The sequence below is a fragment of the Schistocerca americana genome, chromosome 1, assembly GCF_021461395.2.
Source record: "Schistocerca americana isolate TAMUIC-IGC-003095 chromosome 1, iqSchAmer2.1, whole genome shotgun sequence".
Classification (NCBI taxonomy): Eukaryota; Metazoa; Arthropoda; class Insecta; order Orthoptera; family Acrididae; genus Schistocerca; species Schistocerca americana.
The window spans coordinates 1,188,001,558-1,188,073,646 of record NC_060119.1 but is presented as its reverse complement, the minus strand read 5'-3'; positions in this window follow the sequence as shown (position 1 = coordinate 1,188,073,646).

Sequence of the window (72,089 nt, the reverse complement as noted above, 5' to 3'; positions counted from 1 at the left end):
CGTCGTTTGGTGATGATCGTGTGCTCAGCCGCCACTTTCGCCATGCTTGACCTTCCAGGTCCCCAGACCTCAATCAGTGCGATTATTGGCTTCGGGGTTACCTGAAGTCACAAGTGTATCGATATCGACCGACATGTCTAGGGATGCTGAAAGACAACACCCGACGCCAATGCCTCACCATAACTCCAGACATGCTTTACAGTTCTGTTCACAACATTATTCCTCATCTATAGGTATTGATGAGGAATGATGATGGAAATATTGAGCATTTCCTGTAAAGAATATCATCTTTGCTTTGTCTTACTTTGTTATGTTAATTATTGCTATTCTGATCAGATGAAGCGCCATCTGTTTGACATATTTTGAACATTTTTTTTTATTCTAAAAATACCCCATGTGATTCCAAGTATGTGTGTCAATTTGTACCTCTCTATCTACATTATTCCGTGATTTATTCAGTTTTCAAATTTATACTTACTTTTTGATCACCCGGTACATTACAAAACCCTAATTTTTCTGTCACAAATCAAAGATTTTAAATAACAAAGAATACACACTATCTAGTTGCAGATACACAGTTACAGTAAACCTACTTCTAATCGATTTAAGTGTTACAGGATGATGAGTGGATACACGTCATATGGTCCGACGAGTCAACGTTTTTGTTATTTCCAACATCGGGCCATGTTTATGTCTGAAGCACGCCATAAGAACCGTACTATGTTAATTGCTTGATTCCATCGGTGAAGCATGGAGGTGGAAGTGTGCTGGTATGGCCAGCCGTATCATGGTATTCTGTTGGTCCCGTCATTACTGTCAAAGGCTGTGTTACAGCCAACAATTATGTGAACATTTTAGGTGATCAGGTGCACCCCATGATTCTAGTGTTGTTCCCCAACAACAATGATGCCATATTTGAGAACGACAATGTAGCCATTCACACGGCCAGGACAGTACAATCGTGGTATGAGGAGCATGCAACTGAACTGCACCGTCTTCCCTGGCCAGCACTGTCCCCGGACTTGAACATTATCGAACCCTTGTGGGCGGTATTGCAGCGCAGACTCCGGAGCAGATTTGCACCTCCCTCGTCACTACAGGAGTTAGGAGAGGTTCTGACCGAAGAGAGGCATAATATTTCACTGGAGACTATACAATCATTATATGTCGTTATTCCAAGAAGAATCGCAGCTGTAATACGGGCCACTTGGAGTCCAATCCCTTATTAATAAACCGTTCCCAAGTAAGCATAGGTGTTCATATTCATTTGACTATCCCCTGTATATTCGTCCGTTGTTTGAGAATGAGACCACTCAGCGACGTCTAACGACCTTTACACATAAATTCAAACTTTTTCAAAACATCCTTTCACTGACAGCCCCACATAAAATAATGAAAGGAAAACAGCTTATCATTGACTACATTTTCGCTGTTCATATACTAAAACTCCAGCATCAGGCACGATATCTGAATTTATTACTTCTTTACTACTAACTCTATTCACAACATATTTTGCAGACAGTACCCAAACAAATTACTGAACGCACTTGGAGAATTATATCATGTACGACACATAGCTCAGGACATATGAATTCATTAACAATGAGATATGTCAAAAACTAGCTGTTTTACACACGGAAATTCGACGAAAGAATCGGGGATTGGCGGTTACCAGTTTTCATAGAAACAAAGATAATTAGTTTTCGATGGTGCTGAACCATAGTCAAAAAGTACATTTTGAAAAAAATCATTGCTATTTGACTGTATAGGTCTGCATACTTCCTCCGTATAATCTAGTTTCGGCATTCGCGCAATTATCGAGTACAACGCTAAAAGCAAGAACATGCAAAAACAATACATATAGTCTTACTATTTGTATGTTCTCGCTTTTAGAATACAAAACTAAAATGGCGTGAAAGCAGAAATCTTGACTATACAAAGGAAATATGCACAAATCCACAGTCAAATGGCAGTGTATTCTTTCACAAAGATAGTTAGGGTAGCAAATCGATTAAATCTGCTGGCTGGGGAGGCCGAGCGGTTCTAGGCGCCACGGTCTGGAACCGCGCGACTGCTAAGGTCGCAGGTTCTAATCCTGCCTCGGGCATGATGTGTGTGATGTCCTTAGGTCAGTTAGGTTTAAGTAGTTCTAAGTTCTAGGGGACTGATGACCTCAGATGTTAAGTCCCATAGTGCTCAGAGCCATTTTAACCATTTCGATTAAATCATATTTACATCACACTCCTGTCGAGGCACGGAGACCACGGGTCCATTATAGCAAAATACGAAGCAAATGTCACTGAACCACATCCGGAATTTTATCAGCGACGCTCCGGTTCAGCTTGTCCTGCGCCAACAGTCAGCTAACATTCTCATTTTTAACACCTGACTGTTCTTTTCCGACGAGCAAAAGATTTATGAGATCTGATTGAGTGTACTGAGCAGAGTATGTGACATGCCACTATATACAGGGTGATTCAAAAAGAATACGACAACTTTAGGAATTTAAAACTCTGCAACGACAAAAGGCAGAGCTAAGCACTATCTGTTGGCGAATTAAGGGAGCTATAAAGTTTCATTCAGTTGTACATTTGTTCGCTTGAGGCGCTGTTGACTAGGCGTCAGCGTCAGTTGATGCTAAGATGGCGACCGCTCAACAGAAAGCTTTTTGTGTTATTGAGTACGGCAGAAGTGAATCGACGACAGTTGTTCAGCGTGCATTTCGAACGAAGTATGGTGTTAAACCTCCTGATAGGTGGTGTATTAAACGTTGGTATAAACAGTTTACAGAGAAAGGTGTTTGTGCAAAGGGAAAAGTTTTGGACGGCCGAGAACGAGTGATGAAAATGTAGCACGCATCCAGCAAGCATTTGTTCGCAGCCCAGGAAAATAGACTCGCAGAGCTAGCAGAGAGCTGCAAATTCCACAATCAACTGTATGGAGAGTCCTACGAAAAAGGTTAGTTATGAAACCTTATCGTCTGAAATTGGTTCAAGCACTGTCTGATAAGATTAAAAGAATCGATTTCTGTGATTTTATCCTTGCTCAAATGGAAACAGATGAATCTTTCGTTTCAAAGATTGTGTTTAGTGATGAAGCAACTTTCCACACTAACGGGAAACTCAACCGTCACAATGTCTGTATATGGGGCACTGAGAATCCGCGGGAAACAACTCAGTATGAACGTGACTCGCCTAAGGTGAACGTTTTCTGTGCCATTTCAGCCAATAAAGTTTTTGGTCCCTTTTTCTTCGAAGGTGCTACTGTAACTGGACTACAGTATCTGGAGATGTTAGAGAATTGGCTGTTCCCTCAGCTCGAACAAGAAGCACAACAATTCATATTTCAGCAGGATGGAGCGGCACCACATTGGCACTTATCTGTCCGTGACTACCTGAACGTCAACTACTCGAGGCGATGGATCGGCCGCCAGGCAGCCCTTGACAGAGCACATCATCACTGGCCTCCAAGAAGCCCTGATCTTACCCCCTGCGATTTTTTCTTATGGGTGTATGTTAAGGATATGGTGTTTCGGCCGTCTCTCCCAGCCACCATTGATGATTTCAAACGAGAAATAACAACAGCTATCCAAACTGTTACGCCTGATATGCTACAGAGAGTGTGGAACGAGTTGGAGTATCGGGTTGATATTGCTCGTGTGTCTGGACGGGGCCATATTGAACATCTCTGAACTTGTTTTTGAGTGAAAAAAAAACCTTTTTAAATACTCTTTGTAATGATGTATAACAGAAGGTTATATTATGTTTCTTTCATTAAATACACATTTTTAAAGTTGTGGTATTCTTTTTGAATCACCCTGTACAATGATATTTTGATTGTGTAAACATCAGCAGCTGTGAGACCCGTGTTACACATCAGTCAGCGTTTTTTGTCACAGGGACACGTGTAATTTTGCGCCTTTACAATCCGAGCGGAAAAGGGCGTACTTCGTGATAATCAATGTCTGCACTAGATTAAGCTGGAAGTGGGCAACAAATACCAATTCATGCCGACCGAGGAATGTAATTTCGTCGAACGCGCGTGAGCAGCGCCGGGGGCAAACCAAAAAAATCGCATTCCGTTTCGGATTTGGGACTTTTAATTGAAATATATAATTCACAAAGTTAGCGATGGAGTAGTGGGGCGGCTAGATAAGCGACGGCGGCGGCCGGAGAGCGAGAGAGAGATCGATTGCGTCGGCCGCGAGTGTTGCCATAGCTACGTAATGGCCGCGGCCCGTCTGGGGGACACAGATGCGGACCTGGCGGGGAGAGGTTAGGCCGGCCGTAGCTCAGCCCGGCGGGTACTGGCACGAGAGCACTGGGGGACTAGAGAGGCAAGTGTGGAGTGCCAGCAAGTAGCCGAATTTACTTTTGAAACTCCTTCTATGCTCACGTATTACGACATTTCTGGAGACCGAAAATCTCCTTTGTAGGAATCAACATCTTCAGCTGCCCTGCTCTGTCTCTTCGCCCACGAGAACCAGAAAGCAGTAGGCGTAGGCGCCCTGGATGATGTCCTCTTCCCTGACTTCCGAAATAAGTTCGCTACAATTTCGCACAGTCACCTAACCAACACAATAGGAGCATGTGTGTGTGCGTGTGGTCTTCAGTCCAGAGATTGGTTTGATGCAGCTCTCCATGCTACTCTATCCTGTGCAAGGTTCTTCCTGTCCCAGTATCTACAGCAACCTACATCCTTCTCAATCAGTTTAGTGTATTCATCTCTCGGTCTCCTTCTACGATTTACCGTCCACGCTGCACTCCAATACTAAACTGGTGATCCCTTGATGCCTCAGAACATGTCCTACCAACAGATCCCTTCTTCTAGTCAAGGTGTGCCACAAATTTCTCTTCTCTCTAATTCTACTCAATATCTCCTCATTAGATATGTGCTCTACCCTTCTAATCTTTACCATTATTCTGTGGCACCACATTTCGAAAGCCTCTATTCTCTTCTTGTCCAAAATATTTATCGTCCACGTTTCACTTCCTTACATGACCACACTCCATACAAACACTTTCAGAAACGACTTCCTGACACATAAATCTATATACTATGTTAACAAATTTCTCTTCTTCAGAAACGCTTTCCCTGCCATTGCCAATCTACATTTTATATCCTCTCTACTTCGACCATCATCAGTTATTTTGCTCCCCAATAGCAAAACTCATTTACAACTTTAAGAGTCTCATTTCCTAATCTAATTCCCACAGCATCCGCCGATTTCATTCGACTACATTCCATTATCCTCGTTTTGCTTTTGTTGATGTTCATCTTATATCTTCCTTTCAAGACACTGTCCATTCCGCTCAGATGATCTTTCAGGTCTTTTGCTGTTCAAATGGTTCAAATGGCTCTGAGCACTATAGGACTTAACATCGCTGGTCATTAGTCCCCTAGTACTTAGAACTACTTAAACCTAACTATCCCAAGGACATCACACACATCCATGCCCGAGGCAGGATTCGAACCTGCGACCGTAGCAAAAAAATGTTTCAAATGGCTCTGAGCACTATGCGACTTAACTTCTGAGGTCATCAGTCGCTGCGACCGTAGCGTCACGCAGTTCCAGACTGAAGCGCCTTTAACCGCACGGCCACATCGGCCGGCGCGACCCAAGCAGTCGCGCGGCTCCGGACTGAGCGCCTAGAGCCGCTGGACCACCGCGGCCAGCCTCTTTTGCTGTCTCTGACAGAATTAAAATGTCATCGGCGAACCTCAAAGTTTTTATTTCTTCTCCAAGGATTTTATTTCCAACTCCGAACTTTTCTTTTGTTTCCTTTACTCCTTGCTCAATATACAGATTGAATAACATCGGGGAGAGGCTACAACCCTGTCTCACTCCCTTCGCAACTACTGCTTCCCTTTCATGCCCCTCGACTCTTATAACTGCCATCTGGTTTGTGTGCAAATTGTAAATAGCCTTTCGCTCCCTGTATTTTACCCCTGCCACCTTCAGAATTTGAAAGAGAGTATTCCAGTCAACGTTGTCAAAAGCTTTCTCTAAGTCTCCAAATGCTAGAAACGTAGGTTTGCCTTTCCTTAATCTATTTTCTAAGATAAGTCGTAGGGTCAGTATTGCCTCACGTGTTCCTACATACGGAATATCAAATGTTCAAATTTGTGTGAATTCCTAAGGGACACAAACTGTTGTGCTCATCGGTCCCTAGACTTACACACTACTTAAACTAACTAATGCTAATAGCAACACACACACAAACGCTCTAGGGAGGACTCGAACATCTGACACGAAGGGCCGCCCAATCAGTGACATTGCGTCTCAAACAGCCCGGCCACTCCGCGCGGCACGGAATACCAGACCACCTGCGTGGTTGGATTGGAAATTTTGTGGGAAACAGAACAGAGCATGTCATCCTCAAAGGAGGGAATATTTCAGATCTAGAAGTAAATCCGGGTGACCCCCAAGGGGGTGTTATAGGACCTTTCCTGTGCACAAATATACAGGGTGTGATTCAAAAGTTTCAAGACTTAACTCAGAACTAGAAATTTATTGGAAATTTAGGTACAGCGGACTAAATTCCTTGAAAATATGATCCTTCAGCATCAACACAGCGCTGCCAGCACGTCTTCCACTGTTCGTAATCCTTCTGGAAGGCCTCGGGCGTCATGCTGTCAAGGGCTCTCGTCGAAGCCTGCTGGATGGCGTCGATGGAGTCGAATCGCTTCCCTTTTAGGCCTGTCTTGATTCAGGGGAAGAGGAAAAAGTCTCTTGGGGCCAAGCCGGCGCTGTAGCGTGGCTGTGGCAGTGTTGTCACGTTGAACTTGACCCAAACTTAGGCGGCGGCGCACGACGTGTGAGCGGGCGCGTTGTCGTGGTGGAGAATCCAATCGCCCTTGATCGGCGGGTGGACGCGGCGAACTCGATCCCTCAAGCGGCGGAGCACTCCAGCTGAAAAGTCACCTGTGACAGTCTGTCCACGAGCAACAAAATCCTTGTAAATCTCTCCTTTAACATCAGAAAAAACAATCAGCATTCACTTCACACACAACTTGCTCATGCGAGCTTTCTTGAGCTTCGGCAAGGAAGCAGTATGCCATTCTGATCTTTGACCCTTCGACTCAGGATCGTACTTGTAGATGCAGGTCTCATCACCAGTAACCACTTTCTCCAGAAGGTTCGGATCAACTTTCAACCGTTGGAGCATTTCCTGGCGAACAGTCATGCGCCGTTTCTTCTGATCCACCAACAAAACTTTTGGCACCAGTTTGTGACACACTTTTCTCATCACCAAATTCTCCGTCACAATCCTCCATACCGTTCTCTGAGTCCCAGTTCACCGACAATTAATCTAGTAGTAAGACGATGGTCATTGTTTAAAAGTTCCCGCTCTCCCTCCACATTTTGACCTGTTCGGCATGATGGCCTCCCAGAGCGGTCGTCGTCTTCAACATTCCAGCGGCCGTCTTTGAAACGTGTGTGCCACATGAAAACCATTGCACGGGACATGGCTTCTTCCTTAAAGGCCTCTTGAATCATACCGAGAGTATCCGTGGCGGTTTTGTTCGGTCGCATAACGCTGCTCCATTTCCGCCTCTCCCACTTTTCGACCGAGGTCAATGACACGCACTCATGCTGCAAGCTATGCGCACTCTCCAGGGTTCCGGAGGCAACTGCCACAGCGTCAGTTCCTTCCCTGAGCCCCCCCCCCCCCCCCCCAACTACTTCCACCAACCGGCAGAACCGAGCCGCGCGTGCTCCCCTACTCAGTCTTGAAACTTCTGAATCACACCTTGTACACTGACCGAAAAAAACCGCAATATCAAAAAATGTTTAATGTGGAGTAATGAAGTTTCCGGAATACATTTGCCTAGGTAACTTAGTTAGGTCATTAACATTGCAAGATCACAGGCTAACGCAAGTGCGAGATAAGCCATTTCAAATGTAAAATGCTGGTACATTAATAACCGGTGTAAAAGCCGGAATGTTGAACGCAAGTATGTAAACGTGCATGTATTGTGTTGTACTCGTACCGGATGTCAGTTTGTGGGATGGATTTCCATTCCTGTTATACTTGATCTCTTCACTCAGGTACGGTTAATGCTCTTTGTGGATGACGCTGTAGTCGTTGTCCGATGATGTCCCGTATGTGCTCGATTGGAAGCAGGTCAAGACAACATGTTGACCCTCCGTAGACCATGCTGGGTTACAACAACTGCATTTGGGCGAGAGTTGACCTGTTGGGAAACGCTCTCTGGAACGCTGTTCATGAACGGCAGCACGACAGGTTGAACCAGCGTGACGTACAAGTTGGCAATAAGGGTGCTTGGGATAATCGCGAGACTGCTTCTACTGTCTTACGAAATCGCACCTCAAACCATAACTGCAGGTGTAGGTCCAGTGTGTATAGCACGCAGACAGGTTGGTTGCAGGTCCTCAACTGGCCTCGTTTTGACCAACACACGGCCATCACTGGCACCAAGGCAGAAGCATCTTACACCAGAAAACGCAACAGACCTCCACCCTGCACTCCAGTCAACTTTGCTTGACACTACTGAAGTCGCAAATGGCAGTGGTCTGGGGGTCAGTGGAATGCACGCACAGGGCGTCTGGCTAGGATCTGTCCTTGAATAACCAATTTGTAACAGTTCGTTGTGTCCCTATGTTGTCAACTGCTGCTCCAATTTCAGGTGCAGATGCAGTACAATGCGCAAGAGCCATACACCGAACACGATGGGCTTTCCTCTCGGTAGTGCCACGTGGCCGTCTGGATCCCGGTTCTCTTGCGACCTACGTTGTTGAGACTACCACTGCCAGCAGTGGCTACATTCCTGCCAAGTCTTTCTACATAAAGAAGCAATATCCAGCCTCTCGTAGCCCTGTTACACGACGCCGTTCAAACTCAGTGAGATGTTGTCCCTGTCACCTTAAAGGCATTCTTGACTAACATCAATTCATCGCGTCCAGTCTCGAAGGCAACTACCGCTCATGACCGTTACAGCCCGTATTTAAACCAAACTTAATTTTCATTCTCATGGTGGCGCTAGTAGCCTCACTCTGATGCGATTGGAGCGAAATACTAATAGACATCATCTTTCAGTTGTAGGAACACGCCTACCAAGTTTTATGCCACACAGCTCGTTGTTCGTGTTGTGGTTTTTTTCCCGTCAGTTTATATAAATCACACCGGGGAGTCCGTGACGCTTTTAAAATTAAAATTTAAAACAGTCTTGATCGCAATTTTTTATTGGAGTGTGGTCCCGGCTGCGGTTCGTGTCCTTCATCGGGCATGGGTGTGTGTGTATGTCCTTAGGATAATTTAGGTTAAGTAGCGTGTAAGCTTAGGAGTGAGTGACCGGTTTCGACTCTTTCATAGAGTCATCTTCAGACTCCAGAGCGGTGGATGGGCACTGCCAGACGAGTTCCGTCGACCCTCGACGCTCGTGTAACTGCAGTTGCAGTTGCAGTTGAGCAGTTGCAGTTGTAGTTGCAGTTGAGCAGTTGCAGTTGAGCAGTTGCAGTTGAGGAGTTGCAGTTGCAGTTGCAGTTGCAGTTGCAGTTGTGCAGTTGCAGTTCTACAGTTCTGCAGTTGTGCCGTTGTGCCGTTGTGCAGTTGTGCAGTTGCAGTTGCAGTTGCAGTTGCAGTTGAGCAGTTGCAGTTGCAGTTGCAGTTGAGCAGTAGCAGTTATATTTGCAGTTGCAGTTGAGAAGTTCCAGTTATATTTGTAGTTGCAGTTGCAGTTGAGCAGTTGCAGTTGCAGTTGCAGTTGAGCAGTTACACGAGCGTCGAGTGTCGACGGAACTCGTCTGGCAGTGTCCATCCACCGCTCTGGAGTCTGAAGATGAGTCTATGAAAGAGTCGAAACCGGTCACTTACTCCAATTAAAAATTGCTACCAAGACAGTTTTAAATTTTAATTTTAATAAATTTTAAGATCGCTGACTATGTTTTCAAAAATTTCAAAAATTTTGTAACGCTTTTCGCGGAAGGCACTGTTGTTTACAGACAAGTCGCAACGCGAGAAAATTGCCGCAGAATTCATTAAGATCTGCACAGGATCGAAGCTGGTGAAGGGGTTGGCAGGTAACACTCAACATAAACAAGTACGCAGAAAGAGCCCTAATTTGTCTGACTGCGCGACTGCAGAACAATCTCTGGAAGCAGGCACATCCATAATATATCTACAGTGGGAGTTTGCTTACATGGTGATTTGAAGCGGAACGACAAAATAAAACTAATCACGTGTAAGGCAGATTCCTGACTGAGATTCATTGGAAGAATTCTCAAGAAATGTAGTCCATCAACAAAGGAGATAACTTACAAAACACTCGTTCGAGAGTACTCGAATACTGTTCATCAGTATGAAAGCCATACCGGGTAAAATTGGTAGAAGAAATAGAAAAATGAAATTAGGATTTAACATCGTATTGGCAGCGACGCAGTTAGAAGCGGACTACAAGCTCGAATTGGTTAAGCCTGGGGAAAGAAATCGGCTGTACCCTCTCGAAGGAACCATCCCGATATTTGCCTGGAGCGATTTAGGGAAATCACGGAAACCCTAAATCTAGAAGGCCGGATTCGGATTTGATCCATCATCCTCCCGAATGCGGTCCATTGTGCTGACCGCTGCGCCAACTACGTCAGTGGCTGATAAAATAGGCACGGTTCAAAGAAGAACAGCAGGTTCATTTAGTAAGCGCGAATGCGTTACGGAAATGTTCAGCAAACTCCAGCATCAGAAGCTGCGAGAGAGCCGTCCTGTATTGCTTTGAGCATTATTGATAAAATTCAGATAGCGGACGTTCTGCGAAGAGTCAGCCAATATATTGCTTACTCCGACGTATATCTCACGAAGCGACCATTAAGGTAAATATTATTTTAGAGGTCGGGCAACCGCAGCCAAAATTCCACATGGTAAATAAAATCTTCCGCTCTGAGTGTTAAAATATTTTTTCCTTAAAAAGCCACTACCGGTTTCACGTCAGTACAGTAGAGGTACATCTTCAGGTGATCTGTATAAAAATTAAAATATTGCAGAATTACAAAGGTTTTAAATAGATGTGCACTACCATAACGTGCCTTATTCAATGAGAGCTGAGTGCTCACAAGTTTTCTAAACAGTTATGGAGCGGCAAAGTGATTGCTTAGTGTCAAGCCCCATTGTTCATCGTCAAGGTAAAACCGGTGGCTGTCTATGATTAAACCGACTGGAATATGGATATGTAGGCAAGACGGGAAGAAGCTTTGAGGTCCGTTTTAAAGAACATACAGTAGTGACAACTCGGGCTCATGATCAGCTTTAAGCGTCCGTTTACATAAAAAAGGCCATTACTGTCTTCCATTCAAATTTGCAGGTCCTGCTCTATGAAATTAACTCAAACGTTTTGGATGCTGTTGAAATTTACCGGTCACTGAAAAATTTCCTCGAAATTACTCTTAATGCGCACACCGAGTTGCGCCACAAAAGTCTGCTATCCTATTTTGATTGTCTAGGTAGAAAATAGTTAGCCAACCCAGACACCTAAGTGATGCATCCCTACAGGCCTCTGTTATTCTTTGTTGTGGTTCTTGTTTTCTTAAGACTTCGTTTCATTTAGCTTTACTTTCAACTGACGTAACTGGATATTTTTAAACACATTTCTTTATGTGCCCTGCAAAACTGCGAAAGTTATACACTTGCTGTTTCTAAAAATAGTGCAATGTAGCATTCAAAAAAATCATGTGATTACTTAGATTCTTTCAGGATTGTATTAACTTCAATTTTAATGTTTTAGAGCGTCTTTAACTATGAATGTTTTTAAAAAGAAATTCCCGACGACCATGTAACAGGTAATACACCTAAATTAGACGCACTGTAAAGCCAGCCCCCATATTTCTTTCCATAGATAGCATTAGTTCGGTCGGAGACGCGCACTAGCGCCACCTCGCACACTTCTATGCGGCGGAGGTTTGATTGGTTGGTTGGTTTGGGGAAGCAGACCAGACAGCGAGGTCATCGGTCTCATCGGATTAGGGAAGGACGGGGAAGGAAGTCGGCCGTGCCCTTTGAAAGGAACCATCCCGGCATTTGCCTGGAGCGATTTAGGGAAATCACGGAAAACCTAAATCGGGATGGCCGGACGCGGGATTGAACCGTCGTCCTCCCGAATGCGAGTCCAGTGTCTAACCACTGCGCCAGCGGAGGTTTGAGTCCTCCCTCAGGCATGGGTGTGTGTGGTTGTCCTTAGGCTAATTTAGGTTAAGTATTGTGTTAGATTAGGGACTGATGACCTTAGCAGTTAAGTCCCACAAGATTTCACACACATTTGAACATTTTTGAACACTTCTATGCTCTCTGCGGGGCGGTAAGACATTCAAAGCTCTATTCCACTTATCTGTCGAAGTTCGGAAGTGTCAATGCGGTGTTTTAGTTAGATGCCATAATTATACAGAAGACAGAAATTTAAATATTCCTATCACTTATACGTGCTGCACGACCCCAGTCAATTTAATCATAGACACCCGCTTTTAGCGTGGTATCCGTTTAATCTTGACGATGAAGATACACTACGTCATCAAAAGTATCCCGACACCCCAATTTTGCTGCCACCTACTGCCAGGTACTCCATATCAGCGACCTCAGTAGTCATTAGACATCGTGAGAGAGCAGAATGGTGCGCTCCGCGGAACTCACGGACTTCGAAAGTGGTCACACGATCGGGTGTCACTTGTGTCATACGTCTGTACGCGAGATTTCCACACTCCTAAACATCCCTAGGTCCACCGTTTCCGATATGATAGTGAAGTCGGGAAGTGAAGGGACACGTACAGCACAAAAGCCGACATCGTCTGTTGACTGACACAGACCGACGACAGTTGAAGAGGGTCGTAATGTGTAATAGGCAAACATTTATCCAGACCATCACACACCAATTCCAAACTGCATCAGGATCCACTGCAAGTACTATGAAAGTTAGGCGGGAGGTGAGAAAACTTGGATTTCAAGGTCAAGCGGCTGCTCATAAGCCACACATCGCGCTAGTAGATGCTAAATGACGCCTCGCTTGGTGTAAGGAGCGTAAACATTCGTCAATTGAACAGTGCAAAAACGTTGTGTGCAGTTATGAATCACGGTACACAATCTGGCGAACCGATGGCAGAGTGTGGGTGTGGAGAATGCCTGGTGAACGTCATCTGTGCCAATAGTAAAATTCGGAGGCGGTGGTATTGTGGTGTGTTCGTGTTTTTCATGGAGGGAGCTTGCACCCCTTGTTGTTTTGAGTGGCGCTGTCACAGCAGAGGCCTACATTCATGTTTTAAGCAACTTCTGGCATCCCACGGTTGAAGAACAATTCGGGGATGGCGATTGCATCTTTCAACACTTCTTCGAGCACCTGTTCATAATGGACGTCCTGTGGCGGCGTGGTTACACGACAATAACATCACTGTGATGGACTGGCCTGCACAGAGTCCTGGCCTGAATCCTATAGAACACCTTTGGGATATTTTCGAACGCCGACTTCGTGCCATGCCTCACCGACCGACATAGATACCTCTCCTCAGCGCAGCACGCGGTGAAGAATGGGCTGCCATTCCCCAAGAAATCGTCCAGCACCTCATTGAACGTATGCCTATGAGAGTGGAAGCTGTCATCAAGCCTAAGGGTAAGCCGACACCTTACTGAATTCTAGCATTACCGATGGAGGGCGCCACGAACTAGTAAGTCATTTTCAGCCAGGTGTCCCCATACTTTTGATCATATAGTGTAGGCCTTGCCTCTGAGCGATCGCTTTGCTGGGCCATGATTTTTTAGAAAACCTGTGAGCACTCAGCTCTCATTGATATATCGCGCTGTATGGTAGTACAGATGTATTTCAAATTATTGTGATTCTAATATTTTGAACATGGTTGCACTACAGCAACGATCACAGAACAGCAGGCGTAATAGACAGCCTACCAGGTGCCATAAATAGTAAAACTGTAAGTAGCCTGTTTGTATGTTGGCAGCGCTATAGACTGTGTTAATAGCGCGGACAATGCTCTGCGCCCTCGGCAAGAGATTCAGTGGTTGGGTAGACGAGCAGTTAGCGAGTGGATAGAGAACTGTATGGACATGTTTTTTTTCTTAGTGGAGACTCAGTGTTCGTAGGACATGCATTGTGAAATGAGGATGGATGTAATTGGTAATGTTTGAGCAGTGGAATTATTAACTGTGGTGTCACCGCCAGACACCACACTTGCTAGGTGGTAGTTTTAAATCGGCCGCGGTCCATTGGTACATGTCGGACCCGCGTGTCGCCACTGTGTGATCGCAGACCGAGCGCCACCACAAGGCAGGTCTCAAGATACGGACTAGCACTCGCCCCAGTTGTACGGACGACGTAGCTAGCGATGCACACTGTCGAAGCCTCGCTCATTAGCCGAGCCAATAGTTAGAATAGCCTTCAGCTAAGTCAATGGCTGCGACCTAGCAAGGCGCCATTAGTAACATTGCATGTATCTAAAGAGTCTCACTTGTATCGCCACAATCTCCAGATGTACCAAAAGAGATGGATTAAAGTTAAGTATTCCAGAAGCTACGTACTTTTCTTTATAGCTTTCATTACGTATCCTGTTTCAGACCTCACGCCATCCTGCTTTAGCTTAGCGCGTGCCTTTCGACTTTCTCTCATTGTGTGTAGGCTGTCTTGTCTAGACACAACATTAACAGCTATGTATTTCTGGAACTGGATGTCTCATGAATAAGGTAAAATTTTCTAAATACATCTTTTGCTCTTCAACAAAATCTTAGTTTTGCTAACCATATGACTCCTTGTAGTTAGAGTCTATAGCAGTTAGAATCGTTTTATTTAGCTGCCTGTGGTTGCTGCTTACTGTAATTGCTGTAGTTCATGTTATGAAGACTTTATGTGAGGTAAGAGACTAATAAAAAAATGGGGTTCCTGATTGAAATGAGTTTAGGTTATTAACAGAGTTGGAGGTAGTTTCATACTTCTTCAATTTCATATTTTTTGGATTTTTATTACTGTTAGGATTTCTTGCCATTCAGGGTCATTCGTTTGTGTTAATTATTGGAAGCCATGTTGTCACTGTATAGCAGTCAGATTGCGTTGGGCTTGTATATTGTTGGTAATAAATGGATAGGTTAAGTTTGAGTTGTCTTTCTCAGGGAAAAGTCTGTAGGGTAGTGTTTAAATGATAAAAATAATTAAACACGTAGTTTCAGAAGCAATTTCTTAAAATAACAGACCATGTTAATAGCTACATGTCGGCTCAGTGATGTGACAAGGCCTTCATTCTAGGGGCCTTAACTTTTACAAATAGACATACAAACTGTCGTAGACACATGTCATGTGGAGATAGCTTTACTGACTGATTGCTAATGTGAAATTTGTTGTTCATCTGAGAAAGATAGATTTAAATCCGTCGAAACCATGGTAAATGTTATTTGAAAACCACCATTTATTGCAGCTGGTTCGCTAACTCTTACACCTGCCATCGAAATTCTGTAATGTTTCAATTTATTGTACAGATCACCTGAAGATGCATCTCTACTGTTACGAAACCGGAAGTAACTTTTTAAGAAAAGTATTATAACAGCCAGTGCAGAAGATTTTATTCACCATTAGATTCGAGCTCACACGCCGTCATACCGACATACGTACTTCCCGGGCACCATTCTCGAGTGTAACAGGATACAGGGAAAGTGACAGCGGAACACAGAGTAACATCCACCAAACACCGTAATGTGGAAGTTCCTGCCAGATTAAAACTGTGTGCCCGACCGAGATTCGAACTCGTTACCTTTGCCTTTCGCGGGCAAGTGCTCTACCATCTGAGCTACCGAAGCACGACTCACGCCCGGTAATCACAGCTTTACTTCTGCCAGTATCCCGTTTCCTACCTTCCAAACTTTACAGAAGCTCTCCTGTGAACATTGCAGAACTAGCACTCCATGTCTCCGCAATATCATTTCTTCCAGGAGTGCTAGGACTGCAATGTTCGCAGGAGAGCTTCTGTAAAGCTTGGAAGGTAGGAGACGGGGTACTGGCAGACGTAAAGCTGTGAGTACCGGGCGTGAGTCGTGCTTCGTTAGCTCCGATGGTAGAGCACTTGCCCGCGAAAGGCAAAGGTCCCGAGTTCGAGTCTCGGTCGGGCACACAGTTTTAATCTGCCAGGAAGTTTCATATCGGCGCACACTCCGCTGCAGAGTGAAAATCTCATTCTGGAAACCGTAATGTGGCTCACGGAGGATAGACGTAGGTGTAAGTGTGAAGACAGTTTTCAGTTTCTGCAGATGCTGTATGGACACGGCTGCAGATGACCGCTTCCCACGCTAAGGGTTTACACCTGTGCTACAGTCCGTAGGCACTACGTGTATGCGGTCCTTGCAGAAAGAGGCAAGGACATGCATGCAGTGGTGCAACATCGCGCGTGCCTCTCATAAGTGCTCCGGAGTCCCCTCATCCCAGTCGGAGAAACGTATCCACCAGTCCTCTCCTCTCCGCCGTTCACTTCGTTTGGTGCTTTGTTTTACCAAGGTTGCCCAGAAAGCAAAGCACCGAATTTTTTTCTTCAAGACTTCTTTATTGAACTTTATTGACTGGTGTTTCATCTACTAACCCTATCTTTCCACGTTACCTCCTTCCCGTTTTATGGCCTTCCTTCAGCGCGAAACAAAGGCGTGTATGCCCTGGCGGAGCCACTATATCACTGTGTGAATCACCCCCTCATCATCCTCAAAATGTCTTCCACGAACGGCGTCCTTTAATAGTGAATGACAGCATCAGCTAACTGCAACACATCAGCTGTGACAGCCGTGGATGGTCTCCCCGACCGCTGCAAATCGTGGAGCTCCGCCGAACCGCCTTCTGATGACCTCACCCTCCGTGCCCAGCGATTAACTGTACTTGTGTCGACAGCAGATGCTCCATAGACTTTGCACAAGCGTTTGTGAATATTCCCCACAGTCTCTTTCTCTACAGTGAGAAGTTCAATACGGCATGTTGCTTGTAACGTATATCACCTGCATTTTGAAACTATCCTGCAGCTACGCTATCTGTCTGAAGTGACGGAAACTTAGCGCGCTGACTCAGGAGACTTCAAATGTTTCAAATGGCTCTGAGCACTATGCGACTTAACTTCTGAGGTCATCAGTCGCCTAGAACTTAGAACTAATTAAACCTAACTAACCTAAGGACATCACACACGTCCATGCCCGAGGCAGGATTCGAACCTGCGACCGTAGCGGTCACGCGGTTCCAGACTGAAGCGCCTTTAACCGCACGGCCACATCGGCCGGCTCCAGGGAAGTGTAATACGACCGCTATCATCCTTTACATTCATAACTGATCTAACAAACATGGTGATCGCCATTCTGCGGTTCTTTTTTGATGACGCTGTGGCACGGGAAGCTGCCGTTGTCGAGTGACTGTAGGAGGGTAGAAAATTTCTAGCTTGTGTGGTGAACGGCAGCTAGATCTAAAAGCAGAAAAAATGTAGATTAATGCTGTTGAGTAGAAAAACCCATCACATGATGTTGGAACTGTAGTGTTGGCAGAAGAGCCAACACTGTTTTTCTGGAGGAGGCCGGAATGCACGCGTTTAATTACACGCTGACTGGCGTGAGGTCTGGAACAGTTAAAGGAATTAATAGTAGCAAATAGAGTAAGTAGTTGATATAATACTTAACTTTAATCCACAATTGTAGAACATCGCTCTTGATGATACATGCTTCAAATAATAAATATCAATTGAATACGGCGCCTTGCTAGGTCGTAGCAAATGTAGATGAAGGCTATGCTAACTACCGTCTAGGCAAATGAGAGCGTATTTGTAAGTGAACCATTGCTATGAACGTCGGCTGTACAACTGGAGATTGTGGCGAAGCCATGACACAAGTAAATTAAGCAAGTAGAAAAAAGAAGACCCTTTTGAGACTCGTCGCCAATATGTCAACATGGGGTCCTCCCCATGGCGGGCGGAAGCCTTATAACACAACCGTTCGCCGATTTGCGGGGGAGGAATGTGGTGTCACCGCCAGACACCACACTTGCTAGGTGGTAGCCTTTAAATCGGCCGCGGTCCATTAGTATACGCCGGACCCGCGTGTCGCCACTGTCAGTGATCGCAGACCGAGCGCCACCACACGGCAGGTCTAGAGAGACGTACTAGCACTCGCCCCAGTTGTACAGCCGACTTTGCTAGCGAAGCTACACTGACCGATACGCTCTCATTTGCCGAGACGATAGTTAGCATAGCCTTCAGCTACATTTGCTACGACCTAGCAAGGCGCCATTACCAGTTATATTGAGCTTATTATACTTTTGTATCATCAAGAGCGATGTACTCCAATTGTGGATTAAAGTTAAGTATTACATCATCTACGTACTGTATTTGCAATTCTCAAGATATTGTCCTGTTCCAGACCTCACGCCAGTCAGCGCGTAATTAAACGCGTGCATTTCGGCCTCCTCTAGAAAAACAGTGTTGGCTCTTCTGCCAACACTACGCTGAGTTATGCCATGTATTTTGAGACTCGTAAATGGATTCATGAAACGGTATAGGGTACTTAACGTTTACCTAAAAACAAGAAATTTCGCAAGAAGCAGTGTTTCACAGCTTAAGTAAAGAAAAAATCCGAAAATTTTTAATTTTTAATTATATCACACGAAAAAAATAGTTTTTCCCATTCTCGGAAGACTTGGAATGCAAGGGACCCATATATTGCCAGTATCGGCATCGATAACAGGCAGCTTCTCGCTTCCCGCGATGGATGAACTGTCTCTACAGTGGGTTTCCGTAAGAGCTTGCAAAAATGAAGCAGGACATGGAGAATGTCCGTTTGAACAGTTTGGGGTAGGGAATCTCGTGTCGCAAATGCCAGCTTAAGGACATAGGGAAGTAAACTTGTCTGCCTCTTGTCTAGCATTACTGTTGTCCAGCTTATTTACTACAAACATGCGTTCGAGTTTACATGTACTGTTCTGTTTATTTACATGCACATTCTTTATTTCCTGCAAGGCAACGACAACGAGCCTGGTTACTAGGAAGTCATGATGCAGGTTTTGTTTATTTTTACACGTCCATAAGGTGCTCTTTTGTATCGTATTTATATTGTCCCATGATAGAACGTGCTATGAATCAATGACAGACTCGTTCGTTACTCAGTGCTATTCAGAGACGTACAGTACAGTACGATGGAGCCGCAACGGTACAGTTTCGCAGAACTCACTGACGTGCACCTTGTGGATGGGGAAGTACGTTGCAATGCTCTCGCTGCTGAAAGGCTGTACAGGGAACGATTTCCTAACAGGTGTCATCCGTCAACATGATAGTGCACCGCCTCAGTTCAGTGTGGATGTCCGCAACCATCTCATTGCTGTATTTCCTGATAGCTGTATTGGAAGGAGGTCATATCCCATGGTCTTCAAGGTCACCTAACCTGAATGCCCTTGATCACTTCCTATTTGGATATCTAAAGACACTTGTGTATGAAACCCCAGTGGATATAAAATCGGAATTAGTTGCCAGAACTGTAGCTGCCTGTGATGTGATTCCAAACACACCAGGGATATTTGTCAGGGTGCGTCAGAAACATGATCGCCGATGTCATGCTTGCATTCAGTTTGATGGCCGTCAGTTGCAGCACATTTTGTAACATACAGTACAAGTGGTACTTTCGTTGCGTCAGTGATGGTATTTGCAATTAACTGTAACTAATGTAAATAAAAAGTACGCAGTAATGTGATTTTATTCCCATTATCTCCTTATGCTGGCTTCTCTCTACCTCAGATTGTTCAGTGGAGCATTTTCTATGTCCTGGTAAATTTTTCCACACTCTTGCGGAAACACACTGTATACAGGGTGGTCCATTGATAGTGACCGCCGGCCGGTGTGGTTCAAATGGCTCAAATGGCTCTGAGCACTATGGGACTTAACATCTGAAGGCATCAGTCCCCTAGAACTTAGAACTACGTAAACCCAACCAACCTAAGGACATCACACACATCCATGCCCGAGGCAGGATTCGAACCTGCGACCGTACCAGTCGCGCGGTTCCGACTGAAGCGCCTGGAACCGCTCGGCCACACTGGCCGGCGGCCGGTGTGGCCGAGCGGTTCTAGGCACTACAGTCTGGAACCGCGCGACCGCTGCGGTCGCAGGTCGAAATCCTGCCCCGGGCATGGATGTGTGTGATGTCCTTAGGTTAGTTAGGTTTAAGTAGTTTTAAGTTCTAGGGGACTGATGACCTCAGATGTTAAGTCCCATAGTGCTCAGAGCCATTTTAATAGTGACCGTGCCAAATATCTCGCGATATAAGCATCAGACGAAAAAACTACAAAGAACGAAACTCGTCTAGCTTGAAGGGGGAATTGAGGTTGCGTTATGGTTGGCCCGCTAGATGGCGCTGCCGTAGGTCAAACGGATATCAACTAGGTTTTTTTAAAATAGGAACCCCCATTTTTTATTACATAATCGTGTAGTACGTAAGGAAATATGAACGTTTTAATTGGACCACTTTTTTCGCTTTGTGATAGATGGCGCTGTAATAGCCACAAACGTATAAGTACGTGGCATCACGTAACATTCCGCCAGTGCGGATCGTATTTGCTTCATAATACATTACCCGTGTTAAAATGGACCGTTTACCAACTGCGGTAAAGGTCGATATCGTGTTGATGTATGGCTATTGTGATCAAAATGCCCAACGGGCGTGTGCTATGTATGCAAGCGTCCGGACCGTTCTCCGGATAGTTACGTTATTTAAGGAAACAGGAAGTGTTCAGCCACATGTGAAACGTCAATCACGACATGCAACAAATGATGATGCCCAAGTAGGTGTTTTTAGCTGCTGTCGCGGCTAATCCGGCCATCAGTAGCAGACAAATTGCGCGAGAATCGGGAATCTCAAAAACGTCGGTGCTGAGAATGCTACATCAACTTCGATTGCACGCGTACCATATTTCTGTGCACCAGGTATTGCATGGCGACGACGTTGAATGTCGTGTACAGTTCTGCCACTGGGCACAAGAGAAATTACGGGACGATGGCATATTTTTTGCACGCGTTCTATTTAGCGACGAAGCGTCATTCACCAACAGCGGTAACGTAAACCGGCATAATATGCACTATTGGGCAACGGAAAATCCACGATTGCTGCGACAAGTGGAAAATCAGCGACCTTGGCGGGTTAATGTATGGTGCGGCACTATGGGAGGAAGGATAACTGGCCCCCATTTTTTCGATGGCAATCTAAATGGTGCAATGTATGCTGATTTCCTACGTAATGTCCTACCGATGTTACTACAAGATGTTTCACTGCATGACAGAATGGCGATGTACTTCCAACATGATGGATGTCCAGCACACAGCTCGCGTGCGGTTGAAGCGGTATGCAATAGCATATTTCATGACAGGTGGATTGGTCGTCGAAGTACCATACCACGGCCTGCACATTCACCGGATCTGCGTCCCCGGATATCTTTCTGTGGGGAAAGTTGAAGGATATTTGCTGTCGTGATCCACCGACAACGCCTGACAACATGCGTCAGCGCATTGTCAATGTATGTGCGAATATTACGGGAGGCGAACTACTCGCTGTTGAGAGGAATGTCGTTACACGTATTGCCAAATGCACTGAGGTTGACGGACATGATTTGGAGCATTTATTGCATTAATGTGGTATTTACAGGTAATCAGGCTGTAACAGCATGCGTTCTCTGAAATGATATGCTCGCAAAGTTACATGTGTCACATTGGAACAACCGAAATAAAATGCTCAAACGTACCTAAGTTCTGTATTTTAATTTAAGAAGCCTACCTGTTAATATGTGTTCGCCTAAAATTGTGAGCCATATGTTTGTGACTACTACAGCGCCATCTATCACAAAGCGAAAAAAGTGGTCCAACTAAAACATTTAGATTTCTTTACGTACTACATGAATATGTAATAAAAATGGGGGTTCCTATTTTAAAATAAAAGGCAGTTGATATCCGTTTGACCTATGGCAGCGCCATCTAGCGGGCCAACCATAGCGCCATCTGGTTTCCCCCTTCAAGCTAGACAAGTTTCGTTGTTTGTAGTTTTTTCGTTTGGCGCTTATTTCGTGAGATATTTGGCCAGTCACGATCAATGGACCAACCTGTAAATGAAGTTTGTACGGAACTCACGGTGTGAGAGTCCTACTCACAGTTATCCGGGATTCTTGTACTGGTTCTGAAACAAATCGTCTAGATTCTCCTCCAGATAAATGGAAAGTGCGATGTAATAGGATCACGTGGTAGCAGCAGAATCGAAAATTATTGTTTGAATTTTAATGGCAGGCAACGGCCTTGCCGCAGTGGCTACACCGGTTAGATTAGATTTTCACAAAAAATCTTTCATAATATTAAGTGTATATCGAGCACCTGCAGGTAACTTAAATCTGTTTGTAAACCACCTTGAAGCTGTACTGGCCCATTTAACAACCAAAAACAAAGAAATAGTGGTTGCTGGTGATTTCAATGTAGATTTCCTTAAAGACTCTCCCAATAAGAACCTATTTGAGTTAGTAACACTATCATTCAACTTAATTCCCACAGTAAAGTTCCCCACTAGGATAACCACTTGCTCACAAACAGCCATTGATAATATCTTTATAGAAAAGTCAAATGAACAAAATTATATTACAAAACCAATAGTCAATGGCCTCTCAGACCATGACATGCAGTTCCTTCTGTTAAATGTTAATACTGAACAGGATATAAAATCTGTTAAATCTGAGCTCAAGAGGGTAATCAGTAAGCCAAAAATTGATTATTTTAGGACACTCCTCAGAGACATTCACTGGACTGATGTTTACAGTGCTCATGGCATGAATGAAAAATATAACATTTTTGCTAATAAAGTGCTTACCTTATTTGAACACTGCTTTCCCCCAAAACTTACCAAGGTTAGAGCAAAGTCTACAAAGAAGCCATGGATTACTCGAGGAATAGGGGTATCTTGTAAAACAAAAAGAAAACTGTATCTGTCAATCCGAAACATTTCCAATGTTGATGCTATAGCACATTATAAGAAATACTGCAAAATATTAAAGACTGTAATACGGATGTCAAAGCAAATATATTACAAGGAAAAGATAGTCATATCAGATAACAAAATAAAGACAATATGGGATATAGTGAAGGAGGAGACCGGTAGAACCAGACATGAAGAGGAACAAATAGCATTAAGAGTAAATGATGCATTGGTGACAGATGTGTATAGTGTTGCAGAACTTTTTAACAAACATTTTATAACTGTTACTGAAAAGATGGGGTTGTCAGGTTCGGTAGATGCTGCTATGGATTACCTTAGACCAGACATTTCAAGTAACTTCCATAATATGAATTTGACCCTCACTACCCCAACAGAAACAATGTCCATCATAAAATCTTTAAAATCAAAAACATCTAGTGGGTATGATGAAATATCAACAAAGTTAATTAAAGAATGTGATTCTGAGCTAAGTAACATATTAAGCTATCTGTGTAACCAGTCGTTTATCAGTGGAATATTTCCCGAATGGCTGAAATATGCTGAAGTTAAGCCACTGTTTAAGAAGGGAGATAAAGAAATAGCATCAAATTTCCGTCCAATTTCACTGTTGCCAGCATTCTCAAAAATTTTCGAAAAAGTAATGTACAGTCGTCTTTATAACCATCTTATCTCAAATAACATACTGTCAAAGTCACAGTTTGGATTTCTAAAAGATTCTGATATTGAGAAGGCTATCTACACTTACAGTGAAAATGTACTTAATTCATTAGACAAAAAATTGCAGGCAACTAGTATATTTTGTGATCTGTCAAAGGCATTTGACTGTGTAAATCACAATATCCTTTTAAGTAAACTAGAATATTATAGTGTAACAGGAAATGCTGCAAAATGGTTCAAATCTTATATCTCTGGCAGGAAACAAAGGGTGTTATTAGGAAAGAGACATGTATCAAGCTATCAGGCATCATCCAACTGGGAACTAATTACATGTGGGGTCCCACAAGGTTCCATTTTGGGGCCCTTACTTTTTCTTGTGTATATCAATGACCTTTCATCAGTAACATTACCAGATGCCAAGTTTGTTTTGTTTGCTGATGATACAAACATTGCAATAAATAGCAAATCAAGTGTAGTCTTAGAAAGATCAGCCAATAAAATATTTGTAGACATTAATCACTGGTTCCTAGCCAATTCTTTGTCACTAAACTTTGAAAAAACACACTACATGCAGTTCAGAACTTGTAAGGGGTGTCCCAAGAGTATATGTCTAACATATGATGACAAGAAGATAGAAGAAGTGGACGGTGTTAAATTCTTGGGATTACAGCTTGATAATAAATTCAACTGGGAGGAGCACACCACAGAACTGCTGAAGCGTCTTAACAAATCTCTGTTTGCAATGCGAATTTTGTCAGACATAGGGGATATAAAAATGAAAAAGCTGGCATACTATGCTTACTTTCATTCCATAATGTCATATGGGATTATTTTCTGGGGTAATTCATCAAGCCAAGCTAAAGTTTTCCGGGCACAAAAACGTGCAGTAAGAATTATATGTGGTGTGAACTCAAGAACATCCTGCAGAAGCCTGTTTAGGGAACTAGGGATACTAACTACAGCTTCCCAATATATTTATTCCTTAATGAAATTTGTCATTAAAAATATATCACTTTTTCAAACCAACAGCTCAATTCATGGAATCAATACTAGAAATAAGAATAATCTTCACAAGGATTTAAAGTCACTTAGTCTTGTACAAAAAGGTGTGCATTATTCAGGAACACACATTTTCAATAACTTGCCAGCAGCCATAAAAAGCTTAACAACCAATGAAATTCAGTTTAAGAGAAGCCTAAAGGATTTATTGGTGGCCAACTCCTTCTACTCCATTGATGAATTTCTGAGGAAAACCAACTGATTTGTATATAAGTACAACATAACTTCTGCACAATTTCAGTGCAGTAATGTGTTCACTGAAAATTTGTGTGTGTGTGTGTGTGTGTGTGTGTGTGTGTAAGTATAATCTAACTTCTGCACCATTTCAGTGCAGTAATGTGTTCATTGTAAATAAGTATTACAGTAGTTGTATTACATGTTTCTTACCTTATAAATAAATATAAAACTTTTTTATTTTAAATTCAGTGCAATAGTATTTGTAAAATGACTCTTAGTGTTCATTAAAAAATGACGATCATTCCACTTGGGACCTGTGGAATGGTACATTAGCTTATTTGTTTTAGTTTAAATATTTGTCATGTATTGTTGTTTTTCTGACATGTTCCACATCCTGGAGGACCTCCTCACTACGGATCAATTGGAATGAAAGTAAATCTAATCTAATCTAAAACGTGCGATCACCGAAGTTAAACGCTGTCGGGCTTTGTCGGCACTTGGATGGGTGACCATCCGGGCCGCAATGCGCTGTTGCCGTTTTTCAGGTTGCACTCTGCCTCGTGATGCCAATTGATGAGCTACGCCACCGATTAGTAGCGGCTTCGGCCAAGAATACCATCATAACGACCGGGAGAGCGGTGTGCTGACCACGCGCCCCTCCTATCCGTATCCTCAACTGAGGATGACACGGCGGTCGGAGAGTCCCAATGGGCCACTTGTGGCCTGAAGACGGAGTGCTTTTAATTTTAATGGCACTTTGTGACCGCCTTGCCGTAGTTGAGCAAGATACATATGATGGACGGACTTGACCATCACGGTTAGAGTACTGATGTTCGGCATCCAATTTAGGTAGAGATCACTGGTTGCGGGGAACCAGCCATACTCCAGTCTCCTTGCGGGCGTCGGATTCCAAATGGGTTGTTTGTAGCGACACATTTCCTCGGGAACCGACAGCTCGCTACCGTAGCGAGGCAGAGGAGGAGAGGTGACACGTGTCCATATCCTCGGCAAGCCGGCGCCGCCAGTAATTGATGCCGGCTGACGATGCGGTGGAGAGACACACGCGCGCCATTGAGCAGCGCACAGTAGTCGGCCGCAGCGCGACCGGCGCGCAAATATTTACCTGCGGCGATTGGTTCGTTCCTCGGCAGTCAGGCAGCAGCGAGTGATCCGGAGCGCGCCCGCGCGTGCGTGCGTGCGTGCGTGCTTGCGTGGGCGCGCGGCGCTCGCTTTGGGCGCGGCGCCGCGGCTGTTTGTGATCTCAGGCGGAGCGGCGTTGTTTACTGTGTGCGGCGCGGCGCAGGCTGGCACGCGACAGATAGGCGGTGCCGCGGGCGCCCGGCTACGAGAGGCTGGCGCTTCCAGAGGTCGCGGGTCAGCAGCGCCTGCCGCAGCAGGTCGCGAACTCACAGCCTGCGCGCCGCCCTACTAAGATAGCGCGCGGCGGAGACGATCGCATCGCTCCGATACAGAGTCCCACCCGTTCCACTCGCACACAGCGGCGACTTTCTGTCCGACCGCTTTGCGATTGCTTTCTGCTTTACCGTCATTTCCAGCACCCCTGATGTGAGCTTTACGTCACTGGCAGTACGTGCATTCTGCAATAATGTCTCGGCTACAGCGAGCGCGAGCTGCGGTTCTCACGAACCGTAACCGACTATCAGATAGGTTCAACAGCAGCACCACATTGATCGCCGATAGTTCCATTGCTTAAAGTATCGCCGTTGTATACAGGGTGGTCCGTTGATCGTGACCGGGCCAAATATCTCACGAGATAAGCGTCAAACGAAAAAACTACAAAGAACGAAACTTGTCTAGCTTGAAGGGTGAAACCAGATGACGCTATGGTTGACCCGCTAGATGGCGCTGCCATATATCAACTGCGTTTTTTTTAAAATAGGAACCGCTATTTTTTATTACATATTCATGTAGTACGTAAAGAAATATAAATGTTTAAGTTGGACCACTTTTTCGCTTTGTGATAGATAGCCCTGTAATAGTCACAAACATACGGCTCACAATTATAGACGAACAGTTGCGTACAGGTAGGATTTTTAAATTAAAATACCGAACGTACGTACGTTTGAACATTTTATTTCGGTTTCTCCAATGTGACACATGTACCTTTGTGAACTTATCATCTCTGAGAACGCATGCTGTTACAGCGTGATTACCTGTAAATACCACATGAATGCAATAAAGGCTCAAAATGATGTCCGTCAACCTCAGTGCATTTGCCAATACGTGTAACGACATTCCTCTCAACAGCGAGTAGGTCGCCTTCTGCAATGTTTGCACGTGTATCGACAATGCGCTGACGCATGTTGTCAGGCGTTGTCGGTGGATCACGATAGCAAATATCCTTCAACTTTCCCCACACAAAGAAATCCGGGGACGTCAGATCCGGTAAATGTGCGGGCCATGGTATGGTACTTCGACGACCAATCCACCTGTCATGAAATACGCTATTCAATACCGCTTCAACCCCACGCTAGCTATGTGCAAGACATCCATCATGTTTGAAGTACATCGCCATTCTGTCATGCAGTGATACATCTTGTAGTAACATCGGTAGAACATTACGTAGGAAATCAGCATACATTGCCCCATTAGATTGCAATCCATAAAATGGGGGCGAATTATCCTGCATATCCCATATTGCCGCACCATACATTAACGCGCCAAGGTCGCTGATGTTCCACTTCTCGCTCAGTAGTGCGTATTATGCCGGTTTACGTTACCGCTGTTGGTGAATGACGCTTCCATCTGCATGCTTTGTTAGTATGCTTTTTGAATTTGTGCTTGTTAATTTAATATTTAATAGCCACAGTTCTCATGTTTTCGTTTGTGTCGGAAAGTAAATTGATTCTGTGGCATTTTACAGGTTCATACCCAGCAGTGAATTATTCAGTCTTACTTGTGTGCTTTGATAGTTCATTTTTTGAGTCCCTGTGTGCTACTCTAATTTACTACAAACTGTTCTTGCGTTTTCGTCAATGTCTATAGCAGAGTTTCGCAGCGCGTGTCGATAGTCCTTTCTTTGTGTGTGTAGTGCAGTTCTCCACGGTCACCGACCAAGACAGAGCTGCAGAAGGAAAGCCCCAGATTCGTGACATTTTCGAGTTCCCATGCAGGATCTATTTATCGAGTTTCATCTGGGGGCTTTGCTAGTTTAATTTTTATTAGGGACTGTGATCGCTGTGTGCGGATGCACACTTTGCTCTCAGCACCAGGCTGTGGTGGCTTCGATTACACAGCTTGAGGCTGCAGTGAATGGGCATCCCTGTTGTGGATCGGCAGTGGAGAACCAACGGATGTCAATCACGACCCACCAGTCCTTACTGGTGTCCAGCCCAGTTACTACTCGCATTGAGGTTGACCCCTCACCTGTGGTCGAGTGGGAGGTCACCTCAAGGCGTGGCAGGCTGCGGAAGACTTTACGGGGGCTGAACGTAAGGCCTCCCCAGTTGGTCTGCAGGACACTGCAGGAGCCTCCACGAAGATTGCGTTCACCACTCGAATAACAAGCAATCGGGCGTCCCCTGTAAACGACCTAGTCGGCCAATCCTGCAAACACCGGAGCACCAAAACCAAAGATGACAAAACAACTCTCTGAAGAGACTCAAAAAAGGCTTTTATCAAGACCATCACTAGTGACAACTTCCTGCAATATTGAAGGCTTATCTGTAAATAAAGAAATTTTATTATCTGACATGTGCAAACGAAACAACTGTGATGTTTTAGTGTTACAAGAAACACGCAGAGCACCAACTAGCCATAGACCAAAAATACAGGGCATAAAATTAGTTCTTGAGAGACCACACGAAAGGTACGGAAGTGGTATATTTGTGAAACCGAACTTAGACGTATGCTCCTGTGCTCTGACCTGCGAAGAAAATATAGAAATTTTAACTATTGAGCTACATTCATGTACTGTAACATCCGTGTACAAACCACCCAGTGCGAGGTTCAGATTTACGGAGCCTGCAAATTTCCATTCAAAAAACATGAAAGTTGTACTAGGAGATTTTAACTGTCACGGTCTCGCATGGGGTTATAAAGAGACAAATGACGATGGCGAAATGCTGGAGACCTGGGCAGACCAGACTAAACTGAAATTGATACATGACCCAAAGTTGCCTGCATCATTTAACAGCGGAAGATGGAAACGAGGATATAATCCAGATAACATCTTTGTCTCCGAAAAGGTATCCCTACAAACTGTAAAGCAAATAGAGGACCCAGTTCCAAGATCGCAACACAGAGCAATAACTTACTGCATTACTGCAGTAATCCAATCAGATGTAATGCCCTTCAAGAGACGCTTCAATTTCAAAAAAGCTCATTGGGAACTTTTCACAGAGGACCTTGATAAGGAGATCCTGGAAATTAAACCAGAGATACAATCATATGAAACTTTTATAGACCTTGTCAAGAAAATCTCTCGTCGGCGCATACCTAGAGCGTGCCGCACCCAGTATATCGCTGGACTCAATGGTAGCAGCAAGGAAGCTCTGAAAAAGTATGAAGACCTGTACAATAAGGACCCCTTCTCAGAGGAAACTATCCAGGCAGGGGAGGTACTGATGTCTGGTATCTCCGAAGCGAGAAAGGAAAAGTGGTGCAACCTCCTACAAGAGACGGACATGAAGCACAGCAGTAGGAAGGCATGGAAACTGCTCAAAAGTCTCAACAACGACCCAACAGAACCACAACCAAATTACAGTGAAGTTACATCTGATCAGATAGCTCACCAACTACTCATGAACGGAAAAACTAAAAGGAAGATCAGGAATGGCAAAATTAAAAGAAAATTGAACGAGGAGATTAGCTTCCTAGCTCACCCGTTCTTTATTCAGGAGCTACAAGATGCCATCAAAGATTTGAAAAACAATAAGGCCGCTGGCCTCGACGATCTGAGATCTGAGCAAATTAAACATTTTGGACCGGGAGTACAAGCATGTATCCTAGAGCTAATGAATAACTGTATTACTTCCCGGATTCGATTCCCGGCGGGGTCAGGGATTTTCTCTGCCTCGTGATGGCTGGGTGTTGTGTGCTGTCCTTAGGTTAGTTAGGTTTAAGTAGTTCTAAGTTCTAGGGGACTGATGACCATAGATGTTAAGTCCCATAGTGCTCAGAGCCAATAACTGTATTACAGCAATGCAAATTCCTAAACTGTGGAGGAAAGCTCGGGTTATTGCGTTACTAAAACCAGGGAAAGACCCAGCTGAAGCTAAAAATTTCCGGCCTGTCTCACTGCTTTGTCATTTATTTAAAGTGCTGGAGCGAATGATCCTCAAACGCATAGCTGATTATGTGGACAAAGTCCTCATTAACGAACAAGCTGGATTCCGACCAGGAAAATCATGCTGTGGCCAAATCCTTAATCTCACACAGTACATCGAAGACGGCTATCAGAGGGGAGAAGTAACTGGGGTCGCATTCCTGGATCTCAGTGCTGCATATGGCACAGTTAACCATAAGTGGTTACCCAGAAAGTGTATAATGTCACTAAGGACTACACCCTTTCTATGTTCGTGCAATTTATGCTACAGAACAGAGGCTACTATGTAACCTTACAATCTAAAAACAGCCGATGGACGACACAGAAAAATGGACTTGCACAGGGCAGTGTCTTGGCTCCAATATTATTTAACATCTATACCAACGATCCTCCCATCAGCCACCAGACACGAATGTTCATATATGCTGATGATGCAGCAGTGGCCACACAGGATAAAACCTTTGAACAAGTGGAGGAGAATCTCACAGGAGCCTTAACAGAACTTGCTACCTATTACGACGGCAATAATCTCAAACCAAACCCTAGTAAATCTCAAGTACCCGCCTTCCATCTTACGAACAAACAACCCAAACGGAAACACCGAGTCATGTGGCAAGGGGAAGAGCTGAAACATACAAACAGCCCAAAATACCTGGGAGTAACATTGGACAGAGCACTTACTTTTAAGCAGCACTGTCGCAACACTAAAAAAATAGGTCTGTGCCAGGAACAACATACTGCGGAAGGTAACAGGTTCATCGTGGGGAGCTCAACCACATGTTTTGCGCACCACGGGTCTGGTGCTGAATATCTCAGCAGCGGAATATGCGGCGCAGTTTGGAGGAACTCTGACCACACCAAGCAAGTTGACGTCGCCGTAAACGAAACTGTACGTATTGCCACAGGATGCCTCAAACCAACTCCCACAGAAATCATTTACCCCATCATAGGCATAGCACCACCCACTATCCGCAGACAAGTAGCCGCCGAGATCGAAAGATCAAAGCAAAAGAATGATCCTCGACACCCGATGCATATGCACCGAAAACAACGTGTCCGGCTGAAATCCCGCAGGAGTTTCATTGAAACTACTGAAGAGCTCGCCACCAAGCCCGTCCCAAGGCGGCTATCTCTCTGGGAAGAAATGGTGCCACACTCCACAATGGAACTACTTGAGGAGGGATCTGCAGGATTTCAACTACCTTTTTCAACTTGGAGGTCATTAAACCGGCTGCGCACTGGAGTAACTGGGTGCAAATCAAACCTATTTAAATGGGGCTACAGTGATAGCGATAGGTGTGAATGCGGAGCAATACAGGACTTGGACCACCTACTGACCTGCCCAGATATGTCTATAACATGCACTAAAGATGATATTTTGAAAGCCAATGACAAAGCAATCTACGTTGCTAATTACTGGGAAGGGAAGATATAATTGGTGCATCCGGACACGGAAGAAGAAGAAGAAATTAGTCTGAGAATTAGATTCCAAATTCTGTCTGTGCTGAAACTATCTCTCAGCCAGATGCAGTCGCTTGTTCTGTTTCGTAGCAAACCTCTCAGCCTGCAAGATCCGAGTTGCCAAAGAAAAGTCAGATGCAGTCGCTTGTACTGTTTCGTAGCAAACCTCTCAGCCTGCAAGATCCGAGTTGCCAAAGAAAAGGGATTACTGGTAGTACGGAGCTCCAATGCTGGGCGCGTCATGGGGCCCATAAGGGACACGGTTGCCAAGGAGGGGAAGAAAGCCAGTGTCCGCTCCGTGTCCATACCGGGTGCAGCAATTCAAGACGTGGAACGAGTCCTTCCGGATGCCATGAAGAGCACAGGGAGCAGCCAGCTGCTAGTGGTGGCTCATCTCGGTACCAATGATGTACACTCCTGGAAATTGAAATAAGAACACCGTGAATTCATTGTCCCAGGAAGGGGAAACTTTATTGACACATTCCTGGGGTCAGATACATCACATGATCACACTGACAGAACCACAGGCACATAGACACAGGCAACAGAGCATGCACAATGTCGGCACTAGTACAGTGTATATCCACCTTTCGCAGCAATGCAGGCTGCTATTCTCCCATGGAGACGATCGTAGAGATGCTGGATGTAGTCCTGTGGAACGGCTTGCCATGCCATATCCACCTGGCGCCTCAGTTGGACCAGCGTTCGTGCTGGACGTGCAGACCGCGTGAGACGACGCTTCATCCAGTCCCAAACATGCTCAATGGGGGACAGATCCGGAGATCTTGCTGGCCAGGGTAGTTGACTTACACCTTCTAGAGCACGTTGGGTGGCACGGGATACATGCGGACGTGCATTGTCCTGTTGGAACAGCAAGTTCCCTTGCCGGTCTAGGAATGGTAGAACGATGGGTTCGATGACGGTTTGGATGTACCGTGCACTATTCAGTGTCCCCTCGACGATCACCAGTGGTGTACGGCCAGTGTAGGAGATCGCTCCCCACACCATGATGCCGGGTGTTGGCCCTGTGTGCCTCGGTCGTCCCTGCATTCACGCCTGTCGCGACACCACTGGAGGCGGGCTGCACGATGTTGGGGCGTGAGCGGAAGACGGCCTAACGGTGTGCGGGACCGTAGCCCAGCTTCATGGAGACGGTTGCGAATGGTCCTCGCCGATACCCCAGGAGCAACAGTGTCCCTAATTTGCTGGGAAGTGGCGGTGTGGTCCCCTACGGCACTGCGTAGGATCCTACGGTCTTGGCGTGCATCCGTGCGTCGCTGCGGTCCGGTCCCAGGTCGACGGGCACGTGCACCTTCCGCCGACCACTGGCGACAACATCGATGTACTGTGGAGACCTCACGCCCCACGTGTTGAGCAATTCGGCGGTACGTCCACCCGGCCTCCCGCATGCCCACTATACGCCCTCGCTCAAAGTCCGTCAACTGCACATACGGTTCACGTCCACGCTGTCGCGGCATGCTACCAGTGTTAAAGACTGCGATGGAGCTCCGTATGCCACAGCAAACTGGCTGACACTGACGGCGGCGGTGCACAAATGCTGCGCAGCTAGCGCCATTCGACGGCCAACACCGCGGTTCCTGGTGTGTCCGCTGTGCCGTGCGTGTGATCATTGCTTGTACAGCCCTCTCGCAGTGTCCGGAGCAAGTATGGTGGGTCTGACACACCGGTGTCAATGTGTTCTTTTTTCCATTTCCAGGAGTGTATGTTGCTTTCTGTCGGAAGAGATTCTCTCTGGTTTCGAACGGCTATCAGAAGTGGTAAAGGTTGCCGGTCTTGCTAGTGAGATGAAACCAGAGCTCATCAGTTGCAGCACAGTCGACAGGACCGACTGCGGACCTCTGGTACAGAGCCGAGTGGAGGGTCTTAATCAGAGACTCAGACGGTTATGCAGCCGCGTAGTCTGCTCGTTATCAGCTTGGGATTGTTGCTAAGAGATTAAATGTTGTTTCACAATCGTCTACTATTCGAGCGGGTTCATGAACTAACTGCGCGAAATAATTTTCAGAGACTGCGTTTAGCACAATTTTGGATGATGTTTTATGTATACCTCCTCTACTTGTGCCATAGGGTGGTGACATTTCGGGTTCCGCTAAATAGGTCAGGAGTCAATTACGAGCAGGAGGCGGCTGCACTGGTAGCAGCCTGTGTGGCGTGGATCGCGCGGTTTTTTAGGTTAGAGGATCTCGGGGAAATACAGAAAAGGCTTAAGTCTCAAAGGATACTGGTCGAACACAGAAAGAAAGTAGGTACAGGAGCCATCGGTATAACAATTGTAAATTGTCGCAGGATCGTTGGAAAATAATCAGAGCTCCAGTCATTAACAGAAAGCACTGATGCTCAAATCATTATAGGCACTGAAAACTGGCTAAGGCCAGAAAGAACTTCAGACGAAATTTTTGCGGAGGACCTAACGATGTTTAGAAAGGATAGACTAAGTACAGTTGTACGGTAGTGTGTTTGTTGTTCTTAAACTAGTTCATCGTCTATAGAGATCGAAGTAGATAGGTCCTGTCAGTTAGTACCGGAAGATGCCATTCGTGGTAACCGGAATAAAGTAAGAAGTTGATCTGTCTACCGACCACCTTACACTGATACAATTGGTGAAAAGTTCAAAGAAAACGAATCTAAAAAAACATGTACGCGACTCATACAGTTAAGGTTGATAGTGACTTCTGTTTACCCTCGATATTTTGGCGAAAACACATGTTTAAATCCAGAGGTACGCCTAAAACATCATCCGAAATTGTGCTAAACGCATCCTCTGAAAATTATTTAGAGCAATTAGTTCATGAGCCCTCTCGAATAGTAAACGATTGTGAAAACGCATTTCATCTCTTAGCAACAATCCCGAGCTAATAACGAGCGTCACAACGCGTACAGGGATTAGTGAACGCAGGGCTGTCGTAGCGAGGCTGAATGCCGTAACGCCCAAATTCTCCAAAAATAAACGAAAAATATATCTATTCAAAAAACAGATAAAAGTTATTCCAAATTAATAACTCAAGTGCAGACCAGAAGTGGCTTGAATTCAACGAAATGGCATCGACAGCAATTGAGAGAGTTAAATCAAATAAATTCACAAAGGGCGTAGCTGATCCCCCATGGTACAAAACAGGTCAGAACTGTTGCAGAAACGACAAAAAAAAGCATGCCAGATTCAAAAGAATGTGAAATCCCCAAGATAATAGTGCTGCCAAAGCAGAGTTGCTAAGCACAGTCTTCCGAATTCCTGTCTGGAACCGCACGACCGCTACGGTCGCAGGTTCGAATCCTGACTCGGGCATGGATGTGTGTGAGGTCCTTAGATTAGTTAGGTTTAAGTAGATCTAAGTTCTAGGGGACTGATGACCTCAGATGTTAAGCCCCATAGTGCTCAGAGCCATTTGAACCGAAATTCCTTCACCAAAGAAGACGAAGTAAACATTCCCGATTTGAATCAAGAACAGCTGCCAGGATGAGTAACACAGACGTAGTTATCGTCGGAGTAGTGAAGCAACTTAATAAAAGCAAATGTCCCAATCCAGAAGGTGTTCCGATTAGCTTTCTTTAAGAGTATGCTGATGGATTTCCTTCATACTTAACAATCATACATAACCGCTCTCTCGATGGCAGATCCGCACCAAAACACTGGTAAAGTCGCACAGGTCACATCAATATTCAAAAATGACAATAGGAATAATCTAATTAATTGCAGTCCTATATCATTATTAACGATTTGCAGCAGGAGTTTGGAACATATATTGTGTTCGAATATTAAGAATTACCACGAAGAGAACGGTCTACTGACCCACCGTCAATACGGATTTAGAAAACATCGTTGTTGAGAGACACAACTAGCTCTTCACTCACACGCACTGCTCCATGCTATCGACAATGGATTTTAAATTGATTCCCTATTTCTAGAGTTTCAGAAGGCTTTTGCACCGTACCTCACAAGAAGCTTGTACTCACATTGCGCGCCAATGGAATATCGTCTCAGTTATGCGACTGCATTCTTCATTTCCTGTCAGAGAGATCACAGTTCGTAATAACTGACGGAAAGCCATGGAATAAAACAGAAGTGGTTTGTAGGGTTCCCCAAGATAGCGTTCAGGGCCCTTTGCTGTTCCTTATCTATATAAACGATTTGGGAGACAATCTGAGCAGCCGTCTTGGGTTGTTTGCAGTTCACGCTGTCGTTTATCGACAAGTAAAGTCATCTGAAGATCAAAAGAAATTGCAAAATGATTTAGAAAAGATATCTATATGATGCGAAAATTGGCAATTGAGTATAAATAATGGAAAGTGTGAGGTCATCTACATGAGTACCAAAAGGAGTCCGTTAAACTTCGGTTACACGATAAATCAATAAAACCTAAAGGGCGTAAATTCAACTTAATACCTAGTAATTACAATCACAAATAACTGAAATTGGAAAGAAAACGCAGAAAAAGCTGTGGGGAAGGAAAACCAAAGACTGCATTTTACTGGCAGGACATTTAGAAGGTGCAACATGTGACGTAACACGCTGAAACGTCCCCTTAGAAAAATTTGTGAAGTACTGTGCTAGTAATACTGTGCTAGTAACCCCCTACGTTATTTGATTTTAAAACAGCTGAGCAAAACTGAACGTGCTCAGACATTTCTCTCTTTACTTATTCTGATCATCAATAAACTGGCACACAATATTTTTAGCGCAACGCAGTCTGACTTCCAATAATCCGTACAAAAGAATGGCCCTGACTAACAATAACCTATACCTTTCATGAATCACTTACCTCACAAAAATGTTCGTTATTCGAACTACTGCAATACAGCGAGCGCCAATACTGCCAGCTAAATAAAAGATTCTAACTACTGAAGGCACTAACTACTGATAGGTATAGTTAGCAAATGAAAGATTTTGATAGAGAACAAACAATGTATTTACCTTAATAGTGTTCAAAAGTCATTATATATATATCAGTTCATGAGCTCCAGTATTACAAATTTACTGTCTCTGATGGACAGACGTCCAGATCATCCGCTCTCAAAACTCCGCCATCTCTCTCACCACATCCACCACTGCTGTCGGCTCGCCTCCAACTGCGCAACGCTGCGCGCTGTTCACATCCAACTGCCCAACACTACAATAGCGAATATTCCAACAATGCCAACCAGCCACAGAATGCACACAGCACGGCGGTGATTTTCATACAAAGCGCTATGTGACGTTACCAACATAAAAACCTAAACAGCCAACTTACAACGCGAGTCGTAGCGCCCTGAAACTTCGGAGTTGGCTTGGCCGCACAGGCTGTTCGGCTAGTCGGGGCTCGGCAGGCCTGCCGATTGGTGCCGGACGTTAGCCGTTACTAGAGAGGTGTAGCCCCAGCACGTGGTCCATCGGCCACATGATTGGGAATTCCTTGGTGACGCTGTGTCGATGGAGACACGCAAGGAGTGTCAAAGATGGCGGAATTTGTGAAACCATCATGGCGCAGACATGTCACAGTTCGTATAGAAATTAATAGTAGCCAGATGAATCATGATACCTCAAAAAGAAACATGTACATTACCATTATTTGCACGACGATTCTGATGGTGTAATCAGATTTTCAATATCGTTATTAGTTTAAAGTTTAGTATCTGACGGTAAATTATGCAAGTGTCTTTAGAAAGCTATTAGTGTAAACCTAAATTGGTATAAATTACAGGCATCTAACTCGAATAGTACATGAGTTACTGGAGGTCAAAGTGGCCATCTACTATCGATCGTGTCAGGCCATAAGTACTCCACAGTTACACGAAAATACGGTTGCAGCATGCTTATAAATATATTTATTCGACTGTGTCTTTGTTTATATCCGATATATACTATTTATGAAGAAATTGGTCAAATATTTACTGTGTTTTAGAAAGCACAGAGAGATTAGGCTACTGGCCTACTTTCGCTTGCTATTCCTTTGATGTATGTTTATTTGATATGTTTATGTTTTTAATAATGTATGTTAGAGCGTGTTTATGCTCCATCTGTAGAAATATTTATTTAATTTCAAGCGATTTAAATGTCAATACAGTATTTCGAAAGTGTTTTATGTTTTTGAGTTTGCATTGGCATGAAGACATGGCGGGAGCGCTCTAGCCAATCACAGCGCTCGTGAATGGGGGGACTCGATGGAAGTGGCGGAACAGTACGGCACAGGACACGGTGAGAGTGGGGGACAGGACGCGACGGACGGGTAGTCTTCGCAGAGGGACTTGGAGAATGTGGACCGGTTTGCGCGTGGTAGCGGCAGATAGAAATACTTCGTAGTCTTGACTTGTGCACTTGTGAGATTTCCGTGGCTTCTACAGTGAAGACGTAGTGTGCGTTTAGAAGTGAATATCTCGTGAAATTTGTTGTTGTTCAGAACTAATTACGTGCAGTAGGAATCTATTGTTTCCCTGTTATTCAACTTATATTTTATTTAATTGCTGGACCATCGACACCAATAAGTGTTATGTAGAAATATACCGCATTCTCAAAAGTACTTCTACTATCGAACTCATCATTTAAAGTCGTTAAGATAGTACCTGCAGATTTTATTTAATTGCAATCTTTCATTGACACATATTCACAAGCACTCTGAAATATTACATTTTCATTGTTCAACAACAAGGTTCATTCAGCTCATTGGTATCATATGGAAAATCACATAAGTGTTATTCACGCCACCACTACAATTTCACATTGAACTCTCCAGTCACTGCTTCGTATTCGTTCTATTATTTTGCTTGGGTGGCATGGCTGATCTGCTGTTGCTATAGTGGGGTGGACAACGGAACGTCGAACACCTGCGTGCCTTGAATAACCACCGACATTTATACAGGGGCACATCCTTTAATTTTCGAGGTACAGATGCAACGGGAGAGCGCAGCCCAAGGAAATTTAAACCGTCGGTACACCAGACCAGGTACCATACATAATACAGCATATAAAGAAAAACTACGCAGACGTACAGTAAACAACCAGCACCACCATATAAACGAAGGTGACAAACGCCAGACAAACTATAACTTCTGCATTCCAATAATATTTTTTGCTCGAACTTAATTTTCTCTTAGTGTAACGAATATCAGCTTTCTTCAGATGTGAATAAATGCAAGACAACACTCATTATGAAGGGAAAACACCCAGTAGTATGTAATTACAAATTGTGGTAAATAAATGGGAAAAACAATAGACGCAAAAAGGTAAGGAGAATTTTTGTGCGAAACTTACTGTCAGATTGAAACTGTGTGCCATGCTGGGACTCGAACCCGGAAGCATGTGTTGAGTGGGAGATGCTCTTACCGAAGGACTTACTTCTAAATTACGTTTAATGACATTGTAAGCAGCAATGAAACAAACTTGACGTAACATAGAAAGCATGGTATGCAGTGGCGGTTTGTGCAGTTTTTTTTTTCTCGTTGGTTTATTAAAAGATCTAGATCACCAGACATTGTCCAATACCATTAAGATCCTCAGTCACTTACGCGTAGGTAGATTCCAGCTGGTACATAATTTACGGTGTGTATTACCTGCACGGACTGATTTCATGTATTGAAACAAAGGTCATAGTATTAACTGCAAAGTAATTGTAGAATGTTCTGGATATTCGTCGTGATGTTTCAGACAAGGTAGTACTATTGCACCAAACATCACAAAACTATTATGTTTCGTGTTCAACAGTTCACAAGAACATTTTCATTAGGGAATGTATTGTTTATATTTAGCAGCAGCCATACATTGTGTCCGTGGCCGTCTGAAGACATGTTTAAGAATTGTAATTGCGTTCAAATTTTGTCCTTTGACAGAGAAAGATATGGGTTCTCTTGATATGGAATGAACAATAGTTAATTATTTTTGTTGATTAGAGGGATTTCAGACTTGATAGTAAAATATCGTTCTGTTGAACAATTATGTTTTAATAAAAGAAGGTTGGGGTTCTTAGGAATGATTTAAGTAACTGTGATAGTAGATGTACAAGGTGGACGAAATATGGTAGTTCTAGGTAAATAACATAAAAAGGCTAAAAATGAGTAACATAATAAATGCTTCCCAGAAATACACAACTTACAATGAAGGCTTGGTTAAATGAAATCTTTTCCTAATATTTTATTAGGACAATGCATTTCGTCAGCATGCTACCATCATCAGGTGCATTATACAGTTACTTACACATCAGCTGATGGATTATGTACATTAGCTGTGTGTGGCAGTCGGGTTACGAAACGAAAAATAAACTTGTGTGGAAGGATAAATCTGTTACAGTGTGTACATTATGTGAATAGCATGATTAGGTAGCGTTTACTTACGTTTTTGATGGCGATTTCATTTTCTGGCACACAGAGCACAGTAACAGGTGAATTACAACTTATCATTTTCACAAACGTCTGTTTATGATTTTCCAAGGAGTTTTAAAATCTAAGATAAACTACTTACAATTTAAAAGACAATAATATATAACTGTAGTGGAGATGAAAACTTTTATCTAGATGTATTGACAATATGGAGAATGTTACATGGATACTTAATGAAAACTATTCTGTCAATGAAAAAAACATTTAATGTTGGAGAAGTTTTTGAAGAAGTTAACATTATTACTTTCAAGCTTATCATTTAATAATACATCTCCATGTGTTGAGTCATGAATGAAAATTTCCAGTACTTCATATAAGACCATTTGGTGTCACTTATCCTTTTTATGTAATATATGAAGATCATTCGCAATATCATGGAATGGGTGGCCTCTGTCTTTTATGTGGGTGTAATTGTTAGTGTGGTAAACATTTATATGTTCATTATATCTTTTTGGAAGTCTCTCCCAGTTTGGCCTATACAAAGTGAAATCTTCATTCATGGCACAACACATGGAGATGTATTATTAAATGATAAGCTTGAAAGTAATAATGTTAACGTCTTCAAAACCTCTCCAACATTAAAAGTTTATTTCATTGACAGAACGGTTTTCATTAAGTAGCTCAAAAATGGTTCAAATGGCTCTAAGCACTATGGGACTTAACATCTGAGGTCATGAGTCCCCTAGACTTATGACTACATAAACCTAACTAACGTAAGGACATCACACACATCCATGCCCGAGGCAGGATTCGAACCTGCGACCGTAGCAGTAGCGCGGTTCCGGACTGAAGCGCCTAGAACCGCTCGTCCACAGCAGCCGGCGATGATCGAATCCCAAGCTGTGTTACAGACGGCTGTCTTTAATATTTTATTCGTGGCTGTCAATCAGCAGCTGCGAAGCGGCGTTTTAAGAATAGAAATAACCAGTCGTCAGCTGGAAAAGTTTTTAATAAATTATTTTCTTGCCTTCCTGTCAGTTTTGTATAAAAATTTATGTGCTTGATTAACACGTGACATTAGGTCTCAAAGGTGTTAAACTACCAGTCTGTTGATGTCATAGGTCTCGTGGTTTTTTAATATTGCGAAGATCTTTGGTCACTATATCTTCTCATTTGTACGTTACCTTTAAACTGTTGGCAGTACTGTGTAAAAAATTTTAAAGAAGGTACTTTTATAATCTTTTTATTATTGTACTCTTATTGTTATTAATCTGGTGTTAATTGTGATCCAACGCTGGTGATGACTAAATTCTTATTCTATTCCTATTGTTTGTAGGACTATCATCCAGAGTTTGCTAGACAATTGCTTTCTGATGAAAGCTTAATTGTACGATCTTCTGAGGATGGCGAATTAAGTTGCCGAAACTAGTCAAGAAGTTAATTTAGTAAAAATCTGTGATGCTGACGGCTGATTATTTCTGTTCTTAAAAACGCTGTCTTTATCGAGAATCATTGAGTCTTTTGGCCACGTAGATCACTGGCTTGATCATTACTGATATATTCGATGGCGTAATGTGCCAAAAGCACAGCATTAAATTATCGCGGTCAGAAAGCTAGAGAGATCATCATGTTACTCCGGCTGACTGATGTCTTACACAGGTGCCCCCCCCCCCCCCCCCCATACCCCGTACTCTCTCCGTTCATGACCCGTTCGCTGACCATGGGATGTGCCAGCCGCGTTGGTAGCAGTAGTGATATATCGGGGATGGGGGTGGGGCGAATGGTGGACGTCAGTTTGCGCCCTGCCATTGTCCTGCTCATATTTTGCCTCTGCTCCGTTTGGAGAAACTACGAAGTCTGGTTCCATGTTGGAATGAGCTGAAATCCTTGTCCCCGTTGATGAGCTTCTTTTGTAGCTGTATGGCGACGGCCTCCTTGCGTATATAGTATCGAAAGAAGTAGGTATATCTCAAAATTTTTCTTTTTTCATACCTAACTTTAGGTCTGTCCTCAGTCCGTGTTCAGCAGTTGCTGATTTCGTTTGCAGCTGGAGGTCGGTCGCGATTTACGTTCAATGCAGCTTTCTGCATCCGTGCGAATGCTTTGTCCGACGTGCGCTTATCCGCAGTATCGTGGTGTGTCTCATATACGAGGACTCCGTTCTGACATCATCCTTTGCTGACCCTAGAGGGGTTTCAGTCACGGCTGGCGAACGGTATACGCGAATTATCCTTGTAGACTGGCTCTGGCGAGGAAAGTGTTTCTGAAGAGGAGAAATTTATCAACATCAAATATAGATTTATGTGTCAGGAAGTCTTTTCTGAAAGTATTTGTATGGAGTGTAGCCATACATGGAAGCGACATATGGACGATAAATAGTTTAGCCAAAAAGAGAATAGAAGCTTTCGAAATGTGGTGCTAAAGAAGAATACTGAAGATTAGATGGGTAGATCACGTAACTAATGAGGACCTCCTGAACAGAATTGGGAGGAAGAGGGATTTGTGACATAACCTGACTAAAAGAAGGGATCGGTTGGTAGGACAAATTCTGAGGCATCAATGGATCACCAGTTTAATATGGAAGGGAAGCATGGAAGGTAAAAATAGTAAAGGGAGACTAAGAGATGAATGCACGACACAGATTCAGAAGGATGTAGGTTGCAGTAGTTACTCGGAGATGAAGAAGCTTGCACAGGATAGAATAGCATGGAGAGCTGCATCAAATCAGTCTCTGGACGAAGACCACAACAACAACAACAACAACAACAACAACTGAAATAACAATGAAGCCAGTCTTACTCGGAATTTGGAAGCGCACAGAAGAACGGACGCAGACTCCGAGTTAATTAGTTAAAATCGATTAATTCTGGAAGAAAAATAAGCATAAGAACATAGAACTTTATACAAAACGATTACTTCGCCAGTGTTGATATAGAATACCGAAATTTCGACAAGAAATCAAATTTTGAAACTTGACGCGTAAGAGCAATCTCAAGAGATGAGGATCTAGATGAAAGGAGAAATACAAGAACCAAGAACCATCTGTCAGGATCCAGCACACATGACAACAGGAGGATGAAGTTAATAATACATCGAGAACCATACAACCAGAAGAAATCTTGCCAAGAAAACTCAAGTACATTCTAGTTTCTCTTTGACAGTATACCGAAAAGTTTTTCCGTGACATTTTCAACAAGAAGATAAGCTATGACTTTCTCCGTTCTATGAGATCCACGGATAAGTAGAGACCGCCTACTATTGTTTTATATAAACATTTAGTTACGCAGTCCTACATTGTTCAGAGTACAAAACTGTGCCTAGTATATTCACCCGCATCCTGCTCTTAAGAAGTCTAAAAATTTACAATGTGCCTTCTACGACAAGGCCAGAGGAGAAGCCGAAATTTATTTTGTATTTTTATTAGTTAATTTGGTCATGGTCAAGATACAACTTGCCACCTAGTCTTGATTCAGCGATCGCCTAAAACAGCTGCAGCGCGTCAACAACGAAGAACATCCATCTCAGTAACAACGTCGCTAGGTGAGAGAAGTCAATATTCCCACGATTTGTACAAAGTGACAAGCTTTGTGTCTGCAACGTCTGCAGAGAGCATCATAACATAATAACATCATCTCGTAGGTGTGTATAAGACCATAATAACAGAAAAAGATAAAGCGATCAGAGTGTTTAAAATATCATCTGTTGCTATTATTTACTGGAACAAATAACTTTGCAATTACTAAAGTGTTTATTTTCTATAATTACTTTTGAGTGCAATAAAAAAAGAATAGACTCACAAAAACCTGAAGGAAGCTAGAACCTGTCATGACATATAACAGAAACAGCAAAATCTCCCTTTTATTTTATACTTACTTTTGAGTCTCAGAGTTTATCGCAAGTGAGCTTACATATTTCCGCCAGACGCACTGTTTTTGTGAAGGTTTCCACCTTAGTACATACAAATACGTTAACATACCATGTTCACTATTAACTTCAGCCAGAATATGTTGCATCCAATACCTATTAATAACGCACTTTTGTTTACTTGTTCTTAGCTTTATACCATATCAGATGAAATCCAAAAAGACGCTTTGAAGAAATGACAGTTGATCCTTTTAAGTAGTTATAAATAGTCAAGTCCATGTATATGTTAGTGCTTGAGAGTGTGTGAGTGGCTCACGTTGCCCGTTCTAGATCAAAGTAGGAGGAGGCTAGCAGTGAGTAAATTCAGCAGAGAAATCAATTCAGCGTTGAATTATTTTTTGCTTCGACTGAATAACGTTTAAAGGACATGCCATTTCAAATTACTTATACTTCGGAGTGCTTAACATTAACATTGCAAGATACTAGCATGCGAACGATTTACAACAGCACGTTTAGCTTAAGCACCTGCTTGTTATAGTGAGAAGACCGTGCTACAAGCGTCATTCTGACAGATAACATAGGTGCTTGGATTATTTAAAAATTGTTGGAACGACCTTAATATTTTAACTAGCTGAGCCTAGTTTAGGTCTGTTGTAATGACCCGTTTCACGTCCGGAAGCGCATCGTTTTTGGCGGTCGCTATAGGCATTTTTCTTGTAATTTTGACACCAGAACTACCCCACCTCAAGAGCTTGTCCTAGAAAAGAAACGGTAGTATCCCGTCAGATTGCGTTCATAAAAAAACAGAGAAAAAAAAACAGAGAAAAGTTAAAATGGTAATTTTAATGCATCAAGTGTTCTACGTAGTCTCCCCCACACCTTCACACAACCATGTGGATATGTCGAAGAACTCCTTCTTTGGGAAGTTGTTCAACTCGCTCGTCACATTCACTTCTTCTTCGATCTTGTCGAATCAACAGATACACATTGTGCACTTTATTCGTTGATGGTAGGTTCGTATTGGCAACATGAAGTCTCGTCATGCATAATGACGTTTCTATAAAAAAAAGTCTACGTTTTTCATTTCAATCAAGTTACGGCAGGCAGACATGTCGTTACTTTTTGTCTAAGAGTCAAAATGTACGGGCCAGATTTTTCTGACACTTTTCCTGGGGTAGCGTGGGCGTCAACACCTCACGTATTCACTCCGGCGTTTCTCCACTGTATGCACCGTTTATCCGATATAATATTAGGCAGTCATAAATGATATTTAATACAGGCTGAACCTGCACTCCACCAAAAAAATTCAATTGTTGTTCAAGGTTATTTGATACAGGGTGTCTCAGAAAATATACTAACACTTTGACTGTCTGTAACATGCTGACGTTTTTGTTTCTTCTGGTATTGCTAATGGAACAGAATGGCATGTGAACAACTTAGCTTTCAAGAGAGAAAGTTTGTTCTTAAGTGTTATTGGAAAACCGAAAACGCCACGGAAGTGCAAAGACGGTTCAAAAGGGAATTCACGAACCGCCAACAACGCACCGGACGAGTGCTCGCGTCAGAAATAAATTTGAAGCAAATGGAAATGTTGACAACGTCAACAAGAAACGTTCTCGACGACCACTTACATCCACCAGCCGTAGAAAAGAAGAGTAGCTGCCGGAAACCTTCATTCTATCCCCACAGATATCTCTACGACAAACGGCTAGGGAGACATACATCTCAAAAGATGAGAGTTCATCGCATCTAGAAGCGTCTGCACTGGAAATACTACTTACCAACACTAGTCCATGCTGTGAATGAAAACGATCCAAACCGAAGAGCTCAATTCTGTGAATGGTGACCGAAAAACATAGAAGATCCAGGGTTTCCACACAAAATTTCCTGGCGCGATGAAACCACCTTTAGATTAAATAGCACAATTAATGGCCATAATTGTATCTACTGTGGTCCTGCAAATCCCAATGTTACAGCTGAAACTTACCAGGGGTGACTTACCAAGGGTAACAGTGTGGTGTGGGATATCAGCACTGGACATTATAGGACTATTTTTTTGTAACGAAACTGCCGTGGTGATAGGTACCTAACCTTGCTGCGAGAGTACGTCGGTCCACAAATTGAGGATACGTTTCGTGATGACAGGATTTACTTTCAGCAAGATCGTTTATCGCACAAAGCCCTGAATGACTGTGCACTGAAATTTGAAATTGAACGACAATGTCGCGAAATTCCAAAAGATATGTGCCGTGGCGTTTTCGTTTCGCGTTATCAGGTTTGTCTGGACAACGACGGTCATCAATTTGAACATTTGCGAACACGGTTCCGTAAGTACATTTTCCTTCTGTGATTAAAGCCTTTGAATTGGTCTCTGTGTTCGTAAATAAAGTTTTTATATTCATTAAAAGTGTTAGTACATTTTTTGAGACACCCTGTATTTTGGTATGAGAAGCACGTGTCCTACGTTGGTTCGTTATAGATGATAAAATAATTGTGATTTTTTTGGTTTTTTTTTTAACCTCTGTTGCCTTGGTTTCTGCCAAAATACTTTCAGATCAGTGAAAGAGCCTGTTATATACAATGCGCATAACGTACAACACAGAACGCAGAGAAATACAACAAGGCTCAGACAGATAAAAAAGTACTGTGGTGTGGTTGCTGTCACTGCGGGAACAGTAAACCATAGCGTCGCTCTTCCGCTCTTCCATTGCCTTCAGTGAAACCATAGACGAGGTGCATACAGGCCAACTAATGGGCAGTGAACATTTCTGTACTGCCGTGTATTATTGTTTACAACATCACTACTGGGAAAACAAGCCTAGAGGATTACTGAATACAAGCTGGAGGGAGAAGGGTAAAGCCCGCATCTCGTGGTCGTGCGGTAGCGTTCTCGCTTCCCACGCCCGGGTTCCCGGGTTCGATTCCCGGCGGGGTCAGGGATTTTCTCTGCCTCGTGATGGCTGGGTGTTGTGTGATGTCCTTAGGTTAGTTAGGTTTAAGTAGTTCTAAGTTCTAGGGGACTGATGACCATAGATGTTAAGTCCCATAGTGCTCAGAGCCATTTGAACCATTTCAATTTGAGAAGGGTAAAGTGGGCATTATTTCCGTTAAAAGAAAGCATCGTGAGCGAATGGAGAAAGCTTGCTTCCAAGAAAAACAGACTACGAATTCCATCGAAATCTGCTTTGTCGTACAGATATTTATAGTGTAATGCAGGTATAAATGGGAATGGAACTAAGAAATACAGCGAATTGCAATTACTCTATAACGAGACACTGGAGGCTATGGGTGCCTTGTTAGTTAGAAAATATCCTTGAAGAACCTTCTGAACTTTCTCGGTGCGGTTCGGCCGCTTTGAGTATTTCGCGGACCTATTGAGCTGTATTTTTACAAGGGGCATACAAGTTCGCAGTATTTTTAACCATTTGACTCTGCTGAAAGCCCAAGAACGTTTTTTTTAAAAAAAAACTTGTATTTATTGGAAATAGCGCACGACGACAGCCTAACAAAACTGATATTTTATTAATAGCATAAAACTGGAATCGAGAATTTAAGAAGAATGCATAAATAAGGAATATGAGGAAACAAGAACAATAATTGAGAGAAAAAGATGTCTTCAAATTATAAGTAGCCCTGGGTAGGACCACATTAATTACACGAGAGAAATGGTTTTTAATGGTGGAAGAAGAGAGAAAGGTGAAATGTTAAAAGAGTAAGGGACAAAAAGAATACATCAAATGCGATATAACCAAAATTGTTGCAGTCCTAATGTGGCTGTAGTGAACAAAGCAGAAGGTAGAATTACTTTCACTCCTGTAGTTGCCACAGTACTTCAGAAGTTACTACAGAAATAATTATAAATATGTCACAGGAAAATCAGTAGTATTTTTCTCGTTGCTTCAAGGAATGGTTGCCAGTCGAGATCAACACAGTTATCTTCCAAACTCGGATGAAATTTTTAGAGCAAGGGTGTTCAAAGTTTAAATACAGTACATATTTATGATAGCCCACCGGTAAGTATCTTTCGGTTCAGACGCTAAATCCTTGCGTATAGTCGTGTGTATTGCGTTCTTTCAACTCCTGCAGAAACATCGAACGCCGAAAGCATACCACGTCTGATATGAGTGTAGCGGACCGCAGAGGGGCAGCTACTGCTACAAGAATTAAAATCTTTGTGGGGTTCGTTAAATTAACATGCAACAATTATTCCGTCTGTAAATACTCAGTTGTCACTGCTGTTTAAGTCACAATGTGTTTCGATCTTTCCCCTTCGACCCCAAACTCCAAAAAAAAAAAAACAATATTGTGTTAAACTTATGCCTGTGTTATGGACACAAAAATGTAACAAATTATTTTTATGCTGAATATATTCGAAGCATTAATTTCGCCCTATCATTTTTGAGTACCATAAATATTTCAAGAATGTAGTTTATGCTAAGACTTCACTAGCCACAACGAATTCCATGTGATATTTTACGAAATTCCATCTCAGGGCACCCACTTTTCATTGCATATATTAATGACCTTTCACCACAAACCTTACAAAAGGGCAGGGATGTTTGGTTTTCAGATAATACAACCATAGCAAGAAGTAAAAATCAAGAGTAGTTTTAATAGACAGGTTCATGAAATTTTCATGGGCATCAAAACTTGGTTCCTGGCCAATTCTTTGACAAAAAACATTTTGAAAACACTATATGCAGTTCACATCTTGTAAGACGTTATGTCCCCGTATGTGTCCAAAATACACTTGCATGCATGCAGAAGAGACGTACTGAGAAGAAACCTTCGTGTTACTGTGATAAAATGTGTCATGCGGCCGAGACATATATATGGCCTGTCGTAAATTACAGAAAAGCACCCACGTATACCCTCACCAGACATACTCACAGAACAGTATAAAATACAGAATGGAAGGCTGATATAATGCAGATACAGCTATGTTGGTCTCATTTGATGTGGCAAACATGTACTTCACAGTTCCAGTCAATACCAGTAAAAAAAGGGTAACAGAATAAGAGTGAGATACAATCAGTTTCCTCAGGAACACATAACAAAGATAAACACACTCCTACACTTCATTACTGGCCAAAATTACTTAGTATTCAAAACAAAATCTATCTACAAAGAGAAGGATTTCCCCTGGAGCTCCAATTTCAGGAAAGTTAGCAAATACCTTCATGAACAAAGAATTTTTCAGAAAATAGTACCAGGAAAGTGCAATATAGTGTATAGGTGGAGATACATGGATGACATCGTCTGCGTGGTAGATGAACAGGGAAATAAAATAGAATAACTACATGCAGAGATAAACACATTAAACAAAAACATAAAGTTCACCTTAGAGGTAGAACAAGCAAGCCAACAAACTTCCTAGATTTATCCATCACAAAGAAACGTAACCAACACTCATCCAAAATTTAGAGGGAAAGTACCATAACAGAAACAATATTACATGAAGCATCTAACAAACCACAGGCCAAAAACGTACATGCCCTTAGATATGCGATCCACACATTAAACACGGCACCACTTGAGGAACAGAACTATAATAAGGAGCTGGACATTATTATGCAGATAGGAAAACATAACGGATACCAAGAATCCCTAGTAGCAAAAATGAACAAGAAAATCCAGAAAAACATGAAAATGAAAACAAAACACCACACAAATCTGGAGACCCACAACACCTACCACAACAACACCACCACAACACAGCAAAGGAACAACACAGAAACTCACTAGACAAGCTGGTACATACTCATATGCAGATAAAATCTGACACTCAGAATCAGAAACATCCCCAAGAAACAAGGAATAAAAATAGCATACCAAAGCAATAGCGGTACACAGAAGTGTCTAAGGAAGGAAGGTCACTCTCACGTGAACCAAAAATCTGGCATTTACCAACTCCAGTTATGCTATATACTTAGGACGGATAAGCAGACCTTTAAAAATGGAACGCAGAAAGCATAAAAATATGACACTAGCATTCAACATTTACAGAAAACCTCAGGAAGAAGGCAAGAAAACCACCATCCTACCAAAGTAGAATAGGAGATGAAAATAATCAGATTCAGCAACAAGAAACATCTCCTAAACCTACAGCAGAACTTTCAAATTCAAAAAGCAATAACTGAGAAGAAACACATAATAAATTACCAAAAAACACCAGCAACCAGACGCTATTTTATCTAATAAAATGTGTTGTGGAGAAAGTGCAGCCCCCTACACACCACAAAATAGTATCACAAACTAGGCAGTAACCCATCCTTGGTTATCCACCACTCGACCACAGTGAAGCAACAATTTACCCATACACACTAGTTGGAAAATACAGAGCAACAGCAAACGCTCCCACCACTAACGAAACAACCCAAGGACGAACGCGTCGCGCAGTAGGAAAACAAAACGCACGAAATGGCGAGATGACACCAGTTCTTCTCAACACAGGAACTTGAATATTTGGTGCAGTGAAAATGCATTGTGTTGAATACCCAAAACATACACCTGAAAGAACAAGAAATATGCAGCAAAAAACAAAAAAATCGAGAGCAACGATAAGAATGAAAACTTATAGCAGTGAGTAAATCACGCGAGCTGTTCATAATCGTAGCAGACAAAATTGTATGAGAAAAAACCGTGTTGTTGCAGTGACCACTGAAGATGCTTGAGAATAACGCAAAACGCGGCTGGTCTTAATAAAACTTTCATTACAGTTGCAAAAGACGCTAATTAACCTGTACAACTTGTAGCTGTAAGAAAATCTAATTGCTATTCTTCACCCAAGGACAGTTAACTTTTTGCGGTAAGCCAACCGTAATAAGACTGTACCGTCACTGTTTGGTATGATAACGTATTTTTGCTGCTGTCGGACCAGAGTTTATTCGCTTTATTGATAGAACACGCTTCCTTACGAAATAAACCAGACCGTATGTCTAATACAAACATCTGTCCCCTACACCCTTCAAATATTAAAGTTGTTCGGTTGAAAAATGTCACTTTGACATAACAATAGCACAAGTAAAATTACTTTGTTTTATTGTCTCTCTACACTGAGTGACACACTTCTCTAACAACAACTGAAAAATGTTCAAATCTTTATAAATTCCTAAGGGACCAAACTACTTAGGTATTCTTGTATTAACAGTTAAGCTTGTTTCACATTCATACTGAAGTAGCCATTATTATTTATCCACATGAAAAAAAATGGTTCAAATGGCTCTGAGCACTATGGGACTAAACTTCTGAGGTCATCAGTCCCCTAGAGCTTAGAACTACTTAAACCTAACTAACCTAAGGACATCACACACATCGATGCCCGAGGCAGGATTCGAACCTGCGACCGTAGCGTTCACGCGGTTCCAGACTGTAGCCCCTAGAACCGCTCAGCCACTCTGGCTAGCCTATCCACATGAAGTAAGCAAGTAATCGCTAATCACGAATGCCGCATTCAGCTCCGAAATTCCAGAAGCCAGCGATAAGTAAGGAGGACAATATCGCTATTTCGTAATATCGAAGACAGCAGTGCTCCTTATATTGCTGTGTTACATACTTGGGTCTAACAACATTATAAATTCGCAAAATTTGGTACGTAGGATATCCGCAACTGAAATCTTTCTAGATTAAAATTATAAATTCACCTGGGAGGAGCATGCTACGGAACTGTTGATGCACCTAAACAAAATTTGATTTTCAGTACATATACTGTTAAACATAAAAATAGCAAAAGGTTACCATACTTCCCTTACTTTCATTCCACAAGTCGACTGCTATCATTTTTTGGGGTAACTCGTGGAGCCAAGCTACAGTTTCCCGACTCCAAAAGCATATAAAACATTTTACTTCTGGTGTCAACTCAAGAACATTCTGCTGAGGCCTGTTCAGGAAACATGATACTAACTCCGCTTCCCAATCTTCATAAGCATTTAAAGTCACTTACTTCTCAATATCTTTCCAGTAGCCATAAAAAGTCCTAAGAGCAGCCAAAAGGATTAACAGCTGGCCAACTCCAATTCCACTGAAAAATTTCTTAGGACAGCCAGCTGATATATAATTTGTTGATGGTGTAAAATAACGTGGAGCGTACAAATAATCTGACTTCTACACGTCTTCAGCACAGTAACGGGTTCGTTTTAAGTATGGTTTGTAAACTATTTTTCTGCTTGATGATGCATAACTGTAATAGCCTAAGAAATATTGTATGCAACTCAGGGAATTGTACATTAACATTTTTTATGGTAGCTACAGTTTTAAATGAACATAACTGTGAGATTTGTTTCTAAATGTTCCACGTCCACAAATAGCATTACACTTAGGATCTGGGGTAGGAATATTAGCATATCTCTTTGTTTTTCAAGTATGTATTATGTATTCTTGTTTTGTGACAGGTTCTACATTCTTAAAAATCTCTACATTATAGATCTATGGAAGAAAAAGTGTACGTATCCAAATTTAAGAAAGAAAGAAAGAGACGTGTAGCTTTGTTTGCTAGGAGACTGTGGGTTATGTACAGACACCTAACCGGAAAGCAGAGAGTATCTGATTATAGATAACTGTATCATCTGTGGAAAGTGATGTTATTATCTGCCAGGTCTTTAATATACGATATGAATGGCAAGGGGGCAACACACTTCCTTTTATTCATACTCTGTAGACACCTGTCCATTCGAGGAAAAGAAATCCTCAAATACATCTGTGGGCTTATAATCAATATTTGTTTATTAAACATTTAAAATACCGGAATACATCCGAGTAAAGCAAACCCAAGCCCTCATCCTCTTGCAGTAATTAACTTCAAATAACAAACGACATAACAAAAAATAAAACAATTATTCGCCACACAATAACAAAATAATATGGTCTACGATGTGAGCAACGATAATATACAGTAAAATTTTGTCCTAAGATTCACTTATGACTTTACAAGGGATCGCCGAAATAAAATAGCATCTAGTGCAATGCCTCACGGGAATGACCTACAGTTCACTAATGGCAACACATCCCCTTATTCCAGACATATAACAGACAGGACAGCACAATCTACACACATAGACAACCCACCCTAGAATCTACATGGAAAATGCATGCACAGGCAACAGCTACAATGACTTATCGCCAATACACAGTTACGTCATAACAATCTGTAACGTGACCATTTTCTCTGAAACTGTCCACTATCGTATTTCAAAGGGTGACATACAAATGCCCTTCACCAAGGAGTCGTTCAATTACACTGCCCCATAATTGCAGATTTGTGTTAATATCGCCAGCAGCTATTTTCATGTCACTGTTTCTTTACCTTTTCTCATAACGCGGTGGAAGTTTCCAGGAGTTGAAAGCTTACAAACTGGCTGCACCAGATGGGAATCCTTTTAAGAAGAATTGGCCGTCATAGAAATGTGGAGTCCTAGGCGTCTATTAGAAGAAGAGGGTTTTTCACCAAAGTTGGATTTCAGTGGCTTCGTTTTATGTATCTGGAAAGGTGAATCGTCATAACGTTCCACATAAGATTGTGGGACAACTTCGTGATTAGCCCTAAGTTACCGTCTCTGGTGAGACGTTTTGTTCAAAAGTTTTTGGGCCACTTTCCGCTGCAGGGAAAACAGTTATTGGTTTCTTGTCCCTGAATATGCTGCACAATTACCGGAAGACAGCGGAAACATCGTTTTTCAGCAAGACGGTGCTCCACCACACTTTCTTTTAGACGTTCGTGATTATCTTAGAGCCGAACTGCGTCAGTGTTGGATTGGACGTGCTGCCCATCATGACTCTCCTTCAGTGGCCCCCACAATCACCTGACATAACCCCTTGTGGTTCCTTCTTACGGGGTTACGTCAAAGATGACGTGTTCCTGTCTGCAGTGCCACTTAATATGGAAGAGTTCCAGGGAAGGATAATGCTGCCTCAGACATCGAGCATGGAGTGTTTGGACTCGTGCGGCAAGAGTTTGTCTGTCGTAGTGGTCACTTGCCGCGTCAAAAATGGCGGCCTAGTTGGTACCTGTAATGTGAATTAACGATTTGGAGAGACGCTCTATTTCCTAATGTCTATTTTTGGTCAAATGTTATTGAGCAGAGCAAAACCACAAGTTCGTAGAAAACACATAATGGATTTTTGTCCGAATTTTCGTAGCCAAACGAAAAGTTAGTATTGGACACATGAGATCTCAAATTAACCAGCGTGTGGTCCAGTTTCGCAGAGAATGCTTGCCCACAGGGGAAGTGACTGTTAAAGCTTTGATAGTACTTAAAGCATTAATTCCTTGAAAGTAATTAGCGAAATCAAGAAAAACTTAAATCCTAATTTTTTTGGGAAATTTTTTTGTACGAATTTGTAGAGTGGAAAATTGAAGAATGGGCTATCAAATTGATTATCGTGATGTCTAGTTTCGCAAAATAGATTTAATTGCTTGAAAGTAATCAGGGAACTCACGAAAAATTTAATTAATCATTGCAGAAAAATTTAAATATTGCACGAACAGCTGCTTTAAGCTATGTAAATGAAGTACTGGAAGATATCCAATCACAGGATAATCTGAAGTTTCTCGCTTTTCTCCTGATCTCTATACTCTTGATGATAACAGAATACCGATAGGTAGTTAAACGTATTTCTGTGCAAAACATGAAATTTTAAAAAATATAGAAAAAATCAGTCAAATCTTTTGTCTAATGATTTAATTAAAAGTAGGAAATAATTTACGTAGTTGTGCGAAATTTGGGTACAAAAGAAACTTTCGCTTAGTGCGTCACTGACAAATAACATACATCTGTGAAACTTCGTTCTGAAGAAAAGAAATTTGTTGACATTTAATATGCATGCAAGTGGTAGAAGTCTTTTCTGAAAGGATCTCTACGGAATGTAGCCATGTATGAAATTGAAACATCGACGATGAACTGTTTTGACAATTAGAGAACAGAAGTTTTTGAAATATGGTGCTACAGGAAAATGCTGATGTTTAGATGGATAGATCATGTAAGTAATGAGGAAGTACTGAAGAGAATTGGGGAGAAAAGACTAGATGAAGGGATAGGTTGATAGGACACATTCTGAGACATGAAGAGACACCAATTTAGTACTGGGGGGAAGTTTGGGGGATAAAAACAGTAGAGGCAGATCAAGAGATGACTATAATAAGCAGATTCAAAAGGTCGTAGGTTACAGCAGTTATTCGGAGACGAACAGGCTTGCACAGGATACAGTTGCATGGACAGCTTCTTCAAACCAGTCTTCGGACTGAATATCACAACGACAAGATGAAACTTGGACTCTACATATAAATAACTGCTACATTATTGTACAGAAGGTAATTTAAAGAAAAACGCAATCGGAGGAACAGAAAGAAGACTTTTATTCAAAGACAATAATGATACAGAAGTCACCGCGATCTATGGTGATACCCCGGACATTTCAAAGGGCGTAAATGATTCGTAATATGGTGTGTGATCACCACAGACTGCATGCTGGGCACAAGGTTGGTAAGAGGTTGTTTTGGCAGGGGTTCCGTTCCTACACCATTGTGACTGATAACTTGTGGATGGTCGTTGGTGCATATGGACATGCTGCAATATGTCTCTACAACGAGCCCCACAAGTGCTCTATGGGATTTAAATCGGGGAAACGGGCAGGCTATGCCATTCTCTGCATATCTTCTCATTCCAGGCTATGCCATTCTCTGCATATCTTCTCATTCCACCTGCTCTATTTGATGCGGACGCGCATTGTCATCCCTGAAAGCGAAGTAACGGCCTGAAAATAAGCACGTGTCACAATAACATTGACCGGTGAGTGCACCGTGTTCAAAGATTTAGATTTCAGAACGTTGAAGCTTCATTATGCCTCCCTACACCTTAACACCTGGGCCGACAGTGCGGCGGCGCGGTTCTTTCCGTCCCTTTACGACGAACCTGCACCTACCTGTGAACATTGTCTCAGCAGATCATCAGTACGAAAGCCGAGCGAAACCTACTGTACTTCGACGTGAACCAGGCTGCAATTAAAGTCACTATCAACGTTTCGGGAGAAACTTAGGTGAACAAGTATCACTGCCAAGCCCGTGCTAATATCAACACAGTCACTCACAATCCCTTTCACTCACGTTAGCAAGTTTATGGTGTTGCATTTCCCGAAAACGTAACAGCTACAAAAATACGGATTGTTTTTGATTGAGAATGCTCGCCAAAAATTACGTCTGTCGGTACCAAATGCAGTCACAGTTTTTAGCCACCGACTTGATTAATACGCCACGCGGAATTTATGTCTTTTCCCGTCTCAATATTCACTTAAAAATTCCGAAATTTCTACGCAGCCATCGGAATAATTCTGCCGTCACTTTACCACACTTTTGATGTATGAAACACTGCTAGATCCGGCAACTTATCGTTTCCATCGTAACTACTACTACACACGTCCGAACTGTTTCATGGCTAGGCTCCGAATCTTCTGTAGAATACTCCAAGTCTTCTCTATCAGCAGAGAAAGGCGCGCGAAGAATATTGCTTTACCATTCGTCAGTTTACTCAACAGCCAAAAGCAAACCATCATTCTCCCGCATCCGTCCGCGCTTTTCATCATTAACCAATAGCAAAATTGCCGACGTAATTACCTAATATGCTGAAGTTTTGTATATGCATAAAGTTATTTACTATTGTTATTTATACCTGAATTAACTTTCCTTTACCATAAACTTACTTTACAAAAATATTCTACAAAAATCCCCTTTGTCCATATCCATACCTCTTCGAAATTTTTCAACACTAAAACCTACTACATAAGTCGCTAAACAATTATCTTCATATTAATCTTAAACCACACTCACGCATCATTCACACTGCTAAAACACATTTATAACATTTTACATACACAAAAAGACATAATAACACTTTCTGAAAATACTAGAACAGTTTATGAAAAACATTCTATTACTTTAGTGCACTCTAGTGGGCACAATCGAATCTAAAATCACGGTCCCCCTCTCCAATATTGTCCTCTATCGGCTGATACATAAACTACGTGCGCGTTCAGTCTCGCGTCACCATCTGTCACTATCCAGCTCTGAGACACATCTCCCACTTAACAGCCTCCAAGGCAGGATCGTTACACGGCACTACGCCTCACCAGTACGATCATGTTAGAACGATCGTGGTTACATTATGCCTTTCCCCCTCTCACCACATGAGGATACGTCCAGTATTGTCGAAAACGATCGTTCTGGTGGTCCAATAGTCATTTCTACTCGTCTCCTTGCCTATTTCTTTCACTTATCGTCTGTACTGTACTGCAGCAGTTCTTGCTATGAATGTTCCAAGTTTTATCGAGCTGTGTTTCTTGGCAGGGGCACGTCATATGAAAGTTACGTTTGTTATTAAGTTTGGAGATCAGTGTAGGTTAGAGAAACATTTGACTCGTTTGAAATCATCTGTGGTCAGTGAGGTACCGATTAAGAATATACAGGGTGTTACAAAAAGGTACGGCCAAACTTTCAGGAAACATTCCTCACACACAAAGAAAGAAAATATGTTATGTGGACATGTGTCCGGAAACGCTTAATTTCCATGTTAGAGCTCATTTTATCACTTCTCTTCAAATCACATTAATGATGGAATGGAAACACACAGCAACAGAACGTACCAGCGTGACTTCAAACACTTTGCTACAGGAAATGTTCAAAATGTCCTCCGTTAGCGAGGAAACAAGCATCCACCGTCCGTCGCATGGAATCCCTGATGCGCTGATGCAGCCCTGGAGCATGGCGTATTGTATCACAGCCGTCCACAATACGAACACGAAGAGTCTCTACATTTGGTATCGGGGTTGCGTAGACAAGAGCTTTCAAGTGCCCCCATAAATGAAAGTCAAGAGGGTTGAGGTCAGGAGAGCGTGGAGGCCATGGAATTGGTCCGCCTCTACCCAATCCATCGGTCACCGAATCTGTTGTTGAGAAGCGTACGAACGCTTCGACTGAAATGTGCATGAGCTCCATCGTGCATGAACCACATGTTGTGTCGTACTTGTAAAGGCACATGTTCTAGCAGCACAGGTAGAGTATCCCGTATGAAATCATGATAACGTGCTCCATTGAGCGTAGGTGGAAGAACATGGGGCCCAGTCAAGACATCACCAACAATGCCTGCCCAAACGTTCACAGAAAATCTGTAGAGCAATGAGTCGCATGTCAACACAAGCACCGAAGTCAACATAACATTCCTTCAATTGGGCCAACTGGCGGTGAATCGAGGAAGTACAATACATACTGACGAAACTAAAATGAGCTCTAACATGGAAATTAAGCGTTTCCGGATACATGTCCATATAACATCTTTTCTTTATTTGTGTGCGAGGAATGTTTCCTGAAAGTTTGGCCGTACCTTTTTGTAACACCCTGTAAAGTTCAATCTTCAACTTACAAGGGGACCCTTTACACTGTAAGTAACGGATTTTGATGCGCTTCAAATATGTTGTAGAGGCTCCTACCCTGAGTACCTGGCTATCCGGTTTTTTAGCGACTGGCCTTGGTAGTTGAGAAAATCGATTTTGAAGTTCATTGTGCGCTTTGTATAACGTAACATTACATACGTTCTGAGCAAGTCAGCGCAGCGCAGTGATAAACGTTCACTGCTAGTACGCTGGAGGTACCGTGTTCGAATCCTGTTGCCGTTATCCTTTTTTTTATTTGGTGCTAAAGTTGAAATACGATTAGACGAATTAACTGGGATATACAGAAATATAGTCACGTCCTGCACGAAATGCGGGAAGTTCAAGAAACTGGTGTACGAAGAATTTTTGCGTTCTGTAATTCTTCCGTACGTGGGCCAGAAAAACGTTTTGTACATTATCGATACGTGGGGAGAGAAAAACGATTCAGCTTTATACGATATTCACTGATGAAAGCAAAGCGAGCACCAGCACCCTAAATGTGGTCCCATCAAAGTGCACTCCTTATTGCCAGCACTGCGATGTTTATTTTTACCGACAGGCGAAAATCTTCACATAAATTATTCAGAATGCTCCCGAGTTGATGAAAGACAATAGAGAGATCGCTTCTATGGAAGATTCGATAAAATTACGTTCGCTAATCCTACATCAATTCAGCGCACCTAATTTTGAAAGCATGATTAGACACGCATGGTTTGCATCGAAATTAGCGGATGACAGAGAAATCTTTTTGAATCCAAAAGAATTGTGTTTCCCGGTATCGCCTGCAAGACGGTTGCTTTCGTAAAATGCGCGTGGTGCTGCGAAAATTTGTGCTTCGGTTGTTTCTATGATAAGTATCAAATGGTTCAAATGGCTCTGAGCACTATGGGAGTTAACTCATGAGGTCATCAGTCCCCTAGAACTTAGAACTACTTAAACCTAAATAACCTAGGGACATCACACACATCCATGCCCGAGGCAGGATTCGAACCTGCGAACGTACCGGTCGCGTGGTTCCAGACTGAAGCGCCTAGAACCGCTCGGCCACGATAAGTATCACCAACAATATTGTTCTGGGACATCAAGCAGTGTGGACGATGAAAAACAAGATTTTGTAATATTGTATGAGCCCGCCCGATTGGCCGTACGGTCTAACGCACGGCTTTCCAGGCGGGAAGGAACACCTGGTCCCTGGCACGAATCCGCCCGGCGGATTTGTGTCGAGGTCCGGTGAACCGGCCAGTCTATGGATGGCTTTTGGGCGGTTTTCCATCTGCCTCGGTGAATGCGGGCTGGTTCCCCTTATTGCGCCTCAGTTACACCATATCGGCGATTGCTGCGCAAACAAGTTCTCTACGTACACGTACACCACCATTACTCTACCACGCAAACATAGGGGTTACACTCGTCTCGTGTGAGACCTTCCCTGGGGGATCCCCCGGGGGCCGAACCGCACAATAACCCTGGGTTCGGTGTGGGGCGGCGGAGGGGTGAAGTGGACTGCGGTAGTCGTCGTGGGGTTGCGGACCACTGCGGTTGCGGCGAGGACGGAGCCTCTCCATTGTTTCTAGGTCCCCGGTTAACATACAATATTGTATGACGGAAAAAATTAATAACTGAATATATCTTTATAATTTCTCTTTGCCTTACACTGTTTGTTGATATTCCTTGAAATAAAATTGAAAAATGCGGTCGATTTTGAAAAAAAAAGTACACTAGCAGGATTCGAACACTGTACATCCAGCGCGGTAGCAGTCAACCTTTACCGCTGTGCTACGCTGACTTACTCGAAATGCGTGTATTGTTACGGATATAGAAAGCACGCAATGAACTTCGAAATCGATTTTCTCAAGAAACAAGGCCCGTCGCTAAAAAAACGGATATCCAGCTACTCAAGGTAAGTGCCTCTACAACAAATTTCAAGCGCATCAAAATCCGTGAAATACAGTATGGAGGCTCCCCTTCTTAGACTCTTAGAATTTTAAAGAGTATTTATCTGGTGGAGTTTCGCTTTGTCATCAAATGGTTCAAATGGCTCTGAGCACTATGGGACTTAACATATATGGTCATCAGTCCCCTAGAACTTAGAACTACTTAAACCTAACTAACCTAAGGACATGACACAACACCCAGTCATCACGAGGCAGAGAAAATACCTGACCCCGCCGGGAACCGAACCCGGGCGCGGGAAGCGAGAACGCTACCGCGCTTAGTGATCTCTGACGTATAAGCATCTCTGGTGATGTACATGATTTTGAGGGAGTCAAGTGTATCTCTAATCAGTATTTCTTACTTTCATCTTTCTTACTTTTAGTCGGATCATTTAGCAAAACATATGACCCTTTGCTAAAATAATAAAAAAAGAATTGCGTACGCCTCGTAGGTTTCGCGCAGTTGTCTTCTGAGACCCCGGAGCCACTTATGAATAACACTTTATATTTTTCAACTCTAATAACAGTTTCTTCAAGCTGCCCCTATTTTTCTCATCATCCCTTCTTTTTCCAACGTTGCTTCTCCCGCTGTGCGAGCAACTAAATCGCAGCTAACAAGTGCGTGTTTACCGCTAACAGTGACAGCAGGCTGCATTTCCCGGAGTGCAAGGGCGCCCACTTGGCTGGGATTCCGCGAACCGGGGGTCCTGGGGGCGTGCCCCCGCTGGCTCCGGCAGCGGCCGTGGCCGGCGCTCAGTGCGTCATCGCTTTCTGCCCACTGGCCGCTCTATTAGCTAATGGCCGGCGCTCCAATTTATGGCCGCACCGCCCTCAGGCGGCCGGGGGCCCAGGACTGCCCGTCTGGCTCGGGGGTTTTAAGCGAGGGCAACAGACGTAGTTTAGCGCGGCTTACGCGCGCCTACACACTTGCTGGCGCCATTCTCCCACACTCCGACACCCACTGGCGCCCTAATTTTTTTCACCCCGAGTTCCTGCGCTTGTTTATTTCTGCATGCGTGTGCTTCTTTGTGTGTGTGTGTGTGCGTGTGTGTGTGTGTGTGTGTGTGTGTGTGTCCGCTACCGGAAAATATGTTCCACCGAGAAAGGCTAGAGAGGGCGCTCGTGAGCGCTCTGTTTTCAAAGCATTACTTTATGTCGCGAGCAAATCGTTAACTTTCACCGGCTGCCGAGTACTTTCTGTTGCTTTTTTTTTTTTTTTTTTGCCTCTTGCACTCTCGTGGCAGTATACAGAACGGCGAGAGTTTACGGCGAGAGAACTACTGTCTGACGTTGCTTCTGCTGCGGCGACGTGAAATTTACTGGAACGGTGCACCCATTGTTTCTGAAAATTGGCTCGCTCGTTGCAGGTTTCCTCGACGGTGGTAAGCCTCGCAGTGATGGAGCAGAAGTAAAGCTTCAGTGCTGCAACGTTTCTACATCTACATCTACGAGATTACTCCGCAACGCCCACTTCGGTGCAGAGGTCATGGAACCACTTCCAAACTGCCTCTACCGTTCCACTCTCGAATATCACGTGACAAAAACGAATAATTAAATGCTTCCCCGCAAGTTCTAATTTACTTCGCTTCATCACAATATTTATCACTGTTAAATTAACGGAGAAAGGCGATGTAACCGAATGTACGAATTAGAGAGGAATGAAGCTTCTGTCACTGCCAGCCAAACCTTTTGGCACGTTCTTCTAAAACGATACAAGAACCAGCAGATTGGCGACTACGAGAACAGACTGACTTTCGAAGTGGGAGATCCTGCTCATAACAAATATTTGTTCTGTGAAAAGTGATCGAACAATGCATAGAATTAATCTGTCCACTGCATCCAAACACCATTCGACAGTACATTGCCGAGAATAAGTGAGCAATATTGTAGGCTTTAGCCTACCTAGCCGGCTGGTGTGGCCGTGCGGTCTAGGCGCTTCAGTCTGGAACCGCGTGACCGCTCCGGTCGCAGGTTCGAATCCTGCCTCGGGCATGGATGTGTGTGATGTACTTAGGTTAGTTAGGTTTAAGTAGTTCTAAGTTCTAGGGGACTGATGACCACCGATGTTAAGTCCCATTGTGCTCAGAGCCATTTGAACCATTTTTTTTTTTTTTTAGCCTACCTACTTCAATTTCACTACAAGGCAAACTACTTCTTACAGCAATAAATACTCCACGACCGATTGTATTTAATCCGTCCTTTCTTAACTCTGTTAGGTCGTTTGAAGTCAGCTATAATCAAAAAATTGTGTAAGGCTACATCAGGCAGACGTTTTACTAAGACACACACCGGGATGCTCACAGCCGCTTTAGGTGGCGCAAGCATTTCCCCCATCAAAAGCTTTCGTACCTCGGTACCGTACAGCCACACAGTAACAACAGACGTAGAACGTCACACTTCGCCGCGCACTGACGTCTTCAGCTATTGTGGCTACGGGAAGAAACCACAAGATCTTCCTGATGCACGAGTACATGTTACAGCTGTCTTCCTCGTACTTGCGTTCTCTCCATAGTGCTGTTTACTGAGTTGACGTCACCCACTCGGCCGTCACCAAGTAATTGGTTTTACTTCTTTGTCACAGTCGTCTACCTTCCGGCTTCGTGCATGCCATTTATACTCCTTTGCGGTAGGCTGAGTTAAGCAAACACAGAGACAGCACCTGTATAGCGCGTCCTGGCGAATGCTATTAACCCAACCTTAGATAATCACGGTTAAAGCTCCTTTTCAACAATTCGTAGCATTTGACGATCTCGTATCACTGTAATACATTATGTACCGGCAGGTCACAATACAACTGTTACTGAATGATGACTGGTAGTCGATTTGACTGCACAGTTCGCCAGCCCCGACACGAATATTGCGGACTGACTTCGTACGTACTCGCTTCTCGCTCTCCGCCTTTAACTTCGGTGTCTTTTCAACTGCGTAACGCAGAGAGATTTCCACCCTGGGTTTCGTTCCCTACTGTGGCACTGTTTTGGTCTATATATTATTAATAAACGGACAGATCGCGAACACAACAGATTATTTACTCTTAATACAACAGACTCACAAGAAGAATTGAACACATTTTTCTTACCTCTATCTCATACATAAATAAACTCTTTCATATCCCATTCACTCCTCTTGCACTAGTCTCTCTCTCTCCTCTCTCTCTCTCTCTCTCTCTCTCTCTCTCTCTCTCTCTCTCTCTCTCTTCACCTCCCCTCCTTTCTTCCCCCTAACCGCAATATTTTACTTCCTATCACTTTGCTGGAGGTTGTTTAATTTCATTTGATTGCATAAACTTAAATAATATGATGTTATTACTGCGTTACAATCTCAAGAGCATTAATTGCACGTTTAAGATTGGAAGCAGTAAAATTTAATGGCAAGTTATGTACAGGTAAGCACTCGTACCGTCTTTGAGGCTATAATAAAAGTCTTATTAAGCGTAAACACGTTTCGCTTTATTTTAAAGTATCTTCCAGTGATCAGGTTTCTTTTTTTTTCGTCACTCTTAACGTTTTTCTACAGGTATGTCTTTGATTTTTGTCCACAGCCGTTTCAATGACACGAAATATCTTTATGTATTTACTTTGCGTAGATCCACTGCCATCTAGCCGTTTTGTACACTTTGCTGAAAAAGAAAGTACACGAAATGGCGAGAACAACGCTAAGAATAAAAAAAATTGATCTCGGAATATGCTTTAAAATAAACCGAAACGCATTTGGCCATAATAAGACTTTTATTACAGTTTCTGAAGACGGCGTTAATGTGTATATAACTTGTATAACTGCGACTGTGGAAAAAGGGGCCGTTAAACAAAGAAGACCACACGTAAAAAATAACAAGTTTTTGAGTCACTCTGTATGTCAATAAGCATGTAAAATCACGTGTTGAATATGTAATACTGTAAAAGAAAGTTTAATTTTTATTCCTCTAAGCAATTTTTTATTTCATTTCGTTAATATACGTTAGACCTGAAGCTCTCTATGCGGCAGAAACACTTAAACTAACAAGAAATGGAGATCTTGAGAAACTAGAGAAGGTCGAAAGAAGAATTTTAAGGAAAATACTGGGAGCTAAAAGAAACGATAATGCTGAATACAGGTTAAGACCAAACAGAGAGCTATATCTGAAAACGGAGAAACTAACTGATGTAATGAGGAAGAGGAGACTACAGTTTTTTGGACATATATTCAGAATGGATAACGAAAGACTAACCAAGCGGATATTCACATTACTCAATAGCTACAAATCCAAGCCAGCACGGTTCATAGAGACTGGAAAGGACGTTGAAAATGCTGGAGTTACAATAGACACAATAGAAAACAGAACACATTTCAGAAAGGCAGTTCAAAAGGCAGAATTTCAGGAGAGAAAGAAAATAACTAGACGAAAGTGGACTCAAGAAGAAAGGGAACAACACTCTAAAAGGATGAAGGAAATTTGGAAACTGAAGAAATCTAATACAATGAAGAGTAGCCAAAGTTGATTCATCGTACCCTCCAAATGGGTTATTCGAAAGAAAAAAAAAAAAAACGGAAATAAGAATTTCAGTATTCCATCACTGTTAACACAAGTTAAATATATGCCATTTTGAGTTCTGTAATATTGTCGTAAATAGACTAAATTGTTTAAAGCGTGAGTGCAAATGTGAAAGTTATTCAGTAAAGCAGAAAACGAATATTTTGTGGACAAATGCAGTTAAGTGCTAAAGTACATAACACCTAAATCTTTGTTTTTTCTCGTAAAACTAACAACTGTATCGTTCAGTTACCTTCAGGTGAAAAAACTGAAGCAGATGTAACGTCCACATGTCTGTACAGTCCGCGGGAACGCAGTTATAGCACCGAAAAACAAAAGTTGGCTAAACTGCCATTGCCACACAAAGAATCCCTGTCAAAGAACCAAAGTACATGGAAGCACCGCACAAGGCAGTCACGCACTCTCCCTAGCAGACGGGGCGAGTAATGGGAAAGGAAACTAAGGATTATATATACACTTCCTATACATATAGGCACATGAAATGTAAAGAATAAATTGATAAATGACAGTGTTTGCCTATTAAAGCGTAACTATGGCCGTTTAACGAGACACTCTGCAGCTCAACTTTCTCCCCAGTATCGAAAGCACAGATATTATGACCGACAGAGATGATACGAAGTATAGAAAGGCTGAAGGTAGCTCAATGGAACCAATGGAACGGCCTACCTTGAGATGTTTCGATTCCACTAGTTCTTGTACAATATCACGATAGTTTTCTACCTTATGTTTGGCAAAAAAGTTCTTACAAATGCTTATGAAAGACAGTCATGTTTTACAACATTGGAAATTGGACATTCATATTCCTTCGGAAAGTTGCTCACTAATTCTGCTGTGGTGTGCATACACAAACTCCGAGTCTGAGATACTATTATCGCGAGTGGTAGCGAGCGAACAATAGAGAGTAGTCGGACGCAGCTTGCGGAAGAGAGAAGCCGCGCGACAGATGAGGTCGCAGCCTGCCGTGACGGTGATAATAGCGCCGGAGGAGACTTTGGTATTAATTGAGGATTTTTGGTATTTTACCTTTTTGCTGCATGTAGTTGTTGCTTGCTTGTGCACTGGAGGGAGGTTGTCAGTATTTTGTATGCACACATTGAGAGAAATTTCCTATCTTTGTTGTGACTAGGTACATGATTATTGATTAGAAACATCTTGGAATAATTATAATTGTTGCTAATCACACAGTCGAAGAAAGGAAAACTCCGAGTAAAGTTAGTGTTTAACCATATAGTAAAGATTTTATTGGTCTCTGTCATACTTTACACTGCTTAAGGCTTGTAGCCCGAACCCCTGCTTATCATTCAATTTGTATATAAAAATATGTGAGTAGTGGTATCAGTGTTGTGACCAGGCGTTGCACTGTCTATCGATGGTAATATTTCCTTCGAATTATTTCAGCATGTTTCTGCATGCAGGATATTCACGCAGCTGCAGCGGTAAGACGAGGTAAGTTTTCTGTTTGTGCAGGAGCATTATTTTATTAAATGTTTGGTAATTTTAGAAAATATTTTTATAACCGCAGTCAGATATAAGAGAATTTGATTTTTCACAGTTTATAGGAAGAATAATAACTTTTTTTTTTGTTCTCATTCAGAATACTAATATTGTCAGACATGGAGCTTTACAAATTTCCGTTCGTCCTTCACCAGACCAATAGTACTGTAACTACAAATATAGAAATCAAACAATTTTCAACATCACTCAACTTTCAAATAAATGTCCAATTTTGCGATTTCAGAGTTAACTCATCACAGATATATAAAAAAAGAGAGCAATTTATTTATACAGGTACGAGGTATTTATTCCTCTGAATTCCGACAAAACACAAAACTTCACGAACCTACAGCAACTCACTCCACAAGGTCTGACGATGGAATCACAACGAGATGCGATGCAAAGCGAGCATGACTCATTGGCCTCCTCCGTATTCTGCCCGTGAATGTTGGAACTGGGGACGACGTTTGGAATTAATTGTGCATATTTAGATTATGTGCAAACAATTACATCTACAAAAAATAAAGCAGACTAATTAAGCAGTTAAAAGAAAGACTTATTCTGTGCGGCGAGATCTTTTCACGAAATTTCAGTGCCCGAAGTTCCCCTCCGAATGCGAAGATATTTTGTTGCCACACACGCACATGGGTAGAAATGACCGTTGTAATACAATATGGGAAATCAGAGTTCGCACTTAAACATTTAAGTGTTCGTTTCTCCCGTGCTCTGTTGGAAAGTGGAACGGTAGAGAAATAGTGTGAAAATGGTTCTATGAAACCTTTGCCAGGCACTTACGTGTGAATTGCAGTGTAGTCATGTAAACGCACTTGTCGAATACCAGCGCAACCCATATGCAGCATTTTCAAGTTTTTTATACACACAGGATACCACAAAATGGCTCTGAGCACTATGAGACTTAACATCTGAGGTCATAAGTTCCCTAGAACTTAGAACTACTTAAACCTAACTAATCTAAGGATATCAAACACTTCCACGCCCGAGGCAGGATTCAAGCCTGCGGCCGTAGCGGTCGTTCGGTTCCAGACTGAAGCGCCTAGAACCGCTCTGTCACAGCGGCCGGCCAGCATACCACATCACGGAAACTAAGCCCGATGGGCAGAAATGGATTTATTTTCGAACTCAGCAACCACGGCTTAGCTGGGAACACCATTCACATTCTTCATGGGATAAAATGCTGTTCTCTGATGCATTCTGAAACATTTTTCATAGATATAAGCTTCTAAGAACTTCTTCCACGCCGGTAGCCCATTTATTCCCAAGCAGCATTGTAAGGCGTTCGTTATGTAAGAGGTTTACTGTTCACTACCCTACTGTAGTAAATGTAATTTCGATGTACTGCTCAAGCGCTGCCTGCGATATAGAACACCTCTGCTTCAATAGAATCGCAGGTCAGAGCAGTGTCGGCAGCAGTAATAATCGTTCGTTCCTACAGAGCAGAAGTCGTGGTAGCTCACCGCTACAGTACAGTTGCTAGCCATGTAAGAGCAATAGCAGTCGCCGCTGGTGCAGCGCAGTTTATTGCCGTGTAGTGTAAGGTAATCTTTATTATTCTCCATCACCATGCGCGTATTTAAATTTGTTGCCTGAGTTGTCAATATGACTGTGTTTCAATCCTATTGTGATTTGTTAGACTAGTAATGTTCAATTTTTTGTAAGGGTTTACAGAATGTTTTCAATGATAATGTTTTTCAGAACATAATTTTTTTACCAGTCATTTACTGAAATTTAAATATTTTTACAAATTTTCCCAGATCATAGTTACGTGTTGTTTAATAATCAGAGGGCCGGCCGGTGTGGCCGAGCGGTTCTAGGCGCTACAGTCTGGAAGCGCGCGACCGCTACGGTCGCAGGTTCGAATCCTGCCTCGGGCATGGATGTGTGTGATGTCCTTAGGTTAGTGAGGTTTAAGTAGTTCTAAGTTCTAGGGGACTGATGACCTCAGAAGTTAAGTCCCATAGTGCTCAGAGCCATTTGAACCTTTTTTTCTTTTATCTCTTACGCGGGTGTTTGGTGATGATCGTGTGCTCAGCCGCCACTTTCGTCATGCTTGGCCTCCCAGGTCCCCAGACCTCAGTCCGTGCGATTATTGGCTTTGGGGTTACCTGAAGTCGCAAGTGTATCGTGATCGACCGACATCTCTAGGGATGCTGAAAGACAACATCCGACGCCAATGCCTCACCATAGCTCCGGACATGCTTTACAGTGCTGTTCACAACATTATTCCTCGACTACAGCTATTGTTGAGGAATGATGGTGGACATATTGAGCATTTCCTGTAAAGAACATCATCTTTACTTTGTCTTACTTTGCTATTCTGATCAGATGAAGCGCCATCTGTGGGACATTTTTTGAACTTTTGTATCTTTTCGGTTCTAATAAAACCCCATATCATTCCAAGCATGTGTGTCAATTTGTACCTCTCTATCTGCGTTATTCTGTGATTTATTCAGTTTTCAAATTTATACTGACTTTTTGATCATCCGGTATATAAAGGCTCATGTGACGCATGCGGTATTGTCACGGTCGCCGCTGCTACGGTACAGGGTCTCTCCAACAGAACGGCTCTGGAGCAGTGGACAGGTGCAGTATTTCTCAGCCTGTGGGGGAGAGAACTGGAGGAAGACGGCTGGGCTGGAGCCGTCGCCTGGAGGCAGCAGGTCCAGTAATTATGGCGGCCACTCGGGCCGCGACAGCGCTGCCTGCGCTACTGGATTAATGATCGCCGCCGCTAATGACAGTCACTGTTGCGAATAAATGAGGGGAAGCCCCGAATTATTAACCCCGCGCTACCCTGGCCGCTTCTCGCCTTGTGTTCAAGCGCCGCCTGCAACACTCCGCTCTGTCAACTTCTCCCTGTTGCTCTTGCACTGCTCTTCATTTCCCTTTCTCCTCAATATTAAGTATTTGCCGAGGTAGTCATTTTCTAGTTAATATGGAAACTCCGTTACTAATTTGTAGCAACCAACTATTGTTTAACCTTTCAGGTTCATTCCACAACCAACTCCTCGGTAGGGTGTAATGATAGGGGAGCTCTTACTCCATTTCTAACCATGGGTCTTTCATCATGTTTTGATTCATTTTTCCATCTACAGATCCATAGCCAAGTTGTATTCGACTTCATTTACCCTTTCCCAGTAAGCTTTACATGTACTCTAGTCACTGCACAGCTTGCCCAGACGTGAAGGAAAGAAGGTTTGCAATCTTTTTCCCGTAGGCAGCTGCAAACATTTTTTTCTTTAAGGAATTGTTTGCCATGCCTCACAGTGGAATAAATGTATTAGCAAATAGATGAATTACTTTTGAAATTACAAACAGTTTACTTAGTTTTTTCCGTCTCTCTCCTTTTCGATTGACTGTTCCTTCTGTTTTCATAGTAACAGGGTATGCAAATGTGACCTTGAAACGTTACTTCTTGTCCATCACCGGAGCTTCCCTTACGTTGCGCGAACTCAATCGCGACCGCAGTCGAAAATCAAAAACTCTTATCGATTTTCGGCGCGGGAGACAACCCCCCTCCCCTCCCATTTTATGGGAAAACTTTATTGGTAGACTCAGATTAATTCTGAGGAATGCTCTACAGTATTAAATAAATCTAAATAAACATCGGTAGTCTCACTTTGAACCCATATGGAGTTAAAAATGCCACCTCTGTTTTATCACTCATAAATGCCCAGTAGCAAGCCAACTACTTTTAGAAATCCTTCAGATACGGCCACAAAACTGGAACACGAGCACTACAGCAGTCACCAAATGAACTGGTATCTGGTCTCTTCAGCTGATAATCTTCTCCGTAAACAGGATATCAGTCTAAAGTCAAAAACATCGCACTTCTAGTTCTAAGCGTACTGTAGGGTACCTGCCCACTTCATCGCCGACAGCTGCTTGTCACGAGAGCGCGGGAAGTGTCTACATCTACATAGACACTCCACAAGCGACCTTCCGGTGCATGGCGGAGTGTACCCTGTACAACTACTGGTCATTTCCTTTCCCGTTCCATACGAAAATAGAGCGACGGAAAACGACTGCTTATATGCCTCCGTATGAGCCCTAATTTCTCCTACCTTATCTTTGTGGTCCTTACGCGCAATGTATGTTGGCGCAAGACAATCGTTCGGCAGTCACCTTCAAATACCGGTTCTCTAGATTTTCTTAATAGTGTTTCTCCAGAAAAACTTCGCCTCCCCTCCCAGGATTCCCATTTGGGTTCCCTAAACATTTTCGTAACATTTATATGTTGTTCAGACTTACCGGTAACAAATCTAGCAGCCAACCTCTGAATTGCTTCCATGTCTTCCTTCAATCCGATCTGGTACGGATCCAAAACACTTTACTAGTACTCGAGAACAGGTCGCATCTGCGTCCTATACGCGGTCTCCTCTTTAGAGGTGAAGCACTCTTTCCTAAAGTTCCCCCACAGTTCTAACATGCTCCTTCCATTTCATATCGTTGCAACGTTACACCCAAATATTTAAACGACTTGACTGTATAAAGCACGACAGTAGTAATACCATATCCGAACATTACGGGTGTGTTATCCCTACTCACCCGCAATGACTTACATTTTTCCACATTTAGGGCTGGCTGCCATTCATCGCACCAACTAGAAATTTTCTCTAAGTCATCTTACATCTTCCTACCGTCACTCACCTTCGTCACTTTACCGTACACCACGGCATCATCAGCAAACAACAGCAAATTGTTGCCCGCCCTGTCCGCCAAATCATTTATGTTTACAGAAAGTTATAGAGGTCCTATCACATTTACGTGGTGCACTCCTGAGGATACTCTTATTTCTGATGAACACCCGCCGTCGACGACAACATACTGGGTTCTGTCACTTAAGAAGTCTTCGAGTCACTCACATATTTGTGAACTTATGTTCGCACCTTCGTTAATATCCTGCACCGTGTCAAATGTTCTCCGGAAGCCTAGCAATATGGACTCTGCCTGCTGCCCTTCATCCATGGTTCGCAGTATATCATGTGAGAAAAGGGCAAGCTGAGTTTCGATCGAGAGATGCTTTCTAAAACTATGCTGATTCGTGGAGATATAAGCTTCTCAGTCTCAAAGTTTATTGTGTTGTAACTGAGAATATGTTCAAGGATTTTGCAGCAAACAGAAGTCTGGGATACTGATCTGTAATTTTGCGGGTCAGTTCTTTTACCCTCAAGAAGATTGGAGTCACCCGCGCCTTTTTCCAGTCACTAGGGACTTTGTGCTGGGCGAGAGATTCACGATAAATGCAGGTAAGGGGTCAGTGCCGTAGACTACTCTCTGTAAAATCGAACTGGGATTCCATCCAAACCTGGTGATTTGTTTGCTTTCAAATCTTTCAGTTGTTTCTCTACGCCAGGGGTGCTTATTAATATATCGTCTATACGGGAGTCTGTCCGATGCAGAAATGACGGAATGTTAGTACGTTTTCCTGCGTGAACGATTTCTTGAACGTGCAATTTAAAAACTTGAATTTTTCTGGGAGTCCTTAGGTATCGTCGTGGGAAGAAATAGCTAGAGCCTCCACCATAGTAGTTGTATCTTCTGTATTAGCGTTTATCAACATAAATATTTACTATTGTCAAACTTTGTGACGTTATGAGGGGTGAATAGACTATGCGGGTTTGGTTGAGCGATATATGGCTGGTATTTTGCAGTGAAGTGGCCGAGCCAGGTAGGTAAGCGGACACTGGGAAGTGTGATCCATGATGTCACGGCCGTGCATGAACGGAGGTGGGGACAGCTAGACAGACTGCAATGGCCTTGCATCTTCGAAAACCTCAGAGTACGAGAGGAGGAGATGTTTGAGAGAGCTTGAAGAAGGATAGACTGACTTGAAACTAAGAATATTCACTGGAAACACTTAAATCACTTTTAGACATTCTACCATTACTCTAAAGACAATGTAGAACTCGAGGTAGTGGGACGAG